Here is a 72089-nt window from a genome sequence, read left to right as displayed (position 1 = left end):
TGAAACAGCTTGACTGCAGTAATAGACGTCCCCACACATCCATTTCTCGCACAAGCTTCTAACACAATCGAAACACAGGCATGTGTTTGGGTGCGTGCAAATCAATGAATCATGAAACACCGAGCCCGCGGTACAGCAAATAAAGCTGCTTAAATATTCCACCGGCGAGAAAAAACTTACCGAACATGCAATCTTATCATTCTTATCACTTGTGATTATTTCACCTCCTTGCTCTAACCACACCCCGTACAGGAACTCCCGACCAGGTGTTCCAACTGGTAAATAATTTACCCGACAAGTTAGACCATATTTCCGTGCCCCATTCTACACAGGTACCACGGACGTCAGTGTGCCGAACCATTCCATTTGGGGAAGTTGACATTGCGAGCCGGTGGGACGCTGGACATTATTCGGTTGGACGGAATTCTTGACCGGTGGGCTGTACTCAGTGGAAATAGACGAAAGCTAGCAGTATCATGGGTGAGTGTAGACTTGTGAACATATACGCCGATTAATTGCGCTCTTACTAACAACCGTTCGGATCAGATGGAACGGGCAGGGCCGATCCGCCGCCGTACGATCAGATCAATCGCCCCGTACCGGCTGCCTATCCCCACCAGCAAACGGCCGATCCGTTCAAGTCCGCTAACTTGCACAGCCAGGAACCGCCATCGTTGCGTAAGTTCCGTACACTACTGGTGAACCGTGTTTGTGTGTCTCTTTTTAATGAAGTTGTTGGGGTTGGGATTGGTTTGTTGTTGGCTTCGTGAGAGTGAAACTTACTCCTGGATCTCGCCGTGGAACCTGCCCGGTCGTAGCACGTGGGGGATGCGCGGATCTGGTCACAGACCTGTCGGTCTTGTTGTGCTCTGGTGCTGTTAAACAGGAACAGAACCCCTCGCTTCGTGGCTTGTTCGAAGATGCGGAAGATACGCAAAGTACTATACGATTATCTTTTCTTTTGTTTTCGGTACTAATCCATGGGCTTAATGCCGACAGAGACCACAGTGATCGTCACGAGCCCGCAGGTTGGTCCGGATCCGACCACCATCATCTGTCCGTCCTGTCGAGCGACGGTGGTAACGCGGCTGGAGTATGAAACCACCACCAAGACGCATTTGTGTGCCGGTTTGCTGTGCCTTTTCCTTTGCTGGCCATGTGCGTTCGTGCCCTACTGCTCAACGGCCTGCCGAGATGCGAACCATTACTGCCCGAACTGTGGATCCTTTATCGGCACGTACCGGAAGTAGAGAACAACGGCAACGATTAACGTTAGGGAAAGCCGAAACCCATTCTCTACACTAATGTGTGTTTGTGTTGCGTGTTTTTGTGCTTTGTACGTAACAGTGTGCGCACGCCGCTAATGGCGCTTTATCAGTAAATGTCGCGTGGAGAGTTCGAGATTCGTTACCCAGAAGTAAAATGGAACGTGAAATCAAATCGACATTGCGACACGTTTTGTAAATAAGATAGAGAACAGTTTAATCGATACGCAACAGGACGATAGCCACAGTACCGATGAAATACGAAATTTGTACCATATCTTAGGTTATGATTGATTTGTAACAAAAATTAAGGCTCAATTGGATATTTGGAAAAAAAATGCGCTGCTATGCCGAATGTAGAAAATTGCCTTATTATCCGGTGTTTCTTGGTCTTATACTGCAGCATTAGTCATCCAAATCGCTAACGATCGAGCGCCTTCGCTAGTCATACCCATATCCCAGCCCAGTTCTGGCGATCGTGTTAATGCCATCATTCCACCTCCTCTCTCTGGATGCCCGAAAAAGAATTCTTATTGTAAACTAAACCATTTATTGTAGCAACCAGGCAATTGTAGGTAGAATATCAAATTACTCTTACATTGAATATATTCAAAAAAGAAACTTTAATGGCTCCATCAAGCGTCGAACTTCATTCAAACAATAAACATATTTTGTAATCATATCAGTAAACTTACAACAATGATTACAAATATTCAATTTTTATTAAATTTGGTTGACATAAAGTATGCGTCACCCAAGATTTGTCTACAAAGCTGATCACGTGTGAAATGAAATAAGCATCGGTATTCAAACATTGTGTGACATCTGTTTGCAATAAATGGAAAGACCCCTCACCCATTCGGCGATCGTAAATCACTTGCTTCATGTTTCAACCGAAAGTCATAACATCAAACACATTCATTGTTTGAAAACATGTGGTTCTCAAGAAGTTTTTTTTTCGTTTCTTTTTCGAACCGCCAGGCCGTTTTTCTTATTACACAGAAAGTGTTAAGCATTCAATGTTGTGCAATTTTCACTTTCATTTCATTCGGGGTCAGAAAGAAGAAAGTGGAATAAGGAAACATTAAAAACATATTGCAGCTCAAGTGATGTGCGCGATCTAAGACACGAACCCGAAGACATTTGTAGGGTTCCGTGTTTTATATGGATGCTTTTCTGAAAAAAAACGCAAAAACGGTCTTATTCTCATAAATTATTTCAATAAAGAAATGCTGTTTTACTAAAAACTATTTTACGTGCATTGCTAAAAAACAACAATTTAATATGCAAAATATGCAAGACATGGGCGGTGTTTGTAGAGTTGATATTGTACAATAAGTTTATTATGCAATTTACGTATGACGTAGTGAACAATATTCAATACATAATAATAAAAAATAATAACAGTCGTCTTGACAAAGCTATGCTCGATTGCGTCTGTTCCATCGTACGCTCTCGCTCTCCCGTTTTCACTTTGTTTTGTTTGATCCTTCCTACCGACCTACTCTTACAAATACGTTATCGTTGCAGGCACTTTCTTTTTTCCTCAAGTTTTGTTAACTCTTCCACCATCTTCACTACATCACACTCCGGGTGACGCATCTCATCCTCTTTCGATTGCGTGCTGGTACTGAGAGGGAAACGCAAGGGAAAGGTGGGAAATTACATCACAATACTTGCGCACTCGGCACGCTGGTGCCGGTGTGTAGCAGGATTAACATAATAATAGTTTTTTGGAGACCATGGGCCGCCGCCCGTGGGAGACGGTGGTGCGCATCTGCAGAAGGATTGATGACTGGGGTTGTGCTGTTTGTTCACACATGGCAACACGGCGGCGGAGGAACAAACCTAGCCACGGTATGTTCCAATGTAGGCTCCACAGTTCGGACAATAGTGATTAGCGTTCTTGCACGAATCGATCACGTACGGAATCCAGAAGCATGGCCAACAACTGCGGAAGTAGAAGAAAACAGAGCAAAGCAATATTATAGTTTATTGATCTTAAGCCATGTGATACATTCGTTATCATAACTATTAAACTTATATTAACATTTATTAAAAGATTATGAAAAAAATGAGAAGTAATGCAAGAAGTAGCTCATTGGCTTAGTCATTTCCAGAAATAGCACCACTAGAGGAAAGAAGAAATAACAAACAAACAAAACCATATGTAACACCACCTAAGACCGGATTAATTTTCCTTGATAGATAATACGTCAGTCCCTGTCAACGTGCAGACGGCTGATTTGGTGTACCATTCATCACCCACCAATATGTCCATCAATCAGAAAGCTCGCACAGCGGGGTTCACAATAACGATCGCAAATGGTGCAATATGAACGATTGGGTAGGCTGCTCATTTCCGTCTAATGAGACTTTCCCAACACTTAACACACCACTCCATCCCGCCCGTTGCTTGAGGCAATAATGGCTTTTGGTGAGGGTGGTGAATAAAGAATTTGTTATCTGTTCGTTGGTAGATTCGAGCAAGGGAAACAAATTGAACAGTTTACATCATATTACAATAGCTGGCTGGCAATGAAAAGGGGGTTCTTTTTGTTCCATACTTAACTGACCTCCAAAGGTTCTTTGTCGTCGTCAGATATCATAACATACTGTTACCAATGGTTGGACCAACGGTTGGTAAAATGTAGGTTTGTAAATAAGATAAGATAACAGCGAGCAGTCGCGTTTGTACTTAACGTTTGCAATAGGTACAAAGTTGGTACAAACTTTGTCTATCAGAGTGAATGTTGTACGAAGTGTTTACCCATTTTAAAATTATTAAAAGAGTTTTATTTTGTTGGAAAATTATTGTAACTACACTACTTAAGCTGTGCTGTATGCTTTCCACTCATCGGACACTTTCCGGCTCACTGTTATCAGAATGAAGAACACTTGAGTTGCAAAACCTTTCGGGAGATTGCGTATTAGCTGGCCTTTAATTGCACTATGCATCACTTAGACGATGCTTAGATAACAGGAAATAGCGTACACCATCTTCGCACACGGAGCGCGAGTGGAATTTTTATTTATCTTGGTTCAACAACGCACCACCCGGCACTTCATACTCATGCATGAACTCATTTCTTGCAGTGTAGATATTTCTAGTAAATATTTGCCATTAGCATCCACCATACCATTCAGCGGTTCTGAAGCTCACATGCCACTGGAACGTGGTTGGAACTGTAGTGCGAAATAGGCAATTGTATTGAAAATGGAAACGAAATTCTATTCTTCTTTCTGGGGTTTGTTTGTTGGCTGTGGTGTTAAATTCTGTGCGATTGTAATAGCTTGAGCGTTAAAGTTTAACGATCTCCAATCTAAACCGGATTTACCCCTCGAGCGTTAGACGAGCCGTCTACCAGCAAGATGTCTTACAATACCAGTCTGTAAACAGCGTCAGAACAATGTCTTGAGTGGAGTCGCCCGTTTGGGACTATTTTTGTTTCTCTGTCGATTGTGCCGGCGTGTTCTTCTCCCTTAAGATCCGGTTTCGAGGGCGTTAGCTTTGTCAACCGGAATCGTGGCAGTTATCAAACGAAGTTGATAGAGCGGTAGTTGAGCGACAAAATGCGATACAGTCGGGTGTTAGGAAGCTCTTTCTAAATAGAGCAACACAGAGTATTTCGTTTGTACGAATGAGCCCTATGAGCCTTTGTTTTAAATCGTACCATAATCTCTTATGATTACACTTATCAGGGCTTAGTTAAGGTTGGATAAAAATATTTTTTTAAGATTTAAATATGTGTTCTCTTTATCTTGTTAGCTTCTTCTGTAGTATTTGTGAACACAAATTGCATAGTAATATGATTCATTACATTCCACAGGATGGATTGATTGACAGATGATTTAGTGGTGGTACATCTACAAGACACCATGGCAACTTACATGAAAAGGCATAGCAGGCCGGCTGCGATGTGCGTTTTGGTAGAGGTTTCATAATCCAGCCGGGTGATCACGTGCTTGGTACAGGAGGGACACACCATCGAGGCCGGATCGGGCCCTACTTGTGGACTGGTTACAACTGTATTGACACAGAACGAGAATAGAGCGTGATCAATAGTTCTACGTAAAGAAATGTGTGATCACTCCTGTTTACCCTGCACATAAGTCGTGGACGCATTCTGTGCCGGTGGGATCACGTTCGAGTTAGCGTCGTACGGTGGCGGAGGCGGTGGATGCGCATAGTTGGGTACGTTGGCCGTGGGATGAGGATAGCCACTGGTTGCTTGGCCCGGGTATGGCGGGGACTGTGCAGGGTAGGGTGGCTGATTTAATGGCTGCGTTTGAAATCCTTCCGGACCGGATCCCTTACCGCTGGGGTTCATTCTGGTGGGTGTGTGTGTGTGTGTGTTTTTGCTTGTAAATTCTATCACCACTATTCCAAACTGCAAGTGAACGAAATGGAATAAACACGTGAGTATTTTACATATGCACTTAATCAACTAAACTTAGAAGCTGCACTTAAGAGACAAAACATAACGATAAAGGAAGAACTCCATCATAATGTACAGAAACGACACAAGCACACACACCAAAAGCGACACCCATAAATACACCAAACTGCTCGTCACTTTCACTCCGTGCCCGTGGTTTTTTTTTTTTGCAAACTCGGCACTGATCTTCAGTCGATCGAGCCCAATGCACCGGTTTATGATGTACTGTTCACGGACCACTTTCCCTTTTTTCACTCGGTCTCTCTGCACACACTCTACAGCGTATCAGAGCAATCCCTAAAAAGGGCTGCCCCCCGCACGGTATGCATACCTGTTTTGTAATCTCACTTGCAGTTGCACTGGATGCACCGCGTTCTTTTGGTGGTTTAGTCGAATGGTTGATTTTTTTTTGTGCTGCTTCCAACCACACACCCGGTCGCCGTGTTGCGCGATCGAAAGTTCGTTGCTCACTGAAAGCCGCGTCCAAATCGTACCGGCACCTGATGGTGGCCATTTACTACGGAGCCAACACCGGTTTGCTGGTGTGCGTTTTGGGGGGTGCGATGCGATGCGTGGTAGTATGAGGAGTTTTATGCTCGCCACGCGATGCGTAGGGGTAGTTTGTGTCGAGCGCGTCTGGACACGTCGTTCGGGGGGGTTCGAGTTCGATATTTCGGTACGCTTTATTTGTTCAGTTTGTTTTGCATTTGCTACAGATACGATTGTTTCGCCTTAGTAGCGGAGTAGTTTTTTTGTAGTTGACAATTAATGCCTTGTGAAAATATATTCCAATCGCTTAGATTTTCGCGAAACCACTCTTTTTAATTTAATTTAGTCCTGTACACAAAATTGACTCACAGTTTAATGAAAATTAAAGTTTAAATATAATTAATATAATAATAATAAATATAATAAAATGAAAACTAAAAAAATACAATTACGCGATTAGAAATGCTTGAATTCAAAGCATTCAATTCTCTAGAAATTATAAGAGAAATTCTTTAAGTTTTTTTTATTTTTGTAGGGAAATTGTCTGAACATATGACTGACGAATAGAATTCAGCTTTTAAAAAGCTATTCCCTAATGGAAATTGTATTATTGTTGTTAAAATTGATATGACATTGAATATAGCAGCGTAGGACCGTTCTGCATGCACATGAGTCAAGAGTACGGTCATTACTCATCCATTATCTGTACACTCCGACAAAAAAAAACACACATTGGAAAACAGCTCACATTTCGTAACGAAACAATGTGACACGGTTGTAATTCATTTCGAGTGTTTTGATAAAGGCTTTCAGTGTGATGGTGAACAATAGCGGAAGCTCGGGGTGTGAATGACGCGTGAAGAGTGCTTTTTTTCAGATACTTTTTTGTGTGTTGGAGACAACTCCCCCTAGCAATCGATACAATATGCTGGTGTCATTAAATGCTAAAGCTGTTTTTAAAAAGCAACCCCACGTTTTTTTCCTGGGGGTCTCGCTTCCGATGGGACATTGTTTTGGCACGTGTGGTTGTATGCACGGAAGGAAATGATGGTAGGCACAGCGGTGTCGGTGGCAAATTATACACCTTCACATACCATCAGCCCTAGCCATGTTGGGTAATTGGGCCACCTTCGTGCTAATGTGCGGTGCAGGCATTTCTCCGTATGACTTGGCGATCGTATCGCAACATTCGTGACCGCTGCAGTTCGCTTTTTAGATTCTGATTTTGGTATCGCTTGAACACGGCTCTCAATGTTTTTGTTTATGCTTAAAAAAATGGTATGAGATTGAGCAATTGTTTTTATTTCATAAAAAAAGGGATGGAATCAATCCGAAATAGACGCTCATCACGATGCACTCGTGAAGCCGACCGCGCATAAACGTTCGGTTGTAGAAAAGGTAATAAAATAGCAACATCAGGATAAGGACGCATATCAGAAACAGACTTCAACAAAGGCACAGCTGCAGTAAAGTCAGTGAAATATAATAGAATAGGAAGTAAGTGTTACATCAGTAAAAAAATCAAAGGATTTTGGGACCAACTCAGCAACAATTTTTACTCAATGACGCAGTGAGACCAATATAAATTTTGAAAGGTAAAAATGGTTATTTGAAAAGCTCCATCAAATCGGGAAGTATCTATAGTTCAATGGTAAATGTTGTCAGATGCCGTCTTAAAAGGAATATCCTCAGTTCTCTGATATTCCTATTGTTTGTGAACGATTGTGTATCTAAACTTGCTCCTGGTGGTGTTTTGCTTTACGCAGATGATGTGAAAATCTACCTCCCAGTGTCCTGTTTCCTATTCTTAGTAGGATACAGTACCCAGTTAGACTGCGCGCCCTTAATTTACTCATTCCAACAGTTTGCTTCGTCAGACTGTATCATTTGCTCGCGTGTTGTGGAGGCAGTGTGATGGCGTCGCGGAATGCATAGAATAAAACATTTTTTTTATAATATATTTCTTTTAAAATGGTTTTAACACGTTACACACAATTTATTCTACTTATGGTGCATGCTCAATTTCCCCTAATTTACCATTTCATTAGGCGGTATATTGAGGGAAAATCAGCATACCCCAAAGACCCAATGTAAACATGTCAAAACTGCTCGAAAGAGGTAAATTAAGGATTGTTAATTATCCCCTAGTTTACCCTTATATTACCCGGTAAATTAGAGGTGGTTTAAGGATAATTTTACCAAAATTTAGCTCACTGTGTAGGGATGTATCCTGTTACTATGCTTTTTTTTTTTTTTTTTTTTTTTGTTAACGGGGAGGGAACCTTCAAAAGGTACCCACCTAGAGGGGCATATCGCGGCTAGACACCGCCCCTCGAGATGGGTTATGTGGGATTCATCATGAAGCTTGACCCGTGAAGCGAGTCAAGCAACCTATGCGACCGCACTAAACCACTCCTCGACCTGATCCGAACCCTGCCGATGCGCTGATGTGCGTAGTACTCCATGCGGGGTCGTGTGTGCGTAGCACCCTTGCTGTTGCGCACTGCTGCGTCGTCCTTCCTGGTTGTCCTCGCTGCTGCTGCCGCTTCGTGTCTTCCGTCTGCTGCTGCTGCTGTTGTTACGAATCCACCCGTCCGTGGCCGCCACTCTCGGGTGGGTCCTAGCTCCTGCTGCTGCTCTGGTTACTCGTCGCTACCGCTGCTGCTTCTGTTTTCCGTTGTCCTGGTGTTGTTGGTGGCGGGGGGCCGCTATTGCTGCCTCCGTTGATCCGCGTTCCTTCGTCGCTGCTGCCGTCGTCTTCTGGCCGTCGGCGGACTCTCCTCATTCCACCTCACTTGGAGGCTTTTGAAGATTGTCCGTGCGGCCGTCCGGACTGCTTCCCATGTACTGCGGCTGGCACACATTTCCGTGGCAAGGTTGTCCATCGTCAAGCGGGTGTGGCTCTGTTGCTGCATCTCGTGTTGTGTTCGGGCGAACCGTGGACAATGGAACATCACGTGGTCGACGTCTTCCACGTCATGCTCACACACCGGGCAGTTAGGCGAGCCCTCCAGGATACCTTTGTTGACGAAGTAGCTCCGCAGGAACCCGTGTCCCGTTAGGACTTGGGTAAGATAGAAATCTATTTCCCCGTGCTTGCGGCCAACCCATGAACTGATGTTCGGGATCAGCCTCCTTGTCTTCAAACCTGGCGAACTCTGCTGCTCTGCGCCGGCTGTCCACTGGCGTTGCCAGCGCTCCATGGTCTCTTCTCGCTGCCGCTTTCGTATGTCTGGTGCTGGCCCTCCCCTCGCTGCCTTTTCGTCGTGGCAGCGGATGTCCTCCTCTAGGAGGAGAACTAACGGGATGGTGCTTGCAACCACGCAGGCGGCGTCGTATGAAACCGTTTGGAATGCGCTGGCCACTCGAAGCACTCCGGTGCGGTGCGACCTATGGACTGTGGTGCGGTGAGTGTTCCTCTGTAGAAGCTTCCGTCCCCACGCTGGCGCAGCGTAGCGGACAATGCTATTCCCGACGTTCACCAGGGGTCTCCTTCTGCTGCTTTTTGGGCCACACTTGTTCGGCATCAGGGCGGTCAAGACGTTCGTGATTCGAGTCGCCTTGTTGCAAACCTCCTCTAGATGTCGACCGTGGTGCTGTTTGCGGCAGAGCTCAACCCCGAGGTACTTGAGCGTCTCCGTGGATTCGATCGTGTGTGTCCCCGCTCGTAGTTGGCCTATCTGCGGGGTGTTATGGGTGCAGAAGATCATGTAGCCGGTCTTGTGATGGGCCAGCTGCAATCCCACTCCTCCCATCCAACGCTCGATCGTCTCCAGGTTCCTCGTAGCAGGGGTCCTGTTACTATCCTTGATAGTCATCTATGCCCTTTCTTGCCATGTACATGACAACGCTTTTCATTCAAAACCGTCTCGTGTGGTACTGCCAAAACGATGCATTTATAGATGCTCTAAGATGCTGTTGGCTTTTAAATGTGTCCTACAACCTGTTCGACTTAACTATTCCTGTATCCCAATTTTGAATCCGTCTTCGTAATCACCTTGATTCATCTTCATCACGGCCATCATGATTTCGATTGTAAATGTCCATACTGTTTTGTTATTTATGTTGTAGAATAAAATATAAAAATAGTCTACGCAACGCCCTGCAGTCTCAAGTATACCAGTAAACGATCGACTTTCGTCACTTTTGGGATTCTGTGATGATCTGTCGAAGCCCATAATAAAACACAAGCAGATCGCGCAGAAACGATCACTAGTGCATTAGGATATGATCGAAAAACAGAAATAAAATAGAATATGATCGCAAGGAAAGTAAAATAGTACAAAGAAAAATCAAATAATATAGAAACTAACTGACATATCAGCTAAAAAAGTAGATTATCAACGATTCTGATGTCAGATTATTGATTATTGTTCATTGATTTTGAAAAGGTTGTTATTGAATGTTTACGTTTAGAATGTTCGAGTTTTCTACACGGCAGTTTTCTAAATAAAGTATAACTTCACTGTATTAAAGAGCATTCCAACCGTGTTTTATGTGTTATTCCGGATGTATAACAAGCCGAATGTTTATTATCCATTCTTCGAATGGAGACATGGTACATTCGGAAGCTAGAATTCGACACTGTTGTATCAGAAACCAAATTTCCAAGAAATTCCGCCTAGCGCACGGCTTACTGTAGCAAGCACAACATTTTGCTACCAGAGCGTAAGATGCTTCCCGAGAGTGATCCGTTCGCACCCGAAAAACAGGGTATAAAAGGGGATCCTGCGCTGGGTTAAGTCAGTTATTAGCGAACGTGCAAGGAATAAGGACAGTTCCATCCGCTCTCGCAAACTCACCACGTTAGCTCTCGCAGCTTCAACAAGTCGGCTCTCGCAGCCTCACCAAGTCGGCTCTCGCAGCCTCAACACGTCGGCTCTCGCAGCCTCACCACGTCGGCTCTCGCAGCCCCACCAAGTCGGCTCTCGCAGCCCCACCAAGTCGGCTCTCGCAGCCTCACCAAGTCGGCTCTAGCAGCCTCAACACGTTGGCTCTCGCAGCCTCACCACGTTGGCTCTCGCAGCCTCAGCACGACGGCTCTCACAGCCTCATCATCTGGCCTTCGAGCCCATCGAGGAAGACCGTGTCTTTAGGCCTATCGAAAAAGGCCTGGCTTTAGGCCCATCGAGGAAGACCTGGCCTTCGAGCCCATCGAGGAAGACCGTGTCTTTAGGCCTATCGAAAAAGGCCTGGCTTTAGGCCCATCGAGGAAGACCTGGCCTTCGAGCCCATCGAGGAAGACCTTGGCTTCTAGCCCAACGAGGAAGACCTGGCCTTCGAGCCCTTCGAGGAAGTCCTGGCTTTCGAGCCAACACGAAGACTGCTCATTGTTAAAAGATAATAAAACACAACGTAGGGTAAAAGTGAAAAAGTGAACACGTAGTTATTTTGGACAGAACATTTGGTGCCGTGACCAGGATACGTATTGGACAAACAACTGCGTAGTGATCAGAATACGTGTCGAAGAAAAAACATTCGCGTAGTGCTCAGAATACGTATCGAAAAGTATTTGCTAAAAAGTGACTCAATTTCGTATCGCCAGTGAAGCAACCAAACTACGGAATAATAGTGAAACACAAACTTTCAGTCGACGTTAAGAGTGAATAAGAACAAGGCATCACAATGAGTGAAGAAACCCGCATTCGCACGAAGACCAACAGATTGGAAAGGTATGTAATTTCACTCCGTAACATAGAGAGCTTCGCTAAAGGCTATAGTGAAGATCAAAAGCATCAAGTAGGCGATCGTCTGATTAGACTAGACAAGGTATTCGAGTTATTTGAGTCTGCTGTTGACGAACTATGTGCGTTGCCTATAACAAGCGAATTACAGACAAAAGTTAATATGACCACCTCAGAGATGGAGGAATTATTCTTCAAAACTAAAGCCATTTTGTCTCAAGTAATTCCCATGCAGCACAAGACAGAAGAAGAAAAATCTAAGGAAGAAGTGCCATGTAATCTGAAAGGAGTAAAATTGCCATCCATTAAGCTGGAGGAGTTTGATGGAGACTATAAAAAGTGGTTAACCTTTCATGATAGTTTCAACTCCCTTATTCATACTTCGGATAAAATTAATGAAATACAGAAGTTTCATTATTTAAAGGCCTCCTTAAAAGGAGAAGCTGCGAGTTTGATACAGGCCATCGCTATCACGACGGATGGCTATGAAATTGCTTGGAAAACGCTTGTTGAACGTTATTCCAACAAGGTTTTGTTGAAGAAGCGACATGTTCGTGCCTTGTTGCAAATTTCAAGAGTTAGTCAGGCGAGTGACGAAGCTCTTTGAAAACTGGTAAATGATTTTCAATTACATTTACAAATCCTTCAACAATTGGGAGAAACAATTGACGAAAAGAGTACCATTTTGGTGGAAATTCTGAGTGATAAGCTTGATAAAGCCACTCTTAAGGCATGGGAAGAATCTATTGCCCCCGAAGAGCAACCAACGCTCACTAAAATGATCGAGTTTATCAAACGACGTTCGACCATGTATGAAAGCTTGGGAATAAACGCACAGCCGTTAACATCTATGATCGGGGAACGTAAAAGATTCCCTCATGAACGCAAGGCATTCGTTAACACAGCATCCACAAGTGTAACGAAATGCGCGTCCTGTGGCCAAGCTCACAAAATTTATCAGTGTACAAAGTTTAACACTCTTAATGTACAAGATCGTCGCAATATGGTCAACCAGAAACGTCTATGTTTCAATTGCCTTAGCGAAGGCCATCAAAGCAAGAAATGTACCTCGAAATACGTTTGCAAGATATGTGGTCAAAATCATAATACGCTTTTACACATCGGTTTACAAGAGAATGACAAGCCTTTACGATCATCTGATGTCCAGCAGCCCATTGCTACCATTAACGCCTCGTCCACTCAGACCAACCGACCAGGTTTTACACACGTTTTGTTATCTACAGTAATGTTAAATGTTATCGGCCTAAATGGAGAGAAATACCCTGTGCGAGCACTTCTAGACAGTGGTTCGCAAATAAGCGTTATTTCAGAACAAGTGTGCCAGCACTTACGTGCTTCTCGCAGGCCAGTTAAGATATCTATTGGAGGTATCAATGGAACGCTATCGAGTGCACGACATGAAATAACTGCAGCAATAGAATCGAGATGTGAGACGTTCAAAACGGTCTTAGACTTTACCGTGGTCTCAAGAATAACCTATGACACTCCATCGGTTCCATACTCAGCGGTCGATTGGGATATTCCAACCCAGCTAGCGCTTGCAGATCCTCATTACAATACTCCTGGTCGAATCGACATGATTATTGGCGCAAGTCTGTTTTACAACTTGTTAAAGTCTGGGCGATTCGACATACCACATTCGAACATGGCAATGATAGAAACCGTCTTTGGCTGGATTGTCACTGGTTTGGCAACAAGAAATCAATCCACAGAATTTCAGCATGCTTCTTGTAATTTGGCAGTAGTTCCAAACATCCAGCAACAGATGGAACGTTTTTGGCAAATAGAAGAATTGCAAGAAAAGAACATGCTCACACCAAACGAGCAAAGGTGTGAAGATTACTATAAAGACACAACTACACGTGATATCCATGGGCGATATATTGTAAAGCTACCAAAGCATCCCGAATATCAGCAGATGATTGGGCACTCGAAGACAGCAGCGCTACGACGATTTGCTTCATTAGAACGTAAACTCCAAGGGAATGAACAGCTAAGAATTCAATACAACAGCTTTATGGAAGAATATATTTCACTTGGCCATATGAGTTTAGTTACAAATGAAAAGCCTGATTCGACAACAACGTATTATCTTCCACATCATCCGGTCATCAAAGAAGCTTCCACTACTACAAAGTTACGAGTTGTATTCGATGGTTCGGCAGTTACTACTACTGGCAAGTCTCTCAACGATGCATTATTGGTTGGTCCGGTAGTACAGGACGATTTGTTGAGTTTGGTAATACGCTTTCGTAAATTTCCGATTGCTTTAATAGCAGACATCGAAAAAATGTACCGTCAGGTATCAGTACATCCTGACGATAAATCATTACAGCAAATTTTATGGCGTTTCAAAACTGACCAACCCATTCAAAGCTATCAGCTTGACACAGTTACGTACGGCCTGGCACCATCTTCTTATCTCGCCACAAGAACGCTCCTAAAGCTCGCAGAAGACGAAGGTGAAGCCTTCCCACTAGCTGCCAATGCCATCAAACGGCAGCTATACGTCGATGATTTGATAGCAGGAGCTGATGATATTGAAGGAGCCATTCAATTACGCGATGAACTAAATGTACTTCTTCGTAAAGGTGGATTCAAATTCCGGAAATGGTGCTCGAACTCGCTTCCTGTTTTGGATGATCTTCCTACAGAGTTGTTGGGAACAAAATCTGCAAAGGTTTTCGACGAAGATGAGAGCATCAACACACTTGGAATTCGTTGGGAACCACAGGCTGATGTTTTCGGTTTCAACGTTTCTGCAACCATTAAGGCTGAACCCTACACGAAACGAAACATATTATCTGCAATAGCTAAACTATACGATCCTTTAGGGTTCATAGCTCCAGTCATCGTTAAAGCAAAGATTTTAATGCAAGCCCTTTGGGTATCAACGTCGGATTGGGATGAGCAAATTCCCGATCACTTACAAAAGTTATGGATTGCATTTTGTGATCAATTGCCAAGTATACTGAAGTTAACCATTCCAAGATTTGCATTTATCGCGCAGTACCAACAAGTAGATTTACATTGCTTCGCTGATGCATCCGAGGCGGCGTATGGAGCATGTCTATACATCAGAACAGAAGACATCAATGGCAAAACAACGGTAAGTCTACTAGTGTCAAAATCCAGAGTATCACCCCTAAAGCCTCTTACAATTCCTCGGTTGGAATTATGTGCTGCGCTGCTTGCTGCTCGATTGTTTGATAAAGCCAAAAAGGCATTGTTAATGCCGATTAATAGAAGTGTTTTTTGGTCTGATTCTACTGTGACACTTCAGTGGCTACAGTCGCCACCGAGAACATGGAAAACCTTTGTGGCAAATCGAGTCGCTGAAATACAAGAACTAACACAAGACGGAAGATGGCAACATGTAGCTGGTAAGGACAACCCAGCTGATCTTGTATCTCGTGGTATGTCTGCAAACGAACTCGTTGAAAGCGACCTCTGGAAAAACGGTCCCTTTTGGTTAAAGGAACCAACGTCATGTTGGCCTCAGAATGTTTTTTCTGCTACCAAGCAAGTCGAAGATGAAAGGAAAGCCTGCGTCATAACATTGGCGTCACAAACCAAAGAACCTAATGAGATATTTCAACGTTTCTCATCGTTTTCAACGTTAGTACGAGTTATTGGGTTCTGTTTGAGGTTCATGAACAATTCTCGCAATCCTCATAGCAAGCTGACAAGTAAATCTTTATCCGTCAGTGAATTGCGTAAGGCAAAAATGGTGTTAGTTAAGCTCGTTCAAACTGAAATCTTTCCTGACGAACTCAAATGCTTAAAAAAGGGTATTTTAATCCCTCGTTCCTCAAAGTTAAAACTACTCAGTCCATTTATTGACGAAAACGGATTGATTCGAGTTGGCGGACGTTTGCGACAGTCTGGAGCGTCATACGATATTCAACATCAAATCGTCATTCCTGGTTTTCATCCCTTCACACGAATGCTTCTAGCACACACACATCGCAAATCCATGCATCTGGGCGTATCTGGAACATTGGCTGTTGTTCGAGATGAGTATTGGCCACTCAACGGTAAACGAGCTATTCGCAGTGCCATACGGAGCTGTTACCGTTGCTCTAGAGCAAATCCGCAACCCATTCTTCAACCAGAAGGACAGCTTCCGATTGGACGTGTTACACCTTCCAGTGCTTTCACTAGTACAGGACTGGATTACTGTGGTCCATTCTTGCTTAAACCATTTCATCGAAAAGCAGCGGCTCGAAAATGTTATGTCTGTGTGTTCGTATGTTTCAGCACAAAGGCGGTTCACTTCGAATTGGCGCATGACTTAAGCACTCCTACCTTCCTAATGGCGCTTGACAGATTTGTGTATCGAAGAGGAAAACCATTACACATCTATTCGGATAATGGAACTAATTTCATCGGGGCTAGAAATGAGTTAAACGGCATATATCAGATGCTGCATCAAGACCAGCCTTCTCAGCAGATTGCATCACACTTGTCCAACGAAGGTATTCAATGGCATCTTATACCACCGCGTGCACCTAACTTCGGTGGTTTGTGGGAAGCCGCTGTCAAAGCAGTAAAAACTCAGCTTGTTCGTCAACTAGGCACAGCGTTATTAACTTCAGAAGAGTTGAACACCGTGTTGATAAAAATAGAAGGCTGCCTAAACTCGCGACCATTACTACCTTTATCAGAGGATCCAAACGACTTGACATGTTTGACGCCAGCGCATTTCTTAACGCAGGGTAATTTGCGAGTGTTGCCTGAACATCAGTTAACTGAAATTCCTATTAATCGATTAAGTAGATACCAACTTCTCCAGCGATATTCACAATCTCTTTGGCAACGATGGAAACAAGAATACTTGAAAACGCTCAACATTAACCACCGCGCTAAACGAGATGAACAGCGTTTGAATGTAGGAGATGTAGTTATCATCAAAGATGAGCATTTACCCGCTGTGCAATGGCCATTGGCTCGAATCTTGGAACTACATCCAGGAGCGGATGAAGTCAACCGCGTGGCAACGCTACGCACACCAACTGGTGTCATAAAAAGGGCAGTATCAAAGATTTGCTCATTGGAGTGCGCTAAGGATAATTAGTTGAAAACTGGGTATTTCAAGGCGGCCGGTATGTTGTATCAGAAACCAAATTTCCAAGAAATTCCGCCTAGCGCACGGCTTACTGTAGCAAGCACAACATTTTGCTACCAGAGCGTAAGATGCTTCCCGAGAGTGATCCGTTCGCACCCGAAAAACAGGGTATAAAAGGGGATCCTGCGCTGGGTTAAGTCAGTTATTAGCGAACGTGCAAGGAATAAGGACAGTTCCATCCGCTCTCGCAAACTCACCACGTTAGCTCTCGCAGCTTCAACAAGTCGGCTCTCGCAGCCTCACCAAGTCGGCTCTCGCAGCCTCAACACGTCGGCTCTCGCAGCCTCACCACGTCGGCTCTCGCAGCCCCACCAAGTCGGCTCTCGCAGCCCCACCAAGTCGGCTCTCGCAGCCTCACCAAGTCGGCTCTAGCAGCCTCAACACGTTGGCTCTCGCAGCCTCACCACGTTGGCTCTCGCAGCCTCAGCACGACGGCTCTCACAGCCTCATCATCTGGCCTTCGAGCCCATCGAGGAAGACCGTGTCTTTAGGCCTATCGAAAAAGGCCTGGCTTTAGGCCCATCGAGGAAGACCTGGCCTTCGAGCCCATCGAGGAAGACCGTGTCTTTAGGCCTATCGAAAAAGGCCTGGCTTTAGGCCCATCGAGGAAGACCTGGCCTTCGAGCCCATCGAGGAAGACCTTGGCTTCTAGCCCAACGAGGAAGACCTGGCCTTCGAGCCCTTCGAGGAAGTCCTGGCTTTCGAGCCAACACGAAGACTGCTCATTGTTAAAAGATAATAAAACACAACGTAGGGTAAAAGTGAAAAAGTGAACACGTAGTTATTTTGGACAGAACAGACACTTTTCCGCATTCAGAATACCTCACTAATCTCAAACATGAAACCGACAGTGAAATAGCCACATAGCAACAAAAAGCATTTCGATGTTAACACATAATTTGGTCAACGCGTCCCCTAGTCAGATAACAAATAGTAGGAAGAAAGATAAAGATTTCCCAGTTCTTGTTATGAGAAATGAGGAGATCAACTCTGGAGCAACTCATTTATGTAGCAACGTCTGATAAAAAAAAAAGGGAAGTCATCTAAAAGTTGATATAAATAGAACGAATTAAGCCTGAACGAGGTTAAATGAATCAGATCAGACAGCCTTAGAGTTTGTAGCTCTTCTGCCAAGTGCTCAAACAAGAATGTCTCCATCGATCCAGTAAGTCCCCTTCTTCATGCGCTTCTGGACTATCGATTGGCCCAAGGAAATTCTTTTGCATCTCAAGAGAGTCGAAAGAACTATGAAAACGCAACTCACTTAACGACCATAAAGTTTGTCGCAGGTACACCGCTACTCGCGAATTGAAGAACGTACATAACATCACATTACACTACTGTAAATGTCAAATACCAGAAGAAAGAGCGCACCGTTTCAAGGTACTAATCCTTCTGCAAATTGTGATGAATTGTGGTTAGGTTGACCATGCGAGAGTTGGCACTCTCGAATCCAAGAAGCGCTATAATAACCTCATTTCCTAGCTTTCAAGCCATCGACGTGTTTATTTAGCGATAGCGACAGATGAGTTGCACGTCTTTTAGTGTGGTGGTTACTCCCGCTAAAAGATGATTCATGTTCTACGGTAAGCGTGATTAGATGCGTACAATTTGTCAACGGAATGTGCGATGCTTTGCCGGTATCATTTGCTGGACATGAAATTGGAAAACACGATCGCATTATTAACGTTGAAACTTACCCTACGGTCATTGACGTCACGTCTGATTTTAAGTGCGCAGCTCCTAATCTCGCAATGCTGCCGGCCACAGCCCATTATTCGACGTTCATCTCACTAGCACTGGAGCTCCACTTATTATCGGTTCTTTCGTAATCATCTATTGACCACTCCGGAAGGGGTTGCTGATGGTACCATGCCTTTTGTATGTCTCTTCCTCTTTCCCTTCGCAGAAGGTCAGACTGGTGTACACTACGACGAACGCATTGGTAATGGCGAGATTCATACGAATTTCAAACCGTCAGCAGAAAAAAAGAAACACATGAAAGAATTCTGTTTTGTTCTGTACTGAGTGCGTCATAGCATGGAAGCACCGGCTGTGATCGTAAGTGTCGGTACTGCTTTTTTTCTGTCTGCAACAAAAGTTGACGGTAAATAATCGCTCAATTGTTACGCACATTGTGAAGTTTGTAGTTGGTGATTCGCTAAATTCGCCATGCAATTGTTCCATGTTGTTGGCAGTTTTTGTTACACTAAACAAATTCACCATGGGGTGTTTCCGGTGTTACAAGTGACCGATTAACTCAAGGACGATTTTGAGGAACTGTTAGATAAAATATAATAAAAAAAAAGAATAAAAGACCTGGAATTACATTCTCGATTACACGTAGAAATGAATTATGATAGCTCTTAACGTTTCGATTAATCTTTCACTATTCTAATTAACTACCATTTGAGCGAATTAGCTGCGAATATCGAGGATTCTATCAGCTAAAGCTCGCACAATGTAAGCACTGACACAAATTTTCTCATCACTAATCGCGGACAACACGCTTCTACAGATTGATAATCTATTTTTAAAGGCTCGTTGCTACCACAGCAGCGCTCAGGGTTAGATCTTACACCTCACTGCTGACCGTGACGACCGGCGTCTGAGTTCAGGCTTCGATTACGACATGGAATTGATCTTGACGCGATGCATCGTCGCCGCTGTTGCACAATCGCTATTACAGCTTCGCATGCAGGTACATCGTTTGCGGTATGATCCACCTGGCCAGTTTGCGAGGCTCGAGGTCAATCGAGAACAAGAACTGCATCTTTTGAAGGAAACGGAAAAGTATGCCATAATGGACTGCTGAAATAGTTTCGCTGAGCCATATACACATTTCGTTGGGGGAAACCGGTTCCACGGCGAAGCAAGACGAAAGCAGGTTTGACAAAATTAGCACTTGCACTCTCGCTTTTTAACGGTATGTTTACGATTGAGCGTTATCTAACGAATATTGTTTAAGAAACCTGTACAGGAGATGCACTTTGGTTGCTTTTCGCATTAAATTTCACAAATTTAAATGAATGCTTAACGCTCAGTCTTTACTGTGCGCCTATCGTCCCACGGATCGGTTCGTGTGATTGGTAGCATCGATGTCTCTAGCATCCGTTCGAACGCCTGAAAGGCAGTGTGCCATTCTAATGGTGTGGTGGGACCACAGCTAGCAGCAACCATCGGTACATTTGCTGCTCGGGACCCACCGATCATTGACCAGCCTTGTGCCAAATTATGGCTAGAACTAGTTCTTGATTTAGCTAAACATAAACACAAGAGTGCCTTGCAGTGAGGCAGTCCACCATTGCTGTTCGAATACATGCAGTATATGAACGTTCTGCACGAGTTGATTCCAACGCAGCTTGAGCTGAACCGTTATGAGCGAAAGTGAGTGGGCGAGTAACGTAATATTGTTCATTTGTGAGAATCGTTTGCTTCGAAGTAATAGTTTGATAGAAATTCTTCAAATATGCAAACTTTTTCAAGGTATATTTTGAATATTTTAATCAGAATTAGATAATCACCGTGGTGGTATGAAATGAAAATGTCGGTAATTAACATACAATACGAAACCGTATATGTTAAATTCTCGATGGAATGGGATGATCGGAGGTAAGAATGATTATTCAAATCTGGGTTTACTGATTGAAAGTAACGGTTTTTATCAGTTAAAAGAGTCAGGGAAGATAACTTGATAGAAGCTAAGATACATAAGTTGAAGGTTAGCAATATGGCCCTCCCATTATTTATGAATACGTACATAAAAAGATTAAAAGTCCAGATTTAAATGTAATTTATATATCGATCCAGTTTATAATATGATAAATTAAATGTAGTAAATCTCATCAGGGGTGAACTTCCATAATAAATGGGTGGTTCAATAGTTCAATAAATCACTTCAAAAACTTGAAATATGCCAAATTTTTAAAGGAGTTTTTTCTTTAAAAGACCATTTATGAATTCAAAAAAAAAAAGAAACTTTTGGTGATTTAATAATATGCGATTTTTTTTTCATTTAAGACATTTTCCATGTTAATATCCTAAAGACAATTTGCAAATTAACCCTTGACGTTAAATTAGCCGTGGTTTCGGTTAGCGTCAGATATAATCCAATAGATGGCGCTGCAAACACGAAACGCTCCCAAGACACAAACCATTACACGAGAATTAAAACCCATTGAACAGCAGGAAAATTAAAAACGCTTATTTTAATAATCAAACATGATTTCCGTGAAAAGGAAGGCTCACGTGGAATATTCCGTGGAAGAATCTTTACCTGTATGAAATGAATAAAGGTATAATGTGGTGGAGTAGACATATATTATTGTTTTTAAATGATACGTTACAGAAGAAAGAATTTTCAGAAAGCAAAAATAATACTCATTACCATCGCCTTAGAGGTTCTGATCCATTCGGATCAACTACTCAGCAGGATGAATTGAAATGATCTGTTTTAAGCCTGCTGCACACAATCTCACTGCACATCATAAAGACCTAGGTAAGCATTACAGTTCGAGCAATGTAGATGATGTTTCGTCGGGGTGGTAAATAAGGCGGGTAGGAAACAGAACGGCCAGCAGGAAAGTATACAGGCGGCTCCAAAGCCGTTAGAGATGCGACTCGTTGCATTGCGGATTGTGGGATAGAAGCGTCCACCACACTGTTTACATTTCACACGGAACCGTGCCGGTTTCCATTGAGCGACTAAAGGATTGAAGAAGGATATGCATTATTGGGTGTACCATAACGATCCAACAGTTTGAACTTACCAGTAGTTTTGTAGATAGTTTTCTTATTGTGCGATAGCACAGTTTTCGAGCGAGTTTTTGGTCTAGTAGAGACACTTGGCATGGGTGTTTGCCGTGCATTGCCATCTTCCATCCGTTGAGGTGTTGATGTTTCGAAGCATTTTGGTTTGCGTTCGGAATTTTGTTTGGGCACCAGCGGCATGCTTTCCAGCGGATGATTATCGAGCAAATGACGCACTAGTATCCACGTATTCGAACTTTCGTACGGCAATTTAGTCTGACAGATGATACAGGTTGCAATCAGGCTCATAATACTCAGGATCTGCAGGGATGTATGACGTCTTCTTTGCCACAAATTGGCAGCGTATATGTAGCTTTATTCCAACGTTCAGCAATAGGCGGTGTATTCGAAGATACTCCATACCACTGGTTACTTTGATGAAGGGTATCGCATACGGATAAAAATTAGGGAGAATATCTTGGCTTCAAAAGCGCACGTTAAAACGATATTGAATGACACTTATCGAAAAACAATTATTTGCCCACAATTGTCAATTACGATCTCGCGAAAATACGCCTCCCCAACGTCTAATGATGACTTTTGCTATATTTAACTTTCTTTCCCCTGCGCCTTTCACACACTGAAGTATATCATACCGACCATGGATATGTTTTCCGATAACACGACTTTTATTATCCAACATTTTGAGAACAATTCACTAATACTTGCTTTCACCTTGCGTTACATCCTTCCACGCCGCACTTCAACGTTCAACGCGAACGGACGAACGCATACCAAACCCCATCCTAGACGATTTCTCGTGGACGTTCTCTCTACTAAATTGTTGTAGTAAAGCATCTGCATCTCAGTACATAATTAATGTTCAACTTTCCGCCAAACTTCATATTCGTGTTTAACACAATTGGTTTCGTCCCTAATGTCTCATTATCCACTAAAAAATATATATATATACCCTATGTTAGTTCCGCTTCTCGGCTACGCCTACCATCCGTAGCTTTATTTGTTTGTTTGTTTGTTTTCTTCTGTTTGACCATCCTTTCGTCATCTTTCGTTAAACCCTTGCTATACCTCCGCACAAAGTGTATGCTGCACTTCAGTGTGCTGTTATGTTGTGTAAACTCTTCCGCTACTGTTGCTTACAATAATTGTTTCCCCCTCATCGTGTGTTAGTAGTTTTGCTAAATAGGAATTGATTTGTTGTATCAATCGCCACCCGAGAACATTACCCTCGGAGTGTGGTGAGTTATACATGCTACACACACGAGCAGGGTTTTGTTAAATGTGTTACCACCGTTAGAACTAGATTTCTTGCTTGTTTTTGTTTTTAATGCATTACTTTCTATTAAGACGTTGTGGTTTCTCTTTTAAGAAAATCATTTCAAACCAGCCCAGAAGCAGTGGATTATTTTACCTCAAATAAATCAAATAATCTTCACGTTGTCCTTCAGCTGGGTGTGATGGAAACGTAAGTCACTTATAATTTTAATGCCCATATAATTATCCATAACTCATGTACTTCATGTAACTTGTGAGAAAATATAAAGTTAGATGCAATAGATTATAAAACAAAATCAAAAGGACATCGAACGAAGACATCTCGCACTAGTGTGGGTATGCAATATCAACTTGTTCAACATTTCACAGTATTCTTGTGGGTTACTAATCGTATCGCAATTATTTTCGATGGCTTACAGGTTAGGAAAAGTGTTTTGATTCTTAGTGATAAGGTGTTTATTCAGTTAGACGCTAGCATTGTTTGGTTTGGATCGAGTGTAATCCAACAGTGTTTCGTGATATCGACTACTTGGCTTATCGAGAAAACTAAATTATTTGTAGCTAGTGTTCACTTTGTGTGAAATAGTTCATTTTGCCCTGTTAAGCTTTTCCCTTTTTCAGTATCGGGGTTTTCTTTTCTTTAAGAAACGCTACTAATAATTTTCACTTTTTTTTACTGTAGTTCGGCTGTATACGTGAACTTTTGTGTACATCGTGAATCGTTAGATACAAATTCTATGACACTTATAAAACATGCTTTCTGGTTTGTAGCAGTTATGGAAAGTACTTCTAAACATGTTGTAAGGAAGCAAATTAAGGAAGAAAATAGAAGTCTTAATTTTTAAAAATTTCCACCAATCCAATCTAATCTAAATTCTAGCACAGCTAACCGATATGTGATTCGATGCTAAAAACATAGGAGAGCATGTCTAACCTCTTAACTTGCGGATGATGAATTATACATTTCAAAGCTATTGCCGAAACTGAATGCGAATGTAAAGAAAAACATGCAATAAATTCAAATCGCACATCGTCGCCGTAAAGCTATATCCGTCGCTTATCGCAGAAAAACTAATCTATCATCCCGGTGGGGGAGCATGGGGTTTAACCGATAGATTGTGTTCATTCTTACAAACTAAAAACTGCAACAACACTCACCATCGCATTCGCATGACCCTTTCGCTTGCTGGCCACACAACCACAACAACAAAGCATAAAGTTTTCGGTCGGAAAGCAGGAGCACCGATGGTAATATGTTTTGGTTCACGGTTCGCCTTGTTTGTTTTCCCCAGTTTTTTTTTGCACTCGGGTGTTATGGCATAAGATTTTAATCATCCACCGAGGTGAATAGGTGAACGTCACTCGAAAGCCAACCGAATGGAATGATAAAGCATGAGTATTATTAAAATTTTCGTATTATAACGAGTGGCCGTCAAAATGTGTTTTTCTTTTTTCCCTGGGTCCTATTTCATATCCACGTGGCTGAACGTGGGTTCAATGAAATCGACCAGAAGCCAAATGTACGACTCATCGCCCCAATACGAGCCTACTTCGACATTCATGGGAATATATTGTTGAGTTATTGGGAGAAACATACTCCCGGTTCGTGCAGCATCATCGACTCGGAACTTCCAAACCCGTCCAACGTTTGCGTACGCTGTTGGTGGAAAATCTCCGTTACTATGGCAATGGAAAACAGGTTACCGTGCGCCGTTATGCAATAAGGTCTATGGTTCAGCTATTTTGTTTTTGCCATTCGTGCTGTGTGTGTGGATTCTGTCATTTTGGGAATGATTGCACTGTTTTCCTTTTCTGCCGGTTTTCAGCGCAACGTCACTGTCAATGGCGTTGTTAGGATGATTTTTCTTTTCTTCAAGATTGATGTAACCTGTCATAAACGGGGGTTACGAGTGAAAATTGTGGATAAAGCACTCCGAGCACCTCGATTCCCGAGCATTCAAGCGGAAAGCAGCAGCCAACGTGCTCCTTGTTAATGTTTGTTTCCACCATGTTGAGGAACAGTTTCAAAATTTTGCATTTACTTATCACACACTGTTGTGTGGCGGCTGTTGCTAAAGACACCCGGATGCGATCGTGATTGTTGTTGCTTGATTTCTAACAGCTAACCGTCCACTCAGGCCATTCGACAGGCCTTCGTGGGGCGTCTCTTAAACGCGCTTAAGTTTGCATTTGCTTGATGTTTGTTCTTACAGTGTGTGGTATAGTGTTATGGAGAAAAGTTTCAACCCTTTCCGAACGTTAATGTTTTGATATTAGCTAACAATAGTATAACTAGAAGGGTAATAGAGAGCTAGTGGGCATCGTTGAAGAGGTGATAGAGAGTGAAAGATAGATAGATAAGAAGAGATAGAGAGAGAGAGAGAAGTAGACGTGTGAAAGTGAGCTTTAGTTGGGTTCTAATGGATATATTGACTGCTTTCGTTACATTCATACAATAATTGTTTAAACGAAACATGAACTTTACCTTTGCGTATTGTTTCGATTTGGTATAAAGTTAACTGATAATTGCATTACTATTTTTGCAAAACTATAAACATTCAACTTAATTACCCATCGATGTTGTTGGAAATCGCCTTTCTATCAAATTCCTTTCATCTCTCTTCCTCTTAAAATGTTTAAGAATCAACATTGGGTGTTTGCATTCGTTTAACGCTATTAGTTAATTTCTCTCTTTGTTTAATGTTCGATAATTTATTCCATGTGTTTTTTGTTGCTTTGAGTTAAGTTTTTCATTTAACATTACGTTTCTTTTGTTAAGTTTTTTTTTGCCATTCCAACGATGGTTAGCTTTAGATTTAATCAAACATCTTTCACACGTGCGATCAATACACGCACTTTCATCACTTGAGTACAAACGCTACCACCAACACCGACTTTACGACTAATGGTTTTTGTTTTGTGTGCGCGTGTGTTTTTGCGTGTGTGTGTAGTTGGTTTACTTCTCTTATCACAATCATTAAGTAAAAAACTAAATAGTCATTTCGAGGCACGTTTAATGTTTTGTTTCATTTCTTGTCTACCTTTACCGTTTAAACCAGCGCCAATCTGGCTGGATGTAGTTAGTTAGCTAGTTTTATTTGTTACAACTTAACGTTAGGTAGTCACAGGGAGTTCGCATTGAATTGATGTAAATCAAGCAATTACATTACGGTTACATGGTTTCGCCCCGTGGGCCATTTTGTTTTAGTGAATGCTTACCCAACGGGGGAAAAGGAAGAGATTGTATGTTTCATCAAGTTTCAAATATTACTTAGTGTTTCCGATGAAGTTGTAATTGAATTAATTGCCGTAAGCAATATGAAGTAATGACATCAACAATACGTAAGAGATATTGTAGCTTAAATGGAGATATACAACGAAAAGAATTTAAGGAAGATGTTTAACCTTTATGAAGCTCAAATGTAACTGGAACAACAATTGACACTCTTGAAGTGTTGTAAAACAAATATAACAAATATAAGAAACGTATGAAAATTGTCCAAAGCAGTTGCTTAAAATCAAACATATTATTTGTGATGCATGCAAATTTAATATAATATTTGAAAAAATATTCTAATATTACTTATAAACATTATAATTTTTGTAAAGCTACAATGTGAATAATAGAATAAAACATTAGAAAGTTATAAAGGAGCCGTAAATTTAAGTTCGAAATTAGTTTTTGTTTAATTTAAATTCATTGAGTAATTCTAGGATCAGATGATCAGGGAAAAATATTTTCCATTCTTTCCCGGATCTGTGCATGACTTTAATTTCTGCTGCGTACTTCCCCAATCGAACCAGTTACCGTAGTCGTACTAGAATGTGAGAATGGAAGCCGGCACGTTTGATGTCCTGCTGGGGGTATCAAAGAATCTACAGCAGATCATGCTGCTGCTTCCACTTGCCTTGTTGCTTTGTGTTTGGCCGTTTGTGGTATAACCCGTTTTGAAGTTCACTCCCCTCGGCAAGGATATCCATATTTAATCATCTTCGATCATTCGTTTTTTTTTGTTTGCTCCAAAACCCAAACGCTCGCCCAACGTTCGGGTCACGTCACGCGACCCGGTGCACGTTAGCAGTAAATGTGCCATGACGGAAGATGGTGAATGCATATTCATAACGTATTCTGTCGGCCTGGCCCACTGTTCCCGCTGCCGCCGGTACTAGCACCCGCCACACCGGTCACCGTCGGTGTCGTCCCGGATGCCGTCACCGTCGTCAAGGATTCGTCCGCGGCCGTTGTGGTCGTCGTTGACGAGTGCGATTTGCGTCGTTGCGTTCGAAGGCGCGCTGCATTGGATGCCGAGGAACCGGGATGTTGTAGCTGTTGCTGGTGATGTGTTTTGCCTTCGCCTTTGCTGGTGGGCGACTTTTGCACTCTGTGCAGCGGGTTTGTGTTCGTTTATTTGAGTGTGGTTTTTTTTTTATTATACCATCAACCACCCACCGTGCAAGGAACGGTATTCAAGATGGATTTGGGTTCATTCGGGATAGCAGGATAATCCATGGCGATGGTCCGGCAGCATCCAGCGGTTTTAGAAAAGGATATACCAGAAAAAAAAACCAGAACGGAAAAGAACAATAGCATACAAAGAGGTAAGAAGATGAGAAATTCACACCACCAGAACTGTTTGCAAATGAGGTGAAGAAAAATTGGTTAGCAGGAAAAGTAGGTTAGGAATGATTGCAATTCTTATTTCTACCAAACGTCTCTTTTATGTCGGGAAGTCTCCCGCTGACACAGAAGAATGTGCAGCATTCGCATATTATTGCACTCACGTTTCCACGTCCACGCTCCATGTGGTTCCGCGTTCTAGAAGTGGTTAGGTGACATGGGTTCCAGGGCGATTTTTTTTCAGCGCATGAACCGTAAATAACCAGTAAACGAACGATGCAGTGTAAAGGTATTCGAAACGAGTCTAGTCGATTGGTATCGATCATGATCTCTGGTAGAGAATATTTGATCTCTACTATATTGAAGGATTTGGCCATTGCTCTATCCAATTTACAATAGAATAACATAATAAAGCAATATATAAAACCTATGAATGTAATTTTAAGAAAAAATATATCTAAGGATGATTGAAGTAAAATTGTACATTAAAAACATATTTCCCCGAATTTCTCTCGAGTATAATCCAATAAATAGATTTCTTAATGACTACAAGATTGCTTGTGTCAATCGTGAGCAACAAGACTTTCGTATACTTGAACCTTGTACTATAACCCATTTCGACCTCAATCTGTCTACCACTATTGGCCATTAAACAGTCTTGCTTGGGAGAGATCGGTTAAACTTTGTGCTTTGCAGATGAACATTGCTCCAGGAGCATCTAGCGAAACAATGGGAAATAAGCTACTTCACAAGAAAGAGCACAATCAATTAGGACAGAGAATGAATAAGGAAGACTAAAGCTCAGTAAATCATTGTGGCAGGTGGCGCTGAATAATTGAATGAGTTTAAACTCAATTAAGGCTCAATAGTTGACCAAGAAAAATAGCTAGGTGTAATGAAAATGTTACAGTCGAGCGCTTTATGCGCAAGGAAAGAATTTCCAGCAAATTCTTGGCCAGTGAAATAACATTCTTTCACTTCCGGACCTTTTCGCGGAAAAAAGCACTCTTGATTTGTGTTTGCTGGTTGAAAGTCTATCTCCCGACGGTATGCTGTCACCCCGCAGTGCCGTACGATCAGGCAGGCATAATTTAGAATTCGAAGCTCGTTTTCCGATTTAATCTTCGTTTTGTACCATTCGGTGTTTCCATTTTTTTCTATCCTCGTTTTTGGTTGGCCTTTGGGCTGAAGTTTTGTTCCTATTGTCAAGCAACTCATCTGCTTTCAACGGACACATTTCCCGTCATATCCATCGCTACACTGTGGCTTTAAGATTATGTAGGTGCTGAGCCACTGGACGGTTGAAAAATGTGAAAAAAGTTAATCAAGATTCTAGAAACATGAAACAACTCTTGTTGAAAGCTTTACAATGAAAATCAGCCTGATAATGCGTTGCATAAAAATGGAGCATTTCAAATTGCTAACTGAGTGTTGCAAACAAAAAATGCTTTTACATTTTGTTTTGAAAAACGAATCGCTAATGATTCTCCTTCCATTTCATTTAAATCAGAATTGTAATGTTTTAAACTAACAATTACCAAAAATGTGAAGAAACAAATAAAAAACAAAATAAATGAAAAAAACAAGTGAAAGAATGAAATAAATGTAAAAAAATAAATAACGAAACATCAATTAATTAAGAGCTTCCAAGTTACACAACAAAAGAAATATTTAACTAAAATATATTTGTAATACAGTCTTTTCCCGAGTTATGTGAATAATGCGTGCCAGAGCAATACGCGTAATTCGAATTCGCTTTAACATATCGTTTTAATTTTACGAAAATTTATGTTTGTAATAAAAAAATGTAACGTATTTTTTGGAAAATTTAATATATGATTTAATATTTAATATAAAAGTTCAATTTCACGTATAAAATTACACGAACTGTCAAAATTGTAGGAATCGCGTATCTCGAATTCGCGTAACTCGGGAAATGACTGTACTTGCAGTACAAAGAAGAATCTTTTAATTTTCAGAAAAAAGGAGAACTCGAAATTTCTCGTCGTTTCGTGATGAATAACTGTCAATATATTGAGAGAGTAGGAATCATATTCATAATTTATGGAGAAGCAATCGACTTCAATTGCAATCGAAACAAGCATTTTACGATAGTAATAACACGACTATCAACAGTCGTTGGGAGCAAGATTCGTTTCAACGGCTTCAGTGCTGGAAAATCATTTTTGCAAAATGCACAGCTTGAAAGTAATAACGTGCAAATTGTAAGACATTCTCGTAAAACACATTGTCACCGATCGTTTGCGGTCTGGGAGTTTTTGCAATTGGCCGCAAAAGTTATCGTGTAAGCTCCGTTCGAAGAGGTGGGTTTGGTGCAGTGCAACTGCGCTTAATGTGATTGGTGAGCAGGATTGAAACAATCGTTGCAAAGTTTATGTAAGAAGGTTGCTTTCACACAAAACGAATCCGTTTTCTCATCATACCTTTCGTCTTCAAGGTTTTCCACTCCTTCTCCGCTGTTCCGGTGGAAGTGTGTCATAAGGAAAGCGCAGTAAGAGCAGCTTGGGAGGGCTAGTTCACATCGTTCGTGTAATGTGCTTCCAGAGTTAGGACTTTGGTTACCGAATTGGTTCACCGTCGTCCACCTTCCCCTGTCTCGCGCTTGGTGTCGTTAACAGAACTCTTCGGTCCGATTTTGAAAGCGATTACATTTTGGTGGAATGCACTCGGTGAAGGTAAAAGGAAAAAAAAACACACACACAGAAGCAGGCGCATCCGGCTGCAGGAGCGCTTCGTTCGTGCAATAGGAACGTGACCTGCATCAAGAGCTGTAACCAGCTCAACCTGTGCCTGGCCATCGCATAATAAACCCAACCCAACACGTTTAGCCTGGATTATGTTCGATGGTTATGTTACGCTTTTACAGCTCCCTGCAGTGAGGGGCACGTTCCAGGCATGGGAGCCCTACTAACGGGAGCCTTGCGTGGAAATTACATCCCGTTGAAGGCAATGGGCCGAAACGGAGTGAGAAATACGCGAAATAATAGCTGCCTACAGTTGAAGAAGGCTTGAGCCAAGGGTTCCAGAATGAACATTGTAGAAGTTGGCAAGAACCCGTTTCTTGGCAACCTGCGCGAGTTGCAGTGCTTCTAAATACAGTTTCGATCACGTGCTTGAGAGCAAATCCGCGATACATTGGTTCTCTTTTACGTTGTTTTACGATGTCTAAGCTCTTACAAATCTGGTTCCCCGCTGTCCGTTAAAACTTTGTCCACCTCTCTGTCTGGATTGCGGTGAAATATAACTACACTTCCGTGGCGTTGGCGTAATTCTAGCAGATTCTCCCGATCCCTAACAGGTTTGGGAAATTAAAATTGTTCTTGACCTTTTACATTACTGCTCATTGTGGACAGGAACGAAAGTCCTAAAAACCCATCCTTGTCCAAACGGCTCAGATCATTGACCGGCCAAACTGCAGGATGTGGTTCGTAGGGGTGTTTTTTATAACCTATTTTAACATCACTAGCTGCTCACCACTAATGGATCATCAACTGCTTTCAGTTCAGAGACCTCCCTTTTTTGTGAAGGTGTCCAATAACTGTCCATGGAGCGTTGAACTTTCGGAAGTCCTTGAGCGCGTTCGTGGCTCGAACATTCCGTGTACATTCTCGAAGCACTTCCGAGGATAAAACTATCCCTTCACCTGCCACTGTGAGAACAAACTCCCGTGGACATCTGTGGCCGGGTGATGATAATGATGATGGCCATTTTTATTGAGTTTTGACTGCCACTTGACAGTTCACAGAGCTCTGATGAGATTTAAGAGGAGGCAAACGAACCGTGCGGGAGTAATTAATGCTAATGAAAGCTGAAAGACCACCGGTGAAACCAGTGCTCTGGCACGTCCCGTGTGCCCATCAGCTTATGCGAAGGGGAGCATCGCTTACCTGTCCTCGAGCTTGGAGATGCGTTGCTTTAGCTTCGCCTGACTTGCGGAATATTCGGCTAGCAGGCGGGCCAACCGGAGGTTCAAGTTTTCCACCGTCTGTTCCAGCCGGGCAACGCCACTTTCCAGCGAATCTTGCGTCTGTTGGGCATCTGTTGGGCGAATGAAAGCGAGAAAAAGAGAGAAATAGAGAAAGAGTGAGAGGGAGAGTAAGCTAACACAGTCAAAAAAGGGAGCTTCTTGCTTGTCCAGCGGGTTGGACAACGGTAGGCGAGAGAGTATGCAAATGTCGAATGTTATCACACTGCAACGGTTACTCACTGGCAAAGACCGCTTCATCCAGCAGGCCATCTTTTCGCAATAATTGACACCCACGCTCGGTCAGTGATGCTCGGGCTTCCGGATAGTCCGCCAACGTTTCCCAGAGGTCACGCTTCGCCAAACAGAACAGATCGGAATAGCCTGCGGGAAGAGAGTAAGTGGAACGGTTCGGTACAGGTGAGACACTTCCAAATCGTCCGGGGTGATGCACAGGACGTTGCGATGCGAGTTCAATTATCCTAGCCCTTGGAACGGAATGGCAAACAGCAACGAGCGGAGGAGGATGGTACAGTATCGACCAGGTCGATTGCTTTAATTGGCAATATTTGATCCGATGCTCGATGTCAGTGAACGACCGTTGATGGTGCTTCAGGCACGTTCTGATGTTTATAATTATTTGTGATATTTTTTTTTCTACTAAGAACATCAGCGTTATACAGGGGAAGGAAAAATTGTCAGCAAGATGGAACCAAGAGTTTTTAAAACAAAAATATAATTACATTTTATCATTAGCTGAACGTGGGAGTTGCAAAAAATGCATCCACATGAATGTACTATTGATTTGTTCGTGATTATATAAATCTAAATTTAGACTGTCTTCCCACCCATCGAGGCCATCCATAGTCCCATCTAAGAGGACAACAGTAAAAAAGGCAAAAATAATCAATAATCGCAGTCAAAGTCAAACTTCAATAAACAAAAAAACGAGAGCAAAGATGAAAGAGCGAGCGCAGTATAACAACGAGCTACTAAATTAAGTAAACTTTCCGCAAAGTACTGATTTTGACAGGAAGGAATTGGAAATAGGTGCCCTGTAATCCTACCCTTTACGTTCTGTGTATCGTTCAACAAGGTTTCAGATTCTAAATGTTTCACGTCCGCACTCGAAAATCAAGGCCCTTAACGGGTCATTGGGCACGGCTGCACGTTGAAGCGGTTCGTCACATCTTTTCCCGTGCTTCCTTTTTGTTTCTTTGTAAATTGTGCCCAAGATTGCTTATGAATTATTCACCCAGCAATGAGGATGACGATTAAATAGAAAAGGAGAATTCTGGAGAAAAGGAGGCTATGTAACAAGATTGTGTTGTCCTTACGCAGAATGTGGCAAAAGAACTTGATGGCACGGTCGCATGAGAATGGTTTGTAATTAGAGGATTTATTGTTTTCCTGGAAGTCGGTCTGCAGTTTTCCGAGAACAATGCTCAAAGGTCGTGTTGTTACGTCAAGGTTAGCTCCAAATATTTGAATGAAGATTAAATTACGGTCTGACGATGTCTTTTGTAAATGGAATTGAAATTGTGAAGTCAGACAGAATATTGAGTTTTGGTATTCTAAGCGAAGCTATTTTTTTTTGGGAGAAGATAAGTGACTTTATACATTATACGTAATTTAATTGTAATCAACACACACTCGGAAAATGAAATATATACACTAGTACTCACCGATGGAGCGCACGTTAGCCGTCCGACGGTTTCCGGTGCGATTGCCCGCAATTTCTAGCACCGACACCTCTCCAAAAACGGATCCAGCGCCTAGCGTAGCCAGCACTGTAATGCCATCGTCCGCGACCACCGAAAGGCTTCCACGCTTCACGATGTACATCTCCTTGCCAACGTCACCCTTCCGGCAGATGTAGTCACCGGGACTAAACACCTAAGCAGAGTAAGTGGATACTTACGTGTTAGCGCTACACATGACACACGGTTGTAGTTCTTCGTCAGATTCTTGCGCACATACCTGCAGTTTGAGTTTCAGCACAAGCGCCTCCAGCAGACCCGGTTCACAGTCCTGAAAGATGCGGACCTGCCGCAGCGTGTCCATGTGTACCCGTATCGCAATCTCGGCCTTCAGCTTGTCAGGCAACGCGGCCAACACACGCTCTTCGTCCAGCGCACCACTTTGCGCCCAGGTGTAGGCAAACCAACGGATGACCTGGTGGGTGGATACAGCGCGAAACCCAAACATCAGCGCACCGGTGGGTGACAAAGAAAAAGCGTAAAGATCATAAGCCGGGCAAAACATCACCCACGGTTGGTGTACGTACCCGCGCTTCCAGCTCACCGCCAACCTTCCGAAAGGCCATGTATTGCTTCACACCGTCCATCCGGTTTTGGAACTCGACCCGTGTTACGTTCATGTTGGATATCATCGAACCGATGTTTCCTACGGGTAAAAGCGATAGCATTGGCGAAAGGTGTAAGTTGAGTAGGACACATCCAAGAACGGAACGCGGTGCACGTGAATGCAATGGAACAACTACGACCGTACCGACAGAGCTATCAGGTCTCGATTGCTTCCTCTAGTGTGATTAATCTACGCGTAGATTTTAGGGGACGAGTACCACAGGGATAGGGTTTCAGATTGGGATGCGAGGTTCTGTTTGCTTCGAAGTATTTAACGAACGCTCATCAGAAACCACTCTGGGAGCATTGGGCGTCAAGGAAGCTGAGGTGATTTAAGGTGAGTTTTGTTGTGTGAAGCAGAAAATCAATATTTACTAAGTAGAAAATGGAGCTAGAATGAACCATTTCTCTTTTAGTGTCAAGGAATTTAAGGTGAAAAGTGGTTCTTGATGGATGAAATTCTTAACAATTTGTGGATATCAACTGGCATTCATTTTAATTTAAGGGCTTTAATTAATCGTCCAAAATCTGCACCACTCCTCCTTCAACTCCATACTTACCGACGATGGTGGCAAAGATGAGAACGCCGGCTAGAAAGTCCGCCACGACAAACAGATACTCGGCATCGTTCTCCGGCGTTGGCGTCTCACCGATCGTGGTCAGCGTGAGCGTGGACCAGTAGAAGCTGTAAATGTACTGCCGCGACAGGGTGAGATTTTTGGGCCCATTGATGTTGTACACCCAGTTGTCGGTGCTGAAGCCGAGCGCGTAGCTGATGGCGAAGTACAGACATGCGTTCCAGTGGATGAGTACTAAAATAGCTAAAACAACCTGCAGATACCGGTTGGAAACGTATCGTTAGATAACCGCTAAGTGACAGGTACGGTACGGTGTGCACACTCACTTTACATATCCTAAAGGCGTTCGGATAGCCGGTGGCCGTTTCCGTACGATCGAACCATTCCCACATTCTTGGAAGACGCAGTAACCTATTAATTCTAACTATAATTGGACACGGCAGCCGTGTGGCGGCACAGGAACTCGGCGCCCACCAGATGTAGGCCAGATCGGTCGGCAGCATCGAGACGATGTCGAGCCACCAGCGCTGCTTGGAAAAGTAGTGCTTCCGTAGCTTGGGCGCGTCTCGCACCAGCAAGCCCTGTTCCAGGTACCCTGTGGAAGAACGGAGATGGGTATTGATGGAATGTTGGTATTAATTCACGCCAAATAAACGGTCCAATCTACACGTAAACTAGTTCAAAAGGGAGTTCTTTGTTTCAGAGCTTCGAGTTCCTTTGGAAGCAGATGTTCCGGGGAATTGATTTTTGGTGGTGCTCCGGATGAATGTCAGACCATTTGAGTAATGTTTCGCGGTATTCAATAGTTAACCCAGCAATTCAGCTATTTGTAACTGACAGCATCGGTAAAGTTCCCCATGTCCAGAGCAAGATCTTCTGATGTAATGTTGTTACTTCGTATCGGAAAGGTTTTACTTCACACTAACAAACATGTATCACTTCCTGGGACATGTATTGACTAAGTCCGCAAGTGGATGAATGGCTTCCTTGAGAAGGGCTCCAAATTCCAGCTGTTTGCGACATATTCTTTTGATTTGCATCCCGGAGATATCAAACGCTTCAAGCACTGGAATGCCTTTCGGGAAATGTTTGCCATCAAAGAGAGAATTTCAATCACAATGAGTGTAAGCCGTTGCATTGAACTCACGGAGACGTGCAAAAAGAAAAATAATCTCGAATCCTAACAGCTAAAGGATCTACCGCATCGATGTATTCATCGTTTTGCTCGTCGATGTGGGCCTGAAGTCTGTCAATTGTTGCTTCCTTCAAGTTCGTCGTTCACCATCCTTGTCATGAATTGAATTTCGGGTTGATTTGATTTATGCTATTTCTGACGAAGCACAAGCTCGGGAAATGACGAGATTTGAGGAAGATTGTGTTTTACTGGTTTATTTCCAGTATTCGAGCAGATGACTAAGCCCGGAGCGGGAGTGAAGTTGCCTTTGCAAAGTTTCTCGGGTGCGGTGCTGTAAGAGTTGCGCGTTCCAGGATGGGGGCCACTTCATGCCTGTTCGTGCATAACGTTTCCGAAACTACCGGTAGGGTTAACGTTTTGGTGTTCGCCTAAAGCCATCCCGTTGCCAGGGATGAAATGTGGAAGCCCAACTCGTCGATTGGATAATCAATAAAATATATCTCGTGCGTCACAAAACGGCTGCTCTCCATATGCTACCGCGCCGGGGTGATTTTTGCATGGGGGGTCGATGTTTCACGGGAGCCACATCCATAAATTGATTGATTTTCCTGTTTGCTCCCCCCCCCCCACTTACATGCAGCATGTGAAAAGCCACTGCGTGTAGTATTTTAATTTCGATCAAGTAATCACCCCGTCACCGGTCCTCCTGAGGTTGCTTGTTTGCTGTACAGGGACCGGCAACGGGCGAACACGAAGCAGGGAAAGATCGACGCGCATTGAAAACGAAAGCTTAACCCGTGGCAAAACAGGCCTGGATGGTGACGGGTATGTAATTGGAGACTTTTTCGTAGCATTCGTGACGCGTCATCGATGATGATGTGACCTTTTACGACGTGTTGGTACGATCGTCACAATTTAATTGGAATGCTTCTTTACAAAGGAATTGAAGCAAAATAAATATAAGCAAAACAATGTGCTGATAAAATAAAACTGATTTCGAGATCTTTTTTTACAAAAAAATATTTTCTTGGCAGCCTAGGAATGTGTTCCGGTGTAGATCTATCTTCGAGCGAGTATTAGAGTATTAGAGCGATAAACCAGGGTTTTCAACATGACGTAAAAAAACAGGAAATCTATCATGGACATTGCAACATTTCGTTATCTCAGGGCGAATAAGAAATCTTACATGTCAGTAAAGGTTCGACTGTGCTCTGCGCAATACTGCAGCAGTCGGGACAGTTCCGTCCTAGTGTTGGTCAAACTAAATCACTATAAACCCTTCTAAGTATTTTACAATCGATTCCACATCCCAAGGACAGGAATAACAATTACGAACCATTTGATGAAAACGATCGGAAAAAACAATTACATATGCCCGTACGGTTGGGTTCCGCAAGCAGCTGGGGCTGTCGTCTGATAGCTACTAAAACAACAACTGCTCAACCCACCGGCCATTGAGATGGGGTTTTCGTACCCATTGCTACGTGAGGGTCCGGTAGCAATCGAAGAAAACCCCTTCAGGGGAGACAACCACCACAAATCACTACACGTTCCGCTACACCTTGTTCTTCCCAGGCAGGAAGGATTTCCCAACCGAGTACCAATACTACAAGCTGACCAGGGTACAATTTAATGAATTACTCGTTTCCATCTCCCTTGGTTTGAGTAGGACAGCATCATAAAGAGAGGGCATCTTTAGGGTGTCTCTCCCCGGAAACAAACCGACGTCAACATTGTTCGCCCCTAACCCAATCTCATTTTCCTAATCTTCGAAGAAAAGCCCTACAACCGTAAGCTTGCGGTGAAGGGCAGCATCAGCCCGGGAAAGTGGCGGAAGAACACAATAGTTGCCTGCATTTAAGTCGGGCCAATGTCGGATCCTTCCGCCGGCCGGATCTCTGCAACGCGAGCCAATCCAAAAACCGGCATGACCTTCCGGACTTGGCATGGCTTGTGCTGGTGCTTGTCAGCCATGTCCTGTCTTCCCACATTTTCGTACCCACGGCGCACCATGCCATGGTGCAAAGCGGGCGGGAACATTTGTGCTTTGCAGGAAATAAATTATCTGGCCCGGCGATCGATTAACCTATTTTCTAGCTTAAGCAACAAATTCTTGAATCCGGCCCCGGGGACTGCCGGCCAATCCTCCGAGCACACCGAACAGAATGGCGACGGTAGCGACGGATGCAGGAAGCGCATGAGCGCACCGGCGTACAAAAAGGACACCGGAGCCTCTCGCATATTGCCTTGGGACGGTGCGTCGCAGATGCCATCGGAGTGGCCGAAAATGGAGAAGTTTTCGTATAATTTTCAAAGGCAAGCAACTTTTTCCAGCCTCTCGGGTTCGTTGGTGGAGTTTCGCTGGGTGCGCTTGATCGAAAGTCGAAACGATGGGCAAAACCTAGTCGGAAGCAAACAGGACAGAGAAAGGCACCAATGTGCTTCCGGTAGCGCATTGTCAATGTATCTCGAACCGATGAGCAAAGTATTTCCGTGACTTTCCCGCTCGGACTTGGTACGGCATCAACTCGACCGTGGGGAATATGCAGCTCCTTGAAAATGCCGGACGCCTACGCGCACGTACCCGCGTTCGGGTACTGGACGTGGAAATGATGGCTGTTGCGGTAATTAAAGCAAGATCCATCGAGATTACAGATAATTTGTGAGTTATGCCACATTCTGCGGTCGAACGGGGGAATTTTGGTGTGCTTTCCCCGTGCGCATTCTTTGCGCAGACGAAAATAAGCTTCCTACGGTGTCCGTTCCATACACACCCACTCGGTGATGGTTTTTGTGGTTTGTCCAACTTTTTCTCGACACTGCCGAAGTGAACGAAGCGAACGGATGGACGAAACCATACGTGCAGGATCATGATGCGAAGAAGAACGTGGGATGTTGTTGTTTATGGGCTTCAAAAGACTTGCAGCTTTTAGCAAATGAACGGCAAACGACGACGGGGAGTTTGGAGCTCGTGCCAATGATGATGCTAGTACGCTCGATAGGAAAGAAAGCGTTTACCACGATTTTACCGCATAACAAAGGTGATCGTCGGGGGATTACACTGATTATGGGGTTATGAAGAAAGATGTCTGTGGAACGTTTTGAAAGAAGACTGCACTAGTACAAGAAATGTAGATAATTTAAATGCATTTTTTTCCCGTTGCTAAACTTATGAAGACATTCAAAGTTAGCGATTTTATCTGCGTAATTTTGCGACTATTTACACAAATCGTTTGCTTCGTGTTGTACTCACCCTCATGACAGTGCACCAGCGTGTCGGTCAAGTAGATGAAATCACACAGATAGTCTAGGATCCACCAGAGCACGGAGGCTTGTTTGTTCAGCTCCCAGAAGACCGCTCGTCCTATCACAAATATGATATTGTATAGTACAGCCAGCGAAACGACGGACAGCCACTAGACGACCATGAAAGAGAAGTGTTTATCTGATAAGTCCATGGGATGGGGAATGGGGCGACCATGGGCAGCATGGTGCGTTTGAAAATATTTAAATATTATTTTATAGCTACTTTTGCTGGGAGAAAGCGAAAACATAAATTGTGTGTTCAAAGATTATCATAAAATTATGGAGGCATCTATCTATGTAAAGTTTTAATTCAAATGTCAATAAAAATTTGCGGTTTTTTTTATACATTTCTGTCATTTTGTTGTACAGAATCCTTGAATTTTAAAACATTATGCATTTTAAATTGAACACTCGTAATGGAATTTTATTAAATCGAACGAAATTATATAATTTTGTATTGTATTTTTGTTTTATTCTTATAGAAAGTTGAGTTCAAATAGATAAAGTATTTCATGTTTAGATGCATTCGAAATTTAGGTTAACTATTCTCGTAAATATTTGTAGTACTGATTTGTTTTATGTGCTCCGCGTTTCTATCATCGATCGCATACAGCACGGTTAGTGAACCTCAATTACGATACGTTTGCACGTACGCGTGCATCATCTACATAATATATAATATTAACTAGCATCGAAAACTGACGAAACTTGGTATGATTAATCAATAAACCGAATCTTCAAACCATCATGATTCTGCATCTAACATTAACATAAATTCCTATCCACGGGCTTCTTTCACGGTTCTGTCTGGCGCTTCCAAGATTTTCCAAGAATAAGATGCGTTATGTGGAGCATTCTGCCTAGGGTACGTCGCAGTGTTCGCATCCGTTGATGTTTCATTACAAATGTTTGGAAGACGCAAGTATCGGTGGGCCACAATATTATTACGCAAATGGGGGTTTTCGCTTTGCGCACACCACCGTTACCGCGTCAGTGTAAAGCTACCGTTAGCGAAACACAGACCAATGTTTTGACTTCTTGAGTTCGAACAGACAAACAAGTGAGCAAAGTCAACTTCAAAAACCTTCCCCATCGAACCGTTTGGTGCTGTGCAGAGTGTTACAGACGATGGCGCAGCTGGCAAAACCACAAAACCAGCGAGAGTCCTCTTGAACCAAGCCCAAGCGACCAAGAAGCACCGACTAAGCCGTAGGGTACTTAATTCTCGCTCATTATTTACCACCAAACCGTATACACGTTCCAAACCACGAGCGACCATCAATGTCGATGAGTTCGTTGAGAATATTTCCTATTTGCTAATGTTTTCGGAACGAGGGAATCTTCGCACTCTTGCCACCTTGCTGACGACCCACACCAGAGGTATCCGGGAAACTTTAATAGCGCTTTCGCGTTCGCTTGGAAACGGGGCGTTGTGTATTGTTGGTGGGCGATGGAATTTAGGGAACCTTATGTAGAGGCATTGGTGGTACTTTGCTCCGTTCCATTGCTTCGTGCCTGAGTAGTATCGTATTAATTTATTTTTTTCCGAATAGCTAATGGAATCATTGTTTAGTGGAAGGTATCTCGTTTATTGGCATAATCATAATATTGACCGTGCCGATAGATTATTTTAAAAAAAAAATCGGGATTAGATCATTTTGATCCTGAAGTACATTATAAGGCACTGTTTGAGACAATGAAGATTTTCCTGTAACACTTTAATAGGTTTATCGTATAACTTGTATTTAATATATTCAATTAGACATTAGTCTGTTGCTCATAAAACGAGTAATATTAATAAATCAGTTTTCATTACGCAACCATTTTTATTAAATATTTATATGACGTGATTAAAAATACAACAATATCTAACTACAATTAACGTGTATCTATCACAACATTGAGCCACTTATCCATTTGTTGTCTAATGTGTCTCGTGAGATTAATAAGATTTTGCTTCACATCTGGTAGCGCTGGTGCCAGCTTCACCACTAATCCATTCAAGCGAGCATGAAATTGATACGAAGACATCATTTGATTCCATGGCTGTTGCGCTGAAATCCGGAAATCGGTATTTCACGCTTCGTTGCCGTTACCGGGCCTACAACGGAACTACACGTCCGCCCGTACCGGATAGGTGTTCCGGTCGATAAAAACTGGCCAAAAAAAAAAAGGATGAAACTCTGCATGCATGGTGAAGAACAACAACGGACATCCTTTGCCGTCGTTACGAATGTGTTCAGACTAACATGACCCGCATGAGGTTTCAAAAGGCTGATGTTATTCTTCTACAATTGGCAAGCTTGTCTTTGCTTGTGCGCTTTATGCCCAGGCGAAATTAATAGTGATCTGTAGACGTACGATGAAAGGGAAGGTTCAACTGCATTCGAGGAAAAATGAGTCTCATTTTTTGTGTTTTATGGGGTTGTTTTTTTTGCCGTACGTCTTATGAATGAGCAAGATTAATATGATCTCCACAGGACCGTGGCCTTCAGAACTAGCAATGAGCCTAACACACTACATGAAAAATGTTTTACAAGGAATTTTCTGTTCAGTTTGGGTATCATTTGTTATCCATCGTACAATAGAAGTGGATGCAGCAGCTGAGTAGTTTGCAGAGTTGTAATAACATTATGCTCATATTCAGCCACAAAATACTATATTTCAATTCTAGTTTTGTTTACTTAACTTTAAAATACTACCATAACTTTTTCAATTATTTATTTATGTAATCTTTACTAAAACCATTTATTTCATTAACAATTAATGGGACTGGTACGACATGGACCTTGACCCTTGTATACTTAAATTAAGGTATAAGCTTGTTTTTGTCTATTGTCGAGGGCGCACGAATCTAAAATCCTTACCTTAAAACACTTATGTTCAAATCGAATAGTTCAAAATGTGTGTTAAACTGCCTACACATTATCAAAAAAGGATCGTTGTCAATGCTACCGTTCTTCTATATTCATTGTGCAGAAAAGCTCTTTGTCTATAATTTCTAGCCGGTGCGTATACGTGTACATTTTTTAGCAACTAAGACTTTATAATTTGGATTAATGTGAATCTACATATGAACACACTTTTTGAAATCATAATTCCGAAATTCGGGTATAGCAGATACTAGAGCGATATTTTTAATTCAAGTTGTAGAATTGAAGCTTTTCCTGGATTTACAAGTATGGAATCTTTCCACCTTTCTCAAACTTTTGCAAGGTGAGATCGATTTTGTTCTGACATTTCTTAACTCACGCACTTACTACACATTTCAAGATGGAAGATATGAAAGTTGAAAATATTTTCAAAATCAAAATTCAAAAACTTCACTTAACTCCACTAAGGCACTAAGGCAACTCCACGTCCGAAAATAAGATCGATTCGATAATAATAAAAATAAAATAATATCGATTCGAATCGAAAATAAGATCGATTCCATTATACATTTAAGTTCAAGTTGAAAATAATATAGAAAAGGTACCAATTATAACGTTTGAAATAAATAACCATGTATTTTGATAAGTTATTTGATAATATCAGATTATTACAGGGTTTCCAGAGCAATAATTAAGAAGTTAAAATTGAACCATTATGTGCCTTGGTAGATCTGCAATTCTTTGCACATACTGGACCTTGTTTAAATTGTGTAAAACTGATCATGAAAGTTTTACGTATACTGAACATTTTTGGCTCATATAACATCGTCAATTGTTCTCCATACTATGAATCTTTTATCGTTGTTCGTTGAAGAAGTCGAAACGTCAATTAGTTTCGACGTCTTGCCAGCAAATAAAACACAACGCGACAGTACGTTTCACTCGACTGCAATGGTAGAATGACAAACCAATTACCCAGATTTCTTCTAATTGAAATGACAGCAATCAGGCTGTTACTCATTTACGGCGTTTAATGAGCTATGGAGGTGTTGATGGGAGTGGAAAAATAAAAATTAAACTCACAATTAGCGACTGCGACAATGCGAAACTTCACGGGCAGTTAACCTAAAGTTGCAAAGCGAGGACCGTGCGAATCAATTGCGCTGGCGTTGGCTACTTACCCGATAGTGCGACGGAAGGGACGGATCGACCGACAGGCGACTGCACACCCCATCGGAAGGGACCGCCTGTGGTGCAACGCAGCCCGCCTGGTGCAACCGGGTATCGGAGGTGGCGGATGCGGCGGAAAATTTGTCCAGAAATTGGTCGGGTGGCTTCGAGCGGCCTCGTTTTGATATCCTACAGCGGAGCGCGTTCAGCGAACGGCGCAAGGAGGAAAGTTTGCCCCGCCGGCCAGTAGATGGTTCCTGGAAAGTGGTTTGAAAAAAAGATAGCAAAAAAAAAGGAAAGAAAATGAGTCAAGAAAATTCTATCCATGCTACAAAGCAGCAGCACCGAGGTAATGGCACGAAAGGAAATGGTTCATCTTTGCGCTCGTTTAGATCGTATCATTTTTCCCGTTGTCATTCGCTGGCTTCGTTCGAGTCCCACTCGGAGGCATTTATTTAATCGACTCGGAAAGGGAAAACTCCACAAAACAGGACAGCACGCGATTTGGCCTTGTCGAGAAAGTCGGAACGCGTGGCGGTGAGGGCAAGTGGAGCGTTGATAAAATTTATCGTCAAACAATGAGCGCCACTACTTTCGCTGGCGCAATTGACTCATAAAACCGAATTTCGTTAGCCTTGCCTTAGTGTGTATCCTCTTGTTCCATCTCATTTCATTACCCCGCTTTCCACAATCGGACGGACTTTTCACTTGTGTGCGTTGAATAAAATATAACTCATGATGGCAAAATCGAACCAACATTAGTAGCCTCCGCGGATGATGGAACGTTTCTGTCATCGGACACTGTTCGATCCCTGCGAAGCAGTAGGCTTTTCTGGTATTTGTTTTATCGTTTTGACATCCGAATGTTCGTCCGAATGTGCGAGGAACGATTCAGTGGCATTTTAAAAATATCCCATTTGGAATTTGTCATTAAATAATAAAAGCGTCAGTTTCTCGGTGGAAAATAATGGACCAAATTGGTTCCGAGGAAAAGCTTTTAGTAGAGCCATGGCTGTTCGCGGTTGTTGGGGGCTTCCGACAGTTTTTTGAGTGCTGAGTAACATTTCAATTAGTTTAGAAGCCAATACAAATGCAATATAGCGTATTGTTTTACCGCGAAGAATACATTTCAACTTTAATCGATTAAAGCAATTATGAAGGTCACAGACAATTTAAAAAAAATAAATATCCTGCTGAATTGTGTCGGAAATATTGCTACGTGACAGTAAAGCTTCGACGCCACAGCGCCTTGGGCACAATAATAAATCCCTTCTTTTTTCTCTTATACCAGCCATACGCTAACTGGTGGTACGTGTCTTCAATTCGATCTAGTCCAATATACACGTTTTACATGCGAAACCAACACCCTTAACACCGTGCTCTCGTTAGGTTTTTTTTTTGCTTTTGGTGGGCCTGGAAAGTCCCGCCGAACCGCACGACCTCGAATATCCACCGGTAGACGTGCCCGGAATAATTAGTCTCGGGAGCTGCCCGAAACCACATAAAGCGAAACGTCACCTACGCTCAGCTCAGTGTGGGCCGTTTTCGCTAACGAGAGAGCGGGAACGATGGGGGTAGCGTTGGAAAACCTTTTTCGATGACCCTTAAATCGAACGCGTCGTTTCCGACGAGAAGTATTATCTCACAATGGCACTGTCGCTACACGTGGCACCATGAGTGGTGTTGCGTAGTGTGATGATTCAATGGTATTTTACAACCTTTCGCCGAAGACTTTGATATGGATGAAGATCTCAGACGAAATGTACATGGAATGTAAGGAATTTGAAACATATGAGGTATGCCATTGAGGGTTTATATTTGGATTGGCATATGCATGGCATAGGTCGTGGTTACCTTTCATCTCTATTGGAAATAATATATCAAATAATATCAATCTAGCTTTTATTCATAGCAAGATTCCATGCGACGAACAATGTTGAACCGTTTAAATATTGTTAATCACCTTAATTATTTTAATATCTCCATTAAAGGCATTTGGTGCAGGAATGCGAATATGTAGTAAACCGTGACCGTTCTGATCGATTAGTTAAGTAAAATCGTGATAAAGAAAGATAATTATTTACCGCTTCTCATTACACACCCATCAACAATGGCGGCGCGGAGCGAATGTCAACCATCAACAAAAGCGCCCCGTGATAAAGTAATTCCTAATTGCACCCACCTGATTAGGTACGCTCAATTAAGTTTGATTACGATTCCACCCACCGTGTAAGACAAGTACAAGTGTGTATGGGGAAGCATCAACTGTAGCAACGCGAGAAAACAGCGCCCAAAGCGAGCAAATCGATAAACCAACAACTTTTTGGCTCATTAAAGCTGTGCTGTTAATTTGTGCTGTACTACGAATGCCAAACTCAGTGTTTTCGTTGCAATTATTCTACATGAATGGAAGCATGTTGGGATGATTGATCGGTGGACAGACGCTTGACAGAATGGGGATTATTCAACACTACAAGGTGGCAACCTTCCGAACACCGTACGGATTCATAACATCAAAAACGTTTTTAATATTCCGATTCATCTATATAAATCGTCTTCCACGTTTTCAACCCCTTTTAATTACATAAAAAATTATCCTAATTTCTTAATGCACACAACTCGTGCAGAAAAAAAAATCCTATTACGAGCAATAATTACTTAATTTCACGCTGCGCCCACTTTAGCGGTAGCGCATTAGGTGTAAGTAACTTCCCATTCAAGAGTATATTTAATCAATTAGGCTGGCTTGCGTTTTTTGTAGTGCGGCAAACTTTTAATTAAGCGAATACACACTCAGTTCCGATCGGGGACGGTCGAACTTTCGTCGGGATTTTCGCCTTAAAGGCCACGTTAAGGTGGGCGTTAGAAGATGATAGCGCACTACAAACACACCCTAGCACGGGTCGAGAGCAAATGTAAGGATGGCAATGAACTTTGATCACTTCCAACGATCCGTTCCCAAAACTATGTTGCGCGCTCGTTAGAATGTGTGGTTGGGTACGGCTAGGGCCCACGGTACAACAAGTTAGTTTTGCTTCACAATTAGGGTTGTCTTTGGGATTTGTGAAGAGCATGTGGAGGCACAAAGGAAACGTCGTTTAAGGATAGAGAGTATTGTCATTTGTTTGATTTTCTTTCCTCTTTTGGTTCTCGGAAGATCCCAAGCTCTTTGTGCCTTTATTTTGTGCATCAATTGCTACCAATTATAAATCTTTCAAACATAATATTTGTTGATAAGCGATCAGATTGTCGTGTGTACCCATTCGTTTGAACATAAATTTGTGTACGTAATTATAAATATGTGTAGCGTTATTTAGTGGAGTTAATAATGCTCTGTTACTTTACTTAATGGACAACAGTCAGTTCCTGTTCTCTTCTGGAAGGAATTAAGGGAGATTATGTCATCTTTTGAAGTCAAACTTGCAATCTGACAAACACTAAGCTGAATGCTGCTCTTGTGTCACCAGGAAAAAATTCGACTAAACAGGTACATAAGCAAACACAAATATTGTTGATCGTTAGAACGTATAAGAAATGAATAGATAAAATATTTATGCTGTAGGTTAAACACATTTTGAAGAATATATAATACATGACACTGTTAATATAATGTAACTTTTCATACCAGAATTTTGTCGCCTCCGGAGATGGTAGATATGTCAATCCGTTGAACCATTTTGTAAATATATTAGTGAGGATCAGCTTGCGTGATACTTTTGGCACACTGTTTGGACACACTGCTATTTGTACTGCTGGCGGTGGTGCTGATGTGGTCGTTTTGCGTTTGCACTAACTAATCCGGCAATGGGATGGTTTGAGTTATTGTTAATGGAAAAACTAATTAAGGCACTCGACGACTGTGTGTTCTTCTTCTTTGTGAGTTACACTTGCATGTCCGGCAAGTTGCTGTAGTACATATATTCATATCATACGTATTCAGTTGGCTGTAGTTTATTATCAATAAAGAAGTCAAAAGCAAACAATTTTTATAATCGAGATAACCATGCTAGTTTAAAATTGAAATGCCATTCCTCTTGTAATTTAGTTGAAGGCAATGACTTCTTCAATCTTACAATGCTTGCTGAAACTTCAAAGAAAACGAATAAATCCACCGCAGGAAAGATTCGCTCGCGGTCTAAATCGCCTGCTGTAGGCTCCATCAACGATGATTTTCATTCCTAGAATCCTTCGTCAAGACGCCATCGAATCAGGTAATTATCTTGAAATATTCCCATCACTTTGCTTCACAAACGATGCCGAATGCTAACAACAAACTTCTTGTAACAAAAAACGAAAACGATAGTACCAATGTCTTCTCCACGCTTAATTTCTGCCTAGTGATTATGCCTCCATCCATTTGCATGGCAAATCACTTTGAATTCCACGACTAAGACTCTTGTATCTCTTCCCATTTTCTTGCGTTTCTCCTGTAACGGGAAACTTGCTCCTTGGGCAGCTTGGACAAGCTTTAGGTTAAGGTTGGATTTTCGTCGACTCTGGGGCCATAGGCAGGCGATAAATCGAGTTGACGTCAAACGGAGTAGAAAATGGTTCCCTCCATCGGAAGGACCACTTCATGGAGTCGCTTGAATGAACCATTACGATTATGAAGTAGCAAGCTATAGGGCGCAATATGAGGAAAAATGCTTTGATAAGTGCATGGTAACAACACTGGATGATAGTTTGTTGGATTCTTGTCAATGATAGTAACATTAACAGCTATCAGTGCTGCAAATATTTATTTAATAGCTTTAAAAAAGCTGATGTTAACATGAAGGTCCGTGGCGATCTTAAATGCCGTGAGACAAATGATAGAGTTATATTTTCCACAAAAGGTGCCTAGGATTGTGATTAGGATAAAATGATAAAGTGACTAGGATTAGAAACATCTGACATATATCCCGCTGGTGTAATCACAATTTCATTCTCTGTCAAAGTGGAAGTCCATAGTGCAAGAACTGCAACAATAATTTCAATACACTAGAATAATACAGAATACTGGAGTAAATAGTCTGCTTTCGGACAAGAACTTGCTGTAAAGAATATTCTTGTCCATGTACAATACATAAAATTGTACAATTTCCTTTAAGGAATTTTGAAACCTCTTTTAACTATCCCTATTCACAATGGGTGTTTTGGTTGTATTTGGTGAACGAAATTAATAAACAGTAGCATATGTAAAAAGCAGAAATCGTTACGCCAAGAGGAGAGAGAGCAGTTCGAGCAAAGATACTTTACAATGTGTGCTGTATTCAAGTACAAATTTTTTAACATTTACTGAACATTTCACATTGACACTAGCGATTCATTCAGGCAAAAAACATTCACTCACATGTTGAATTACATCGCACCGAAGAGATGCAGAAATTGGCAATATAAATCGTTCTTCCAATTTTAAACATTTTCAACACAATTTAACGTCCATCGAAGAGGTTAGTGGACGTTCCAACTTTAGCCAATTAAAACCACACAAACGATCAATTTGATTTCAATGGATCAATGACAATGCTATCGATACCGAAACATAAGCAGGCGAATGATAACACTACGGCACGGCTACACGCCAAATCGGACGTATAAGAATGGGATGGAAAAATAAACCAATAAACATTAAAATTGACACAAATTGCTAATGGTGTATTGTGTCTCTTTGTTGTGGTAGTCTCGTAAAAGTCCCCGGCAACCGATACCGGGGGCTAGCAGCAAGAATCAAAACACATTACTATGAAAATGTTCATCGCGAGGCGTTCCATTTTGTTGCTGTTTATTTATCATTTTACCCGTTCTTTTTTTCTCATCCCCGCGATTCATCTGCGTAGCGTAGGTAGGATTGCTGTTAAAAAGCGTATTATATTATTTGCACCAGCCATCACCCTGCAAGCACACGCATACACCATTCACCATTGCGCTTTGGTTTTTGCAATACTGGGAAGGCCTTAATCCGCGGTTCGTAAAAATCATCTCCCTGGACATAACGCAAATCGGAACCGTTGCCACACTCGTTCAATGTCACCGTAACCGCGCAACGACCATCTTCAACCATTGGTTCCGAGCAGTGAGGGATGAATGTAAAAATGAAAGAAAGAGTGACGGACAACGTGGTGCCATGATCAGGAACGGAGACCCATTGAAACGCCATCATTGACGTTTTGTGTGAAATCAAATGGTCGTAAAGTTTTATTTTATTGCATTTTTCATTTTCAATCATATTTTATCGAGTGGCCAGTGATAAGCGACGAGGAGTTCTTGCTGACGGTAGTCTACCTGTGCTGAAGGAGTTTGGTTAAAAGTAAATGTTTACTTTTTTGTAGATGGCCATTGTGATCTGGGAGAACCATCACAATAGAAACATGTTTTAATATAATCATTGCTATCTTTTCCGTATTTAATAGCGTACAAGTATATGAAATAATTGGAGCAGAAGTGTTATCATTTACATAGAAAAATTGTAAATGTAATGTTAATTTCAAATGTCGCCTTAAAATCTTATTGTGCTCCACTAATAACCCAATATTCTTAACATGTAATTTAAAAAAATAATGTTTTGTGCCAAGACTGATGTCGCATAAAATGGACACTCTTTGGCTTCCACTTCCGAGCAACATTAGCAAACAACAAGCACGGTAAAACACGATGCTGCCACCAGATTCTGCAACCGTGAGTGGACAAACAAGCGACTACAAAAACCGTTGGCAGCACAATCGACTTCCTACCACGGCAGGACCCCGGACTGGCTGTCCAAGCCAGTTGCTACCTCGCTAGCGTAATGACATGATCACGTCGTTGTCGACAAGGTAAGATTGTCAATTTATGTTGCGTTGCATTATGTTACGGTTCGTCGTCTTGTTTGCGGGTCTTGCCCGCAATAGCTTCCGCCTCTCTCATTCTCTCTCTCCCAGTGCACCGGACCGTTTCACTTCACCATTTTATACCTGTTTGTCATTGCAAGCTCGTTCGGTTGGTGTTGGGCAGCAACCGGAGGATGGAGTACAAACCATCCAACGGTGGACCAGTGCCAACAAACATGAATAGCATTCGCAATGTGATTAGACATGAAAATGTTGCCCCACGGTTGGGTGATGAGTTTCGTTACCGTTGCGATAAGTTTAAAGCAACTAACAATATGCTGGACGAGAGCTTTTTTTTGCTTCCTATTCGCAGCAAGGTCAAGACGTTGCGATCTAGTCAAGACCCGCAATCTAGTGCAGTGGGGTAAGCCATTTTGTTATCTTACTGTGGAAGAACCTTACTTCAATTTAAAAATTGTGAAGCACTAACAGTACAGCTTTGCATTCAAATGTTTCTGGTGTGTGGTTGTGTTTTATTGATAAGGTCAAGAAATCCGAAGAATTTCAACAACATCACATCAAAGCCGAGAGCTGTGTTAACAACCGGACACACATTAAGTGTTCATGATTTGTATTTAAATGTAAAAGGATAGATATATAAATGAACCTAAATGAAATTGTATTGTTCTTGTTGCAAGTTTGCCTAAATGTCTAAAAGGAAACAGTGAAAGTGGATGTTCAAACGAACACCAAGTAGGATCTCTAAAATATCAGGACAGTTTTTGGAAAATCATGAAAGAAATCAATTTTAAATATATTATTATGATAAATTGAACTACATTTTCGATATGAAAAATATGGGTCATAGGTAAACAGCCTCGGAAAGAAGTACTAGGAACGAGGCTCCATGAATGACGGTTCACAATATATTATTATGGGCTATTCGAAAAAAAACACACATTCTATACGCACATGTTTCCCAGAAATCTTGCTCGTGATGTTTTTTTTCTTCTCCGGATAACGATTCTATCAATCTGGAAGATTATCTTGCAACCATATTCCGGACCAAACTTATACGACTCCAGCAATATCCAGCAAATGGCAGATCAGCAATCGAAAGAACTCCCACAAAATGGCTCCCCCCGCACGATACTCCAACATATGGCCGGCGGCAATACATACCGTGCCCGAATCTGTTGACACAATCATATTCGCAGGAAAACTAACCAATCCATCTTGTGCAGCTATTTGTCGACCGAAAAGATGGATTTCTTTACGATTTGCACCCCATGTCAAGACCACGTAGAAGGCCCGCTTGCTCAATGTGTGAAGGTGTACCGGATGCTGTTTGTACGGACGAAAGCTCTCGCCAAAACCCAAACAGTTTGAACAACGCTCTCAAGTTGATTAATTACTTGCCTAATCTTGGTGAATTGTTCAAATTTATACACCATTTCCACCCGGCCGCGTGCCGGGGCTCCCGTGGAGTACTGGGGCGATCGAATTGCCATAAATCATGGCGGTCTTGATGAACGCTTTTCCAAAGAATGGCGCGTGTGGCGGCGATGCTTACACAACCAGCTTGACAAAAGGCCGAACGAAACGTAAACAGGTCTTGGGTGGCAAATATTTGGTCGAAATGTCGTGATAAGTATTTTCTTGGTGGTGATTGATTTTGAAGCTAATTGCGTGTATCAACAGGAGGGGGAAAGAATATAACCTGATAATAACGTACTTAGCATTGATTCATCGTATCCGTTCGTTAGTATGAGGAAGCCTGAAGAAGTGTTTGACTTGAGAAGCCTGGACATGCGAGTAACATGAATTGGTTGGGGTATTTACAGTGATTTTCCCAAAATTTAGCATCAATAATCTTATTGAAATATCGCTCATTATTCTCTATGAAGAAATCCATTATTAAAACAATATATTATACACTTTATTTATGAACTACAGACTGACTTCTGCATTCATTAAGTTAATGTTAACACTCGTATAAATACACACACTAACTACAAGACTCTTCAAGACAATTAACAAACCAAAGTAACAAACTTCCGGCACTTTGTCTAGCCAGGTAACGTTTGCCCAATCTGTTTGGCGCAAATATTGATCTACAGTTTGAACATCTCGAGTGCATTAGCGAAGAAGCACACTGTACGCACGTATCCCTCTTTATCTCAGCGCCAGAAGTACGTCGGTCGTTATGAACGAGTGTACATAATTTGATTTTAAATCGATTAAGATTTGGATCTCATTGAACAAGCTTTAAATTGTTATGATTTCGGTGTGGACGACTCATGAAAAATGTAACATTTTATTACTTTGTCGTGTTCTGAGCCAGTTTTGCGCAGCCAATCTTTGGCTCAGCCCTCTAGACGTTCGGATTTTGATTCTTCAAACTTATAAAAGGGGTATGCATTAAACCCCAGCATCGTTATGTGCTGTGCAAATGGAGCAAACTTAATTCTTGTTCCGATTTTGCTTAATTTACCGGAACGCTTATCGTAGCCAAAATGCACCAACAATTTTACTTTGTTTGCACCGCACAGTGCACTTACTGCACTGTGGGTTGACGCCTGAGAGGTTCCACTTGAAGTTAGACGACGAGGATTTCCGTACTCAAAATCCTTGAACCAAGCCAAACCATGCTACGGATTGGCCTGTGATAGAATTCATTAGCAACAAATCATCCGGCTTCCTCGCACTGTGCCATTCTCCACTAAGGCTTCCGCAAATGAAAGATCTGAGCAACTGAGCAACTTTTTTGTGACATGCTTTCATGCTCAAGCAGGCAAGGAAGTGCGACAGAACTGGAGGAACTAGAGATAAGTTTTCATTTCTGTCACGAGGAAAAAAACTGTCACGGAAGATCATAAATTTTAATTGTTTCTGGGAAAAAATCTTGTCCTAGTTCTTACGGCACTGTCCACCGGTCCAATGGAGCGGATCTCCATCTCCATGCGAAATAAATGGTACAGTAAAATACCTGCGCCTCGACGTTTAGCCACACTTTAGTGAGCTGATGTTGAAACAATTAATAATGAAGCAATGTTTCGTTCGGGGCAGCAAATACAGCAAAACATGAAGCCCATTGCATTGGAAACTTTCAGTACAATCGTTTTCATTTATCTCGGCACAGCAGAACGATCGTTCGGTGTCTACAAAATGATTTCCAACACCCGCCTTTTCCCTCTCACTTGTTCGATTTTTTTTTCCTTTTAAAACTCCAAAGCACTCTGGCTTAAACGGACGCAAGTCGACCGGTGGCACAATGTTTCAATTTCCATTTTTGCGGTGGTTGCAATGTAGTACAACGTGAAAAAGCGTTAGCCCGTAAATCACTATCATTTAGACATCTCTTCATGCTTCATTCCTGGCTTTATGCGGCCAACAGTGTCACATTGCCGAACACGAAACCAATTCTGGCTAGCGTTTACTTAGTGTGTGATATGAAGTTGATTGTATTGTGTGTGCTTTTTTTTTGCTGTCATTGTGGTAAAACCACTTTTCACATTCTCACACTTTTAAACAGACAATGTATTCCGATGAAATTTAAAAAACAAAAAACGAATAATTGAATATAACCACCACGAAATGTACCCCAGCATAACTTTGAAAGGTTTCGAGTGCACATCAAACATGGTGCCACATAAATCACTTGTTTGAGAGAAGTTTTAAGCTCATGATAAATTACTCGTCACTGGCAACACGAACACTATGGAGCAAATATAGCGAATAGCTCAATTTTGGACAGAATAATATTCACATACATCACTTATAAATCGATATAACAAACATTATTCACTGCAAATTTCACTAAACTACAATTTTCACTCCTTGCAAATTTCATCCACATTTAAGTTAAACACATCTCAGTGTTTAAAATGATGTAACAATAACATCTTCTTTTAACGCCACACTGCTCGAAACCATTTTAAACTTATTTCCCACGTGTCAGGATACGCCTCGCAAGCATTCCCTGTGCAATCAAACTAACTGTACGGTTCCGAAACTGTAATTATCCTCGCGACTTGTTTCGCTATTTGTCCACCGCACTGCTCATCACTGCTCAGGTGATCCATTCAAGTGCACGCCGAAAGTGAAACTAATGAATTGCATTGCCCGCAGGCGACGGAACGCAATGGTCGTCACCAAACGCAATCGAATCGGCACTGTCTGTTCGGCAGTGTTTAAGCAAATAATCTTCCTCGCTGTTAGCCTCTCCTCTCCCAGCCATCCCGTCAATTGGTTGTGGCGCGAGTTTTAGTCGCGTTGTTGCGTTAGTTGTTGTAGCCGTTTTTTGTCGGCCGCAAACCTTTGAGGTGGCGTCTTCCAACTTTCCGGTGTTGTCCGGGTGTGTTAGTAGCGGCTAAACACCTTCACCTCCTTGTCGAATAAACGAGACACGGACATTCGACCTTCCTGCCGGTTGTGCGGACCTTGTGGGGCTGACCGGGTGTGGGTGTACCAAGATGGTGCAGCGGACAGGATGGACCCGATCGTTAGGTGCGTTGTTATTCGCGCGTTCGAACAGGTGTTTTGGCTCTGTGTTAGTAGGAGGGCCAGTCTTTACCGAATAGAAGAAACTATTATGCGTTTCCTTCCTCCAAACCTCACAGCTCTTAATCACTCTCCAAATGACTAAGCGGTCGAAATATTGTCGACGACCAACAAACCCATAAGAAAAGAGATGCTAAAAACCAATCGAGCTGCAATGATAGGGAAATGAAGGAAGACGATCGGAAATTCGTTCCTCTTGCGCTCCTCACGGGAAGTTAATTGCGGTATCCCTTTCCGAGGCAAAATGTGGCGCAAACAATTGAATGTCAAAGGGAGCGCGTGACTTTCGTGAAGCCGTTGGCGGGTTCTTTCCTATCGCTGGAAATTCTTTTATGCGTAGGAAGGGTAGCGCTTGAGAATCGTTATTCTGTTGCTTAAATATTAGTCAGTGATAGAACGGTGTAGAAAGTCACCAACACAATAGACTAAAGTATTCGTGTTTGAGGTGTATTTGTGGTGCTTGAATCGATCGTAGCGAATAAAGATGAGACCAGGGGACACAGGGGGCACAGGCAATCAAGACGACGGACGACGCTTGACGTCCAATAATAATTGGCGCCCATGATGGTAGGAAAATAAGATGTAATAAAATTTTATATCCCATCAGCGCGGTCGAACGAGCTGAGGGTGGCAAGGGGGTGGTTTAGGTGTTCTACCTGCCGCCACATTTCGGTCTGGGTTAACCGGTACGGGCTGACTTGCAAGTGCGTGTGCACTTTTGCGATTGCAACCGCGGGTAAAGCTATGTTTTGCCTGGGCAAATTGGTGGATAATTATTTTATGGAATCCAATTAATGGCGCTGTCCAGGCCATTTTATCGCAATCGGTTGTTTTGACACTAGCTGTGACAACCGAATGGCAAAATGAGGGGTTGTGTCAAAGCAAGTGTTAATTTGTCATGTCGCGTTGATGGGGGTTTTGCAAATGCAATACTTGCACGTACGGTCTTCATAGAAATTATTTGAAAAATTCATTTTATTGAACCATTCTTTCCAAATTGTATGAAATACTATAAAATTAACGCGTCAAACGTTAGTTACGATTCATAATCATCATCAGAGCGTTTAATGGCACGCAACCAACGCAACTGACCGCACACATGCAAAACGTAAAGTCGACAGGAAACAAAGAGGATGCTCCAAAGTACACACCCATCTGTTCACTCCGGGTGGACAAACGAACAAACAGGGCTACCAACCGAGGGAGTAATTAAAAGCGAATGACTTCAACGATGGCATTAGAACGAGGCCAACCAATATTAGCCGGTAGTCGCCATCGTTGTCTCGCTTTCGTACATACCCGGGTTCGGCAGCTTTTAAGTGGGCTAAGTTCAACCATCAACCCCACCTCCGGATGATTCACCGCTTCACGCTGTTCACCCCCCCCCCCGGGATGGTCACAGGCGACTCTCGTGGGACGTGTCGCCGTAGCAACGCGCCCGACTTGGGGCGTTTGACTTGATGAGCTTTATTTTGTTCTTTTAGCGTTTGTTGGTTAAGCACTGAAACACAAACCTCGCCTCGCTGACGCACGGACGGGTCGGGGAAAAATTGGTTGCCCAAAAGATGGGACCGGAAGTTAATTATCTGCCGTTCGGATGGGGCGGTTTGTTTTGTTTTCCATTCTTCGCCGGGGTTTTTGGGCAAACGACAACAATGGAACGGAAAAAAGGGGAAGCCTGTGCCGCGAACAGCAGTTCAATTACAGCATTCTAGACACGATTCCCGTTTCGTAGTGCTGCTGTTTTCACTTTTTGCCGGGCGCATCTCTTTTTTTCATCGCCAGCCTTTTTCCTTGTGTCCTTCCGAAGGGTGCTTGCTTTCGCCCTGTGAGCGACATGACGGGAAGCATTTGCTGAGTGCCCCGAGCGCGACGCTATTTTGTTCACGTTTCTGGCACGCCTTGAGGCGTGGGTGTTGCCTCCGGTTGGTCAATGTTTACCTTTCGGCCAGGCCGGAGCGACCTTCGAACTGTCCCGGTTCGACGTCCCTGACGGTGGCGATACTGTGGTTGCAGCGTGGTGGCAATCGTCTATAAATTCATCAACCGAGCGATAGCGCCGATCGTGTTGTCGTGTCATGTAAAGTCGAAGGAAACATTTATTCGTCCATCGGTTGGACATCCAACCAACCAGCAAACTTGACCTCCGGAGAGGGCCACCAGGGCGATACCAGCGATGGTGCTGATGGGGTGAGCTTCCTGGGGAGGCCAAGCCGCTGCCGGTTTGCTTCTTTTGCTCGAACGCACTTATGCTTGCTGCAGCAGCACTCCGGCATCGGCAATTGGCAATCGTAAAACTGCACGACTGCATTGGGGGCCGTGCGTTGACGGTCAGCGGCACAGGAGGGCCGTAAAAATGAACGGCAAAATTACTACGCTTTGAATGCAGCTCGCACGACACGGCGACAGGTAGCGTTCGCAATGTACTGCGTGGCTGCTACTTCGGATCGATTGAAATCATGCTTTACCGCATTTACAACCGATGGTTACAGATGTTGCTTTATGGATGTTTAGGTGGAATTTATGTTGACAATCTGGTTAGGGAGCATATTTCCGTAGAAGGTAGCAAAAATTGTCTCAAACGGCATAATGAGCGCAGGGCTTCACAAGGTTCTCGTTGGATGATTGTGTGTAAATTTGCATCGATAAATTTTGATTTCAATGAACTATAAAATTTTATACCTAACCTTGAATGTAATGTACAAAGTCGAACAGTAATATTGACACAATGTAGAAGGGGATTGACAATTTAATGTAATGATATATCTGTTCGAGAAATCCCGTTCATATTAAGTACCATATTAAGTTTTGGTTTAGATATTTATCATGTTAACATGCTTGACAAGAAGATGTTAGGAAAATATTCCGACACATATTTAATCGTCTTTTAATAATTATATATAAATATTGAGGTTTGACGAGGGACTTCGGGTTACTTGAAGTGTGGTGCTGTAACCGCGAATTCCAGGAATTCTTGATGCAATTAGCATTTTTATCCACAAGTGAGTGGGGCCTTTCTGTTTGTTAATAGGACCAACACACGTTATAATATTTTCGAACCAGTAAAAGCTTTGTGTAAAAGTTTAAATGTTATCCTTGAGTACTACGATTATGGATAGCAGTTAACGATGTTTGTCAAACGTTTTGTATTACTTAATATTTTACTTAATATTCCCATAAAATAGTTTATGGGTTTGAAACCAATATTAAAATGTTCCTTACCTCTAAATATTTGTTTTTTAATATGTTCTGAGTTGTTATTTCATACTTTATTGTATAGTTTGAGTTAAAATTCAAAGGAAACTTGTCTAAGTACCTGTTTGTTTAAATTAAACAACTGAATAAGAATATTAAACTACCATTTGTTTTGATTTGTTAATACTGCAAAATAAAAAAAAATAAATAAATAAAAAAATAAATTAACAAATGAATTAATGAATAAAAAAGAATATGTTATGATATCAAATATCAAAACGATGAAAATAACTTTCCTTAAAGGTCTAGTTTAGCAAATTTCGAATAAAACTCGTTGATTAATTCGCAGCTTTGAATATCCACTTGTATGGCGCTCTCTTAAAGTCTTATTTACTCACACTAGAGAATGTGAAAGATGCTAGACGACCGGCTTACGCCATTTCGCTTCAGCTGCGAAGATATCGTAAAGCACAAGAGAAGCAACGACTTGAAAAACGAGCGTGAAGGCTGCGCTACAACAACAAAAAATGGCCTCCCCACCGAACGAGAAGCTTTCGCCCGGAAAAATCCTATTACGCGTGAAGCTGAAAAATGTGCTCATCGATTATTATGGAAATAATGTGCGTCTTTCTCACGTGATGCTAGGGTAGCAGTGTATGCAAATAAAGCCGTTGCCTTGACACTGGCATTCGTACGTGAGCGAGGTCTGGGATTGAGTTTGTGTATGATACGTATCAGCGATTGTGTGCCTGGGTGTGTGTGTGTTTGGATCTGGTCTTACATCAGCGTCCGAAGGATGTAAAAACAACAACTTCACCGAAGGGAAACGGACCAGAAATGACAAAACCCCTTGGTAGTGGGCAGCCCTGGCTTCACGCCTCTTACGCCAGTTAACCGTTTCTAGGCGGAATCCTTGAGTGCGCGTAGGAGTGTGACGTGAACGGCAAAAGGATAACAAAACATTTGCCATCATGTTTGACTCCGTCTTGTTCGTCGCACGGTTTACGCAAGGTTCGCCGGAACGCAACTTTATGCGCCGCTTCGCCCCGCACGCACGCCCCACATGCGTTTCATCCGACATAAATCCATTACCCATCTCTGACGGATGGTTCGCAACGGTGGGCTCCTACGATGGGAACGTAGGGTGACGCTTAGCGATGTGATATGGTGGTGGTTACCATTATTTTGTTGCTGTTGCTCTATTTGCAGTCTGAAATTGGGTGCAAAAAGGTACTGGCAAAAGGAGCCACAATGAAAAGACAAAGGAAACAGTGATTGAAATTGAAAAATTGCTTCCATTCTGTATGGTAAGACGCAAAATATTTATTATCCGAATTTAAAAGCAACGATAAATGCAAACGCTTGATAACATTTTAGCAAAACAATGCACATTGGAAGAGTCTCTGTGCTGTTGTGTAACAAGTAGTTAAGATATGTTAAATTATTAAAAAATAGATATAAAAAGTTAGATACACGACCCAGCCATTCTACTGATTTATTATAAAATATATATAAAAAATATGTATTCCAGAAAAAACTATTCTCATTCTACATTCTTCAGTGCGATATTCACACAATAAGAATGCGGTTTCCAAGCCGAGTGAAGGAATATGTAATAGTTTAAGGTCGATCATGAAAAGTTAAATAGCGTTCTTCGCGTTGCTTCTTCGTCCTTAATTTAATTTAATAATCCATGCATTGCTACCTAACGAATGCATGAGATAAATGTGAACCAGATGTTGAAATCGGTTTGCATACGTACGCCTGAAACTATGCCGTTTAGACCATGCCACCACCATATGCGGTGATCTGTCTCCTGCGGCTAACGAGACCTGGGGAAAGTCGTTCCCGTGACACCATTTGAATAAATGTGACCCTTGATTCCCGCAGCTAGCTGGAAGCACCTGGAAGTATAGGGCAGGTTGAAAATCCTCGATCGCAATTTGTTCTATTCCATACGATTCCGTGAGAGCACTTCAGAGGGTGAAGGAAAAAGTTCTAATTGAATGGAGAAGTTTTAAAATTCCGGATACGGTTGTCACGGAAACAGGCTGCACTTGGAGCGAAATCGTAAAAGCCAGATTTTACAAAACAAGGGAAAAAGTGATAAAAAATCCATTTGCTCTCGTATCCGCCGCTTAGGCCATGCTGTCTGTGCAGTCGGCACGTTACAGGAGGAGCGGCAAAGTCGTCTACAATCGGCAAAAAAGTTTATGGTATGGTTTTATGATTTCTTGACGCATCAAGCGCGTGTTTGGTTTCATTAATTAAAACACGAACGAATTTAACAAAACGAGCCACACTTGGTGAATCTTCAGAAGTGCACTGCAAGTACTGTGGACATGGTTTAGATTTGTTTTTAACAATGAGAAGCCATACTATTTAAATATGTCGATATTAATTTTCAATTTTGATGAAGTTAGATCTTAAGTCTGAGGCTCGGTTCAGTAAAACATGCCAAGAGCTGAGAATTATGTGGGTAATTAAAATGTATGAATGGGTAGTTTTCAGCTAATTTATAACATTCGAATAGCACACATTTCAAAGATTAGGAGCACAAGATTGCCAACAAAACCCCGGAAGGTAATGGCACTAACGGAACTGTAATAACCGTTTGCAACTCAACCTCGACTGGCAGCCATCATAACTTTCCCGGCCCTTCGCTTAAAAACCGCAACCTCCGCTCGCCGTGTTTTTGGCACGGCTGACACGGTTTGGCATAGTTCCGTTGGCCGCCAAGCTCCGACAAGCAATTGTAGATCCACGGCCTCACCACAGCCATTAGGTGCGATGGTTTTCGAGCGCGTTTTACTTCTGCGTTTGCCCGAAAGACGACCTGCACCAAGAGTCAGCGTAAAACATTGTACGGACTTGTGACCGCTCGGCACAAATCCTTCCCGCAACGTAACATGTTTGGCATCCGGTGCTGGTGGAAGCAGTACGGGACCGGTTGACATCTTTACTGCCGGTAAACAGAGGGAAGTTTGAAATTGATCTTACGGGCGTGTACCAGTGAATACGATCGCCCCGAAAAGCATGAGCAAACTCTTTTCTTGTGCTGCGATGAAAATTTTTAGAACGCACACGGTGCTTCGTCAGCTAAGGATGGTTGGTTGGTGGGCCGGAGGAAAGAGGATGGCAGCTTTTAGACACTTTTTTTGCCTGGTTCTGACTCGCCCAAGCTTTTCCGTACTCTGTCTTCTCGCTAGACAACTCTTTTTAAACCGAAAACATTTTAAGACGATCCGATCCACCACGATTGGACAGTGAATGACCCGGGGGGTGCGCTGGTTAAATTTGGAAATGATTTACGATTACTGGCTCATGGAATGGCTACTTGGTGTTTGTTCCAAGCTAGCGCAGCGAGTTTCAGCACGGTACACACATCCCGATTCCCGGGCCCGATCGTTAGAAAGGTTGGATAATATTTTATGCTTGCTTTCTTTGCAAAATATTTCATCCATTCATACCACTTATTTTCCACTCGGCCACCCGCCGTATTCCACGATGCTTGTCGGAGTTTGGATCGGCTTTTGACCATTCTTCATCGTTGCTTTTTTGGATGCGACTTATTGCAAACAATGTGTGTGTGGGTGTGTGTGTGTGTTTCAGGCAACCCAAATTCATCGCCAGGGAAACGACAGATATACCGATGGACAGACAAATAGACAATGACAGCAGTCGAAACTTTTGTCCAGCACGATTTGGTCAGCATGATTATTTCTTTTTTTTGGGTACAGAAAGGCTTACATCCCTTAGCGGATGGTGGTTTGTCCTCTTGGGGTGGAATTTTCGTCTCAAATTTCTGGCTCCCAAGTGGGACATAACGCGGCGGCAGCGGTGCAGCGGTGGAACAATGCTTCCCCACGGTAGTGTCCCACTCTGTCGAGAGCATATCAAACAAAAGATCAGTGCCAGCGGAAAGGATAAAGTAGCATTATGGAATGCAGTGGTATTCGGGACAGCAGGATAAATGGCGCTTTTAGTAGAAATTAGCGGTGTGTAAAAAAGAGAGGTGAAGTGATAAGCTTAGAATTTAAAAATATTAGCATTTAAAAAGATTGCGAATAATTCCATTTCGTTTAGAAAATTTTATTAATTGCAAATATTGAATAAAAAATGTTTGAATAATTACATGTATTGAACAAATAAAGTGTTTATAATAAATTCTGCAGACTTCAGATTCATTCAACCCATGCAAAACCTCAACGGTTGGTCATTCAGCTCAACAGCAACGCCCAAGCAGCTCAGCGAATAGGAATTCATCACCAGCAAAAGCCGCAGTCACATCAAGCTGTTGTCAATCAATTCGGACAGTGCTGGGTGGGAAAGTCATCTCTCGACCCCTCCTTGTCCTGCCTTTTTTTTCCTGCCTCGTCCTCCATCAAATCCCAAACGCGAACAAAAAGAGCGCCGCGTTGGCGCCCGAAAAATCAATGCCCCGGCACGAAAATGCCACACCACCGACCGGCGGCGTTCCGAGTTGGAGTTTATTTACCGCAAATGATCACAATCGGAAAGGCACACACACACAGCTAAACACCCAGGGCAAACAGAGCAGATGGGGGGGCGATCAATCCGAAAGCTTGCGGACAAGGCAATCGAATGTGAGGTTCGATTTGCAATGGGCGCTTCTTTTCCGGGAAAACCCCTCTCAAGTAAAGCTAGAGTCTGGAGCTTGTATTTGCCTGCAGCCGCTTAAGGACACACAAATAACGCTCGAGGACGTATCGGCATCGATTGGACTGGTGAGATGTTTTCCTTTTTCGTAGAACCGGTGGGTCCTGGTTGGGGCTGGTGCCCAGCGAGTGGAAATAACCATTCATTCGATAAGTTGATTCGGTCGATTTTCGACTGTTGGGGCAGATTCGAGAAAGAGAGTGAATATTGAGGCCCAATCGACGGCAGTCGTCAAGTTGTTGATGGGCACTGTTTGTTGTAGAATTATCCCTACCTCCCTCCACATTTCTTCGACTTCGTGGCCAAGGACGCCCGCCGGTCCCGTTCTCGTAAGATGATGTTGAGTTTCGGACGTGTCGCCTCCCATGTCCTACGCCGCTTGGAAGCACCAGTAACTGCGCTACGTCTTCCGGACACTTTGAAAGAACAGCAAAGAAAACATCGATCGGGGAATCGGGGGGAGGCGAAAGTTCACTGTCCTCACCGCTGCATGTGGCTCTTGCGGTGTAGGAGTGTGCAAAATCGAACGCAAACAACGGAACATTAATCTTCATCAGAAAGGATCAACTACACATTCGCCTTCAAACGGACGCGTTCATTTCGTCGTTCAGCTCATGCGTTGCAGGACTGGGATCGGATGGGAATGGTGAGCCGAGAGCGCTGAGGAAAGGCATCGCCGGTTCCTGAGTCCTCCTGATAGTGATTGTGAGGGTTTCGGAAGCAGCTGTGAATGAGTGGAAGTCAGGCTTCCGCCAGGCCGGAACCAACATCCGGTGGCTTCTTATCGACTTTACAGACTTGAAAGTGTTCTGAGCCAATCGCCGACTTCAGCGAGCGTGAATGTGTACGTGTGTTAAAATTATCTCTATTTCCACTCCCGGCGAAAGAATGATGCCAGCGGGTGGATTTTCGGTGAACATTCGAGGCAAGTGCACTTGCAGCACGAAAAATGATAACTCATTGTCTGATGAATGGTGTTAGGTGATGGTTGCGAAGTGTGAATGGAACAATCCATTGCTATTTATCATCCTCAATGCTGATGCTATTGAGTGTGTGTGTGTGTGTGGGTGCGCTTTTGCTCATATTTTGACAGTTTTGATATAAGCCATGCATTTTCCACGTTTCAAAAATTGTATGATACAAAACTTCAAAACATAATATTGAAATGTTCTAGCTTAAAGTGATACCACAAAAGAGATGATTGATGTCCATCTATCTCTATTAATAAGTTAATTTTTAAACACTAATTGTAAGGATAGTATATCATTAAAGTTTTAATTAGGTAATTTGGTATCTTTGAGTTAGACTTGAAGTATACAGTATAGACACAATGTAGATAGGAGTAGACAGATAACCATGCATGTTCATGTCCTAAACTAAACCAAAGCTTACGTTAATTAACAAAGAGAGCCAATCTCATTAACAATGTTAGTATCATTTACCTAGCATTTGATTTATTCAAACGCGTGCAAAGTAAACAATTTGGATCATATTTAGATTTGAGACGCATTTTAATGGATGTATTTACAAAAATCTTCACTCATTAGAATAGTACACAGACATCATTGGTAAGAGCCATCATTAGCACTGAAATATATCCATCTAAAGCACGTAGCTTCACGGGCTGTAATGAGTACCATAGAAATGAAGTAGACTACTATACCGCTAGCGCTACGGTTCACCATAAATATCCCTCCCAGCAGGTTAAACTCATGAATGGGCACACTCTCATAAGCTCCTTAACGCAAGAAGTCACCACCGCACCATGCAGCAGTTCAAGCTACACCGAAGGAAGGCTAACGAGTGACGACAACAATTTCCTGCAGGTTCCAACTGTTCGGTTGACATTCGGTCTGACGGTGAACAGGAAACGCAATTTATCGTTGCAAAGTCTCATCCACAGCATTAGAACAAGATGAGTCTGGATGAGGCTTGGCTTATGTTCTTATCTGGCAAGGTGTGTGAATATTATGGGCTCAAAATTATACCTCCTTTGTATCAGACGCTCATGCTGGCAGCTTGTTTGCTTGCGATGAATTAAATGAGTGTGTGTTGATTGGATTGCGGGAACTCATATATGTAGAGGATGCAAACTATATAAATGCATTTTTTGTAGACGTATAGACGTTATCAGATAAAATGGCATATGTTTGTTTAATGGTGCATTATGCAGGTCGTTTTTAGCTTGAAACCTGGTAAAAATTAATAAATCCGAAACAAAATAAATAACTGACGTCATACAGAAATTTATGTTCCTTCAGGCGTGTGATAGACATGGTGCTTTAAAGTCACCCAACAAACAGATAAACGAACGATTAGGATTTGTACTTGAATTAGTTTCTCATCGTCATGAAAGAATATTATAAATACATGTGATACTTCTCATACAAATGGGGCCTTTCAATCAGTCTCAAGTACTGTTTGTTTCTGTTTAATGTCCAAGGTAATTCTGTTCAATGTATAATGGCATAATTAAACAAATTCATTGTGAGTTATCGTTATGCTGTTTCACAAATTATTTCTAACTAAAGGTGAATTGTTTAAACACCAGCATAGATTCAAACCCAGCATCTAAGCAGAATGAACCCATAACAAGAATGATGAATGAGCTTTTTAATGGTGCCTTAATTGAAATTGCTCTTTCCGTTCATGGTAGTCTATTCCATCAACCGGACTTTCAAAAACCAATTTATAGTAAAGGATACTACGCATTGGAAAATGTACAACAGTACACACCTTTACGGAACCTATCAACAGCATCCAAACATACTCATAATGCGTGTGGCGTAACACAACAACTTACGATGAGCGAAAGGTATTCAATCGACAAGCCACCATCCAGACAGAGTATGTTCTCGTTTGTTCGAACGAAAACTTTAGCCAATTTTCCCATCACACGACACCGTTACTAATAACCATCATGCTCAAAGGATCGATCGTATTTATTCGTCCGTCTGTTGAGTAGACGAATGTATAAACAGTCTGCAGCGTCGAGTGGTTTCGACAAAATGCTCATCCGGCATCAATAATCTGGCGAAGAATAGTTCACACCGTGCTGCAAATGCTTTCTCGCGCATAAATTACGACGATAATGAAAGCAAAGCATAATGACGAACATTGCTGGCAACATAAGGGCATTGTTATTTGCAGCATTGGGCTGTTGTTGTTACTGGTAAAATCCATCCACAATTTCTCCGCCGGCCGGGTTTCAAAATACGCTCGCTTCAAACGCATATAAATGGTTGCCGCCTTCGGAAGAGTGTGAGGCTAATCCTGTTGTGAGCAGCAAACCGATTTCTAAGAATACACAAAACCTTGATGTTGAAACATTGAAACAACGACCAGAGTCTTTCATTTGAATCGAAGCACGAATTATTTATATGGTGTTTGAATTCATCTGCTAGCATCCTGTTGTGATATATTCTCAATTTACAAACAGGTAAAAGTATTCGAAAGCAAATAAATGAAACTTCCGTTTATGTTTACCAAACGTGCTATCTGAGAATGAAAATATATCTATTTTGACTTAACAAACTACGAACAAACAATAGCTTTTTTTCGAGCTCAAATCGAGCATTCTGGAATGTAAACGAAGAGAACATGAGTTGCAGACAATTGGGTATGCAAATATAATATAGTATACTTCTAGCACATGCAATGTATTGTTTTTATTTTTGTTGTTGCTTCCTCATGATTGTTAAATAACTCATAGCTTTCCCATCTGCTATTCGATGTACTCGGGGAAACAACAAAACTTTTATATTCTGGATACGCAAACCTACAATTTGTTCTGCAAACCCGATTGACTGCTAAGCAAATACCAACTAGTTGCTCCGACGAATCGTTAAAATAAACGTTCTGGAAAGCACGTTTAAAAAATGCATTTGCTTACGAAGCTGCGAAACAAACAGGAAATTTTCGAGTGGAGTGCAATCGTTTTTAAATTCGTTTGAATTTGATTGCGCAAAAAGAAACAAAATTCGTTTTTTCCCCACGTCCCGTTTGATTGTTCTACAAAACGATTATTCAGTAGCATTTATGTTGATTCTGCTATCGTTTTACATTATGGTTAAGTTTATTTTTTTGGCAAGCTAGTCTATTATCAAAATGTTAGCTTAAAATTGAAGAAAAAGTATTCAATAATAATTGTAGAAAAAAAAGTAATAATAATAATAATAATTGTGTAATTTTAAAAAATAGAGATTTCTTCACAAGAATATTGTAAATAAAAACCGGAGATGATTTATGTCGCGATCGAAGGAACGGAGCCCATTCATCAACTGATTATTTCATTCATTTCTTTGGGCCACCGGATACAGTGTAGAAATAAAAAATAAACGAAACATTCTTAATGGCAATGTCACCGCGAGCATGCGCGATTCAGGCATATTTCATTAATAAACTCGAACAACTATATCACGGAACGAGTTTCTCAATAGCAAACACCTATTTACATGGTAGCTCCAAGGAGGAAAACTGAGTATTGATTGTGGATATGAAATCGTTTATAACAAAAGCAAATGTCATGAAAAGGAATTCATAAAATAAACTGTTCCATAATAACATAAATGGGAAGCCTTGAACACTCAAAATCGAATCATAAAAGAATGCATTCAACTTTACACAAGAGACATCATTGCTGATTGGTTATTTGCACTCGGTGGCGTCCGCAAGGGAGTCATGTGGGTGCAACGGTTCAAAAAGGTGAATGATTACCCTTAACAGTATGTTACCACAATGTAGTTCCATGCCGCAAAGATGGTGCGAGATGGAATGGAATATCGGAAATCAGTGAAACATTAATAACGAAAATTTATGTTCACACCCTGACACTTCCAGGGGCCGCTCTACGCCACCCTGCGTATGATCAATCGATCGATTTGGTTAGGTGCGGTGTGTATCAAAAGTCAACCGTCAGTTAATGCCTTCACGTATTTATTTTCCCGCTTATGTCAACACCTGCAAGTGGTTGGCGTCATGTGTGGGCGCATCGGCGAGATACAGCAGAAAGCGGTCGGAATGAAAAATTCGAGTGGAAAATTATCATAAGCCAATACAAATGATGATTACAAGCATTGCAAAATGTACCGTTCTCTCGTATGGGAGCCGGAAACCATAGTACAGCCGGTATGGATAAAGATGGAAATTGACTATGCTTTATGTCGTCGTAATTTATGCCCATTAAATTGCATGCCATCATGTGGGTGTAGTAAGTGTTGGTTTCTTTTTTTTTGCTTTGCTGCACGCGTACATCTTTTGCTTGAACTCTAATAAAATGATGACAGAGTGATGTAAACACGGTGCAGCGTTCAACAAACCGGTAGCATCACGTGTGTCATTCATTATGCATTTTGTTCGCTACCAGTGCGCCGAAACGCGGGCCTTCGAATGGAGGTCGTCAACAAGCGTTATGCTGTTAATTAACGAAACACAGTTCTTTCCGCAGTGACGGCGCGGAATGGAAATTTTCGCTCACTAACGGGAACGAGGATAATAAACGAGGACATTGTAATTCCTAGCTCATCCGATGCGGTTGATTATGGAGTGTTTTGCTAATAGCAAATAGCGACATAGAACTTTGTTCGAGAAGCTTTCAGATATCGGAACAAATTACGAGTTTACAAACCAGCTATATATTATTCATAATACAGGACAAATACATTTCTGAAATTAATACGAACCGCAAAAAAACCCCGCATTTAAATAAATCGCAATTGATCAAATAAATTTTCTAGCGACCCATTTTCTCGAGTGTGAAGCAGAGATTAATCAAATGATTATTTATCAACCCCACTTGTGTTCGGTGCCAATTCGATTGATATCGGCGATTAGTTTAAATTAGTGTTTTCGAAACTGTTGAGTGTTTTTTTTTTGGGTTGTTTAGTGTTCCAACAGTAATACGCATTCATGCTCGCTGCTTGATTGCAGTGCGTGCATTGAACTATCCGGTTTACATCAAACCCCTCCCTCGTATGCAACACCTCCCGGCCAGTTCGTGAGGCAGCGGTCACAAATGACATTTGCAAATTAACACCAACCAAACCGCCGCCAGCGAATGTGAATCGGCCTCAGGACGGGCGATGTTACGATTTGCATTTGCAAATCCAAACACGTCCCCGTATCCGCGTAACCCTGTCCCCGTTTATGCGTTGCGGTCGTACCCATAGCGTGCCACACCAATTACGCGACAGTCAAAACCTAATCAGGAGCTACCCCCGAAACGATCGCGACCTTCCACCGGGTGGTCCCGTGTGGACTTTTGCGAACCGGCACGATGCGCGGCGTTGTATTTACCAAATTGATGTTTTTCATTAGGAGCCTCATTGTGGTGAAGACACGTGCCCCTATGTCCGTTCGGCGCATAAATATGCACTGCATGTAGCGTGTGTCGCTCGAAGAAAAAAAACATCAAATTCACCTCTTGTATCTTCACATTTTGAATATACATTTCCAAGAACTGAAGCTACAATTTATAAAAGTCGTACTACTTGTCACAACCCAGTACAAATTCGCATCGTGCCATCTTGTGCAACATAAACTATGGCCGTGGTTATGCCAGCTGCAACGTCGCTGTTCAAAGGCATCACGGAACGTCGCGGTAATCGGTGTCTTGGACAGTCTTTATCGCAGTTGCATATGGTAAGGTAAGGCGAGCTTCAATCGGAGAGAAATTAATCACACGGTAATGGAGTCGGCGTTTAGCATGATGTGCAAATTTAAACGATGCTGTACGGTCGTGATGTATTGACCATTAGTGATTACTGCTTAACCGGCAAGGTTTGATTGCGTGTGATTGCGGATGATCAATTATGGATGCATGTAAAGGCTTGTGGTGTGAACACGGCTTGCTTAAGATTGATTACTTGAATTTTGAGCATAGGCCGGAGTATTTTGAGGAATGCTTTATCTAGGTTTCAAATACTGTAATACAAGCAGAATTTAATATAATTTGAACACATTCCGTACTGCAGAATGAAGTTTCAGTATAAAGTTGAATGAATTCAATAATATTATTTATGATTTTATTATTATTTTTGAAAAATACTTCAATTGCCGTCGACATCAAATATATTAATGAAAATAAATAGAAATTCAATCTGATATCACTTATTCTACAATATTTTTACAGCGTTTTCTTTGGGAAGTTGGACAGTTAGGTGTTTTTGAAGCACAATATTGGGTCATTTATGGATTATTTTAAGTTAAGGTAGAATATGTTGTGGTAGGTGATAGACCTTGAAATGATTACGAAAAACTCTTATATTATTTCAGAACGATTTTCACATATACACTTCAATTTCAAAATACTTTCAGAATAAGTGGCGGTCCGATGGCATGATGGTGGCGGCGTCGGTCTTCACACGAACGGCCCGGACCAAAATCCCATCCGGACCAATCCTCCGTAGCAAGGATTGACTATTCGGCTATGTGGTAGAAAAAGTCAATACGGCCACGGCCTGGCTTTCAGAGCAAAAAGATAACAAAAATCAACTTTCAGAATCCACAATATCCAAATATTCGCATCAATATCGATAACAAATTGATATTACAACAAACTATTAAACCTTGTAAAGAGGAAACACTATTGGGTTTGTTCCTTGAAGCTCTTGGTTGATAACTTCGACAGTGAAGCACTAGATACAATAAGGGCGATGTCACGATTACACGAAGCACCTTCAATGCAACTGATCGTTTGGTTCATTTAAGAGGGTTTTGAGGCAGTTAAGTTGAGTTAATACGAGTACACTGTCAAAATGATGCCGAATTTACACAAACACGCGTCACAAATACGACTCGGGCACCTTTTCACGGATATATTCCAGAATGGAACTTACCTGAACATCACCCCTCTCGCTTTCTATCACAGCTTGGCTTAGATGGTTGTTCTTCGGTGTGACGGGCAAATCCGTAGCTACCTCCGGGCGGTTGCGCGTCGTGAAGGGTAGTGCAGCCGTTTGCCGACCGGTCGTCGGTGTGGCTCCGCTTCCGGTGGCCGGTGGCGCAACTCGACCCGAGCCACCGATCGGCGGTGTGCCACCCGTGGTCGAGAAGCTGGGATTCGTGGCCACACTGTTGAAGCTGTCGAGCGAGGCGGTTTGCGGCATGTAGCTCTGATAGATCGTGTTGCTCCCGAACGGAGTCGTACTAATGCTGACGGGTCCATTGGAGAGCTGTGGTGCCCGGTGCGTCGTGTTGTACAATGGTCGTTGCACTCGATTGAAGTGGTAAATGCTTTGGCAGCGACGAGCCCATGGTGGAAAGAAAGAATAGAAAGAGACCGATAGAAGAATGTTCACGAACGGGTTGAGTGGTTTTGCTGGGCTGTACATAAAAGGAGCCAAGTTGCGTGATATCAGTGCGAATGCACGCACGGCAAGCCGATCGAGATGCCCGAGAAGGTTACCGATGGACAGCTGATCTTGCCCGGCTTACCTTGGTGAGTCAAACTCATTCCGATTGCTCTGATGACGTGACGATATCGATGACATTGCCCGGTCACCTCGGGCCGCTGCCATCATGTAGGTCCACATAGCGGCTCATTTCATCGGGTTTCGGGTCGGTATGCAAGAGAACGTTGCCTATCGCCTCATGCACCAGTGCCTCCGAAACGGTCCCAACTCAAGATAGAACTCCGCGTTCCAGGGGTGGCGAAACACAAATTTGTCACACGAAGCAGTGTGCTACACGACACACCTTATGTCTGCGACGGTAGACAGATCGCTACTGCTACAATCTAATGATGGGTGTCACCGTCAACTATTTCGGAAGCCGGACCCGTATCGTTCGCTTCCGAACGGTTCCACAGGTTTACGTGCAGCAAATGACTAAACACTACCAGCATTTACTAGAGATGCGTATTTTGTGACATAAGTGTAACTGGGCGGGTCAAGGTTTCGGGAGCGTTTCATGCTGTCGTCAATCGAAATGCGGGTCCCAATTTATCAACACAATCCGTTGCAGGTGAACGGTACGAATTCAGCAAACCGTGTCAATTTGCTGTCGTTGTCATCGTTGGAATGTCTGCATACACTGCCACTGACGACTTTGTGAAGATTGCCTTAGCTGGAAAAGATGAAAAAAATAAAGAGAAAAGCTATACAAAAAGTCTATTCGGAAAAATTTGAGTAAAGTTTGTAAAATAAGAAAGCAATAAAAATCGAAATCCCTTTCCAAGCTACGAATATTGGATAGAAAAATAACCCACGAAATGCGCCAATATTCCATGGAAATCGGATTAGATATACATAAATCGTGGTGCGTGTGATGATGAGCCCGACCTTACGTTCCCCTCATTGGTAAAAAATATTATAGTAAGAGAGAGAGAGAGAGGAAAACATCTTTCCTTCCCCAATCCCGGATGGTGGTGAAGGGAAGTTGTAAATAAATCTTCACCATTCCAACTTGTTCGTTCCGGCGTCGCATTTTTTTTCTGGAACGTTGTTGTGTATTTTTACCGTTGTAAGGACGTTTACTGAGTGTCGGTCGTGTGCGGAGCGTGCGAGGTGATGGTTCGATAATTGCCGAACGAAGCACCTGCGATAACGAGTTTCACGCGCCCGGAACGTGTCCGTTTTGAAGCTGCGTTACTTTGGACCACTTTATGAAGTTCTTTTTTTGCTATTAGTTACGGTTTTACGAGTTTTGGCGAGTATTGCTCACACGATCGTTATTAAACGTCGGTATGATTAGGATCCTTGTCATGTTTAACGTGTTGAATCATCTGAAAACACTTTTCGATCGCGATGCCGGGAGGAAATGGC

The 72089-nt window shown here is 42.4% G+C and overlaps 4 protein-coding genes across 5 annotated transcripts; 1 reads left to right on the top strand and 3 right to left on the bottom strand.

The window, feature by feature from the left end:
• The first annotated feature begins 327 nt into the window (after positions 1 to 327).
• Positions 328 to 2055, top strand: LOC128302121 (lipopolysaccharide-induced tumor necrosis factor-alpha factor homolog). 2 transcript variants are annotated; one of them, XM_053038859.1, is made up of 3 exons: positions 328 to 480; positions 547 to 678; positions 1000 to 2055. In XM_053038859.1, exons 1-3 carry the CDS (start codon positions 477 to 479, stop codon positions 1248 to 1250), a joined length of 387 nt encoding a protein of 128 aa, XP_052894819.1. In that variant the 5' UTR covers positions 328 to 476; the 3' UTR covers positions 1251 to 2055. The 2 variants fall into 2 exon arrangements, with proteins under 2 accessions (XP_052894819.1, XP_052894820.1); XM_053038860.1 differs by lacking the exon at positions 547 to 678.
• Positions 2056 to 2570: 515 nt separating this feature from the next.
• Positions 2571 to 6168, bottom strand: LOC128301763 (lipopolysaccharide-induced tumor necrosis factor-alpha factor homolog). Its single transcript, XM_053038390.1, has 4 exons — positions 6036 to 6168; positions 5368 to 5656; positions 5157 to 5292; positions 2571 to 3216 (listed from the first exon to the last, which is right to left on the bottom strand). Exons 2-4 carry the CDS (start codon positions 5594 to 5596, stop codon positions 3114 to 3116), a joined length of 468 nt encoding a protein of 155 aa, XP_052894350.1. The 5' UTR covers positions 5597 to 5656; positions 6036 to 6168; the 3' UTR covers positions 2571 to 3113.
• A 15332-nt stretch (positions 6169 to 21500) lies between these two features.
• LOC128304961 (uncharacterized) lies at positions 21501 to 22084 on the bottom strand. Its single transcript, XM_053042216.1, has 2 exons — positions 21796 to 22084; positions 21501 to 21730 (listed from the first exon to the last, which is right to left on the bottom strand). Exons 1-2 carry the CDS (start codon positions 22082 to 22084, stop codon positions 21501 to 21503), a joined length of 519 nt encoding a protein of 172 aa, XP_052898176.1.
• A 4672-nt stretch (positions 22085 to 26756) lies between these two features.
• LOC128303888 (cyclic nucleotide-gated cation channel subunit A) lies at positions 26757 to 70859 on the bottom strand. Its single transcript, XM_053040971.1, has 12 exons — positions 70762 to 70859; positions 70164 to 70560; positions 43114 to 43359; positions 39007 to 39169; positions 34945 to 35213; positions 34601 to 34871; positions 33962 to 34080; positions 33655 to 33849; positions 33360 to 33570; positions 31918 to 32058; positions 31598 to 31748; positions 26757 to 27453 (listed from the first exon to the last, which is right to left on the bottom strand). The coding sequence occupies exons 1-12, from the start codon at positions 70857 to 70859 to the stop codon at positions 27189 to 27191; spliced, it is 2526 nt and encodes an 841-aa protein (XP_052896931.1). The 3' UTR covers positions 26757 to 27188.
• Positions 70860 to 72089: the final 1230 nt, after the last annotated feature.

The sequence above is a fragment of the Anopheles moucheti genome, chromosome 3 (genome assembly GCF_943734755.1).
Source record: "Anopheles moucheti chromosome 3, idAnoMoucSN_F20_07, whole genome shotgun sequence".
NCBI lineage: Eukaryota > Metazoa > Arthropoda > Insecta > Diptera > Culicidae > Anopheles > Anopheles moucheti.
Note: the sequence above shows the minus strand (reverse complement) of the source record. Positions and strands in the feature narration are given on the sequence as shown.

What these genes read in the sequence shown, in the direction of transcription:
- LOC128302121 (XM_053038859.1), top strand. An exon ending in CCAGGAACCGCCATCGTTGC is followed by an intron (nt 679 to 999) that starts GTAAGTTCCGTA and finishes TAATGCCGACAG; the next exon opens with AGACCACAGTGATCGTCACG.
- LOC128301763 (XM_053038390.1), bottom strand. Translation starts at nt 5,596, where the DNA reads ATGAACCCCAGCGGTAAGGGATCCGGTCCGGAAGGATTTCAAACGCAG. An exon ending in GTCCACGACTTATGTGCAGG is followed by an intron (nt 5,293 to 5,367) that starts GTAAACAGGAGT and finishes GTGTCAATACAG; the next exon opens with TTGTAACCAGTCCACAAGTA. An exon ending in GGCCTGCTATGCCTTTTCAT is followed by an intron (nt 3,217 to 5,156) that starts GTAAGTTGCCAT and finishes CTACTTCCGCAG; the next exon opens with TTGTTGGCCATGCTTCTGGA.
- LOC128304961 (XM_053042216.1), bottom strand. Translation starts at nt 22,084, where the DNA reads ATGAGCCTGATTGCAACCTGTATCATCTGTCAGACTAAATTGCCGTAC. An exon ending in AACTATCTACAAAACTACTG is followed by an intron (nt 21,731 to 21,795) that starts GTAAGTTCAAAC and finishes TCAATCCTTTAG; the next exon opens with TCGCTCAATGGAAACCGGCA.
- LOC128303888 (XM_053040971.1), bottom strand. Translation starts at nt 70,859, where the DNA reads ATGTGGACCTACATGATGGCAGCGGCCCGAGGTGACCGGGCAATGTCA. An exon ending in GGATGAAGCGGTCTTTGCCA is followed by an intron (nt 31,749 to 31,917) that starts GTGAGTAACCGT and finishes TTCGCCCAACAG; the next exon opens with ATGCCCAACAGACGCAAGAT. An exon ending in ATCTCCAAGCTCGAGGACAG is followed by an intron (nt 27,454 to 31,597) that starts GTAAGCGATGCT and finishes CCCGCTGCACAG; the next exon opens with AGTGCAAAAGTCGCCCACCA.